At 40.0% G+C, this 70,168-nt stretch overlaps 7 protein-coding genes across 10 annotated transcripts; 4 read left to right on the top strand and 3 right to left on the bottom strand.

Moving 5' to 3' along the window:
- Positions 1-93: 93 nt before the first annotated feature.
- On the bottom strand, positions 94-2,676 carry LOC104440625 (peroxisomal 2,4-dienoyl-CoA reductase). The gene is made up of 5 exons (XM_010053549.3): positions 2,263-2,676; positions 2,010-2,169; positions 1,614-1,783; positions 1,302-1,521; positions 94-536 (listed from the first exon to the last, which is right to left on the bottom strand). The coding sequence occupies exons 1-5, from the start codon at positions 2,446-2,448 to the stop codon at positions 388-390; spliced, it is 885 nt and encodes a 294-aa protein (XP_010051851.1). The 5' UTR covers positions 2,449-2,676; the 3' UTR covers positions 94-387.
- A 7,597-nt stretch (positions 2,677-10,273) lies between these two features.
- On the bottom strand, positions 10,274-10,879 carry LOC120292907 (peroxisomal 2,4-dienoyl-CoA reductase-like). Its single transcript, XM_039311460.1, has 2 exons — positions 10,428-10,879; positions 10,274-10,280 (listed from the first exon to the last, which is right to left on the bottom strand). The coding sequence occupies exons 1-2, from the start codon at positions 10,877-10,879 to the stop codon at positions 10,274-10,276; spliced, it is 459 nt and encodes a 152-aa protein (XP_039167394.1).
- A 4,661-nt stretch (positions 10,880-15,540) lies between these two features.
- LOC104440623 (potassium transporter 11) lies at positions 15,541-22,282 on the top strand. Of its 4 annotated transcripts, none has more exons than XM_010053547.3 (9): positions 15,541-15,557; positions 16,015-16,479; positions 16,818-17,043; positions 17,339-17,584; positions 18,385-18,435; positions 18,527-18,787; positions 18,862-19,029; positions 20,467-20,721; positions 21,184-22,282. In XM_010053547.3, exons 2-9 carry the CDS (start codon positions 16,327-16,329, stop codon positions 22,227-22,229), a joined length of 2,406 nt encoding a protein of 801 aa, XP_010051849.1. In that variant the 5' UTR covers positions 15,541-15,557; positions 16,015-16,326; the 3' UTR covers positions 22,230-22,282. The 4 variants fall into 4 exon arrangements, with proteins under 4 accessions (XP_010051849.1, XP_010051850.1, XP_039167014.1 ...); XM_010053548.3 differs by lacking the exon at positions 15,541-15,557 and adding an exon at positions 15,564-15,929; XM_039311080.1 differs by lacking the exons at positions 15,541-15,557; positions 16,015-16,479 and having other exon boundaries at positions 16,904-17,043; positions 17,289-17,584.
- Positions 22,283-22,739: 457 nt separating this feature from the next.
- Positions 22,740-30,958, bottom strand: LOC104440622. The gene is made up of 9 exons (XM_010053545.3): positions 30,813-30,958; positions 26,908-29,858; positions 26,736-26,816; positions 24,736-24,888; positions 24,421-24,584; positions 24,175-24,322; positions 23,963-24,085; positions 23,503-23,590; positions 22,740-23,218 (listed from the first exon to the last, which is right to left on the bottom strand). Exons 2-9 carry the CDS (start codon positions 29,803-29,805, stop codon positions 23,031-23,033), a joined length of 3,843 nt encoding a protein of 1,280 aa, XP_010051847.2. The 5' UTR covers positions 29,806-29,858; positions 30,813-30,958; the 3' UTR covers positions 22,740-23,030.
- A 3,032-nt stretch (positions 30,959-33,990) lies between these two features.
- On the top strand, positions 33,991-39,238 carry LOC104440621 (protein FAR1-RELATED SEQUENCE 1). Its single transcript, XM_010053543.3, has 6 exons — positions 33,991-34,140; positions 35,437-37,756; positions 38,007-38,260; positions 38,349-38,484; positions 38,715-38,778; positions 38,863-39,238. Exons 2-3 carry the CDS (start codon positions 35,487-35,489, stop codon positions 38,020-38,022), a joined length of 2,286 nt encoding a protein of 761 aa, XP_010051845.2. The 5' UTR covers positions 33,991-34,140; positions 35,437-35,486; the 3' UTR covers positions 38,023-38,260; positions 38,349-38,484; positions 38,715-38,778; positions 38,863-39,238.
- A 1,686-nt stretch (positions 39,239-40,924) lies between these two features.
- On the top strand, positions 40,925-43,859 carry LOC104440620. Its single transcript, XM_010053542.3, has 4 exons — positions 40,925-41,219; positions 42,360-42,434; positions 42,616-42,756; positions 43,201-43,859. The coding sequence occupies exons 1-4, from the start codon at positions 41,049-41,051 to the stop codon at positions 43,606-43,608; spliced, it is 795 nt and encodes a 264-aa protein (XP_010051844.2). The 5' UTR covers positions 40,925-41,048; the 3' UTR covers positions 43,609-43,859.
- A 5,915-nt stretch (positions 43,860-49,774) lies between these two features.
- LOC104442442 lies at positions 49,775-63,187 on the top strand. The gene is made up of 2 exons (XM_039311459.1): positions 49,775-49,824; positions 62,398-63,187. The coding sequence occupies exons 1-2, from the start codon at positions 49,775-49,777 to the stop codon at positions 63,185-63,187; spliced, it is 840 nt and encodes a 279-aa protein (XP_039167393.1).
- Positions 63,188-70,168: the final 6,981 nt, after the last annotated feature.

The raw sequence follows: 70,168 nt of genomic DNA, 5'->3' as shown, positions 1-70,168 counted from the left end.
CAACGGCTCAGTTTGTAACATGATCAGAAATGGCACATCACGAAGTGAAAATACATGTCTAAATCTCGAGGATGAGATGAGATAAGAGTTTAATTCAGCGAAAAGAAGATGCTATCATTTCACTGGTGAAATGGGCCGAACCCAGTGGCCACTTGGGCCTCTCCCTATTGGGCCTTGGCATCAAGAACCTGACCAATGTGAAGGCCCATACACTTTATGAATAGGAAATGGAATTGGGAAGCTCTGTTTTGCTCCCCTGAATGCTAGGATTCAATTTTTGACAGTACGGTGGCATTAGTCCTGCCTAGTAATGTTATCCACTTCTGTTACAATCAACAACAGATCAAAGGAATGAGGCATCCCCCATGCCGAGGAAGTGTTTGCGATCTACAGCTTGCTCTTAGGAACTGCGACATCTCTGGACCTTCTTTCCACCGCTCTGGAAAGTCGCCTCACCTCATCTTTGGGAAGATAGCGCGGTGCGCTCAGCCACGATCCTCCATCTACTACCAATGTCGTTCCGTTGATGAACTTCCCTGTCATTACCAGAAAATGCATGATCAACACCAGCTCGTTCCTTTTTCAGCACTCTCTAACGCAAGTGATCGGTGCCCTTTGACACAAAATATCTCATCATCTCGTTACATAGAAGCAGTAATTTCAATTCATACGTCGTCCCTTGAGCAAACAACTCGAGTTTTTTTTCTGTTCAATTATTAGCCTATGAATCAGTCTGATTTGAGACAAGGAGTCGGTACTTGCAATCCTAAGTCTCATTTTCATGAAGCATGAAGATTCATAAATGCATCAAGGAGTAGCAACAGAGAAATACAAAAGCACTCGGATGGAACTGAACAGCACGAAGATGGAGAGAATGGTTTAGGAAGCAGCTGACAGAGTTCCATCACAGCACTGAAATGCCAACCAATGTGTCCCTTATAAACAGATGGCAGACAGAAGCAGCTCAAAGACTAATTTTCTTTTCTGAGGCCCAGATTAATATTCAGCTTTCTTTCCTGATTTGGCAGTTCGATCTGTAGTTTATATTCATGGACATCAATTTGTTCCTTCTATCTAACTTATGTCGGTATAGCAGGAACACAATAAGAACATTGTAAGCATCTCGAATGAGATTTCAAATGCAACAAGATTTTCAGGAATGAAATTTTAACAATCGCGAAACAAAGAGTTCCAGCAAAACAAAGCTGAAAGAAGGCACTATGGCAGTGAATTTAACAAGGGAAACCAAGCCAAAAGGGTGAACCTGAGACATGTTCAAGCAATTTGAAAAGATTACAAACCTGCATCACATGCCAGATAGACAGCAGCCATGGCAATGTCCCATTTCTCCCCGAGCTTAAAGAGCGGCATTTGCTCTCTGCTGCTCAGAGCATCGCCGGGTGCAAGTTTGCTTACTCCTGGCGTGTCACCAATAGGTCCGGGTGCAATCCCATTGACTCTTATATCATAATCCGTCCCCCATTCCAGTGCCAAGCTTCTTGTAATGCTATCGACAGCCGCCTGTGAAGAGCTCATTCAGTAAGCAACGCCAATACAATTTGAGCCAGAACTTTGTGAATAACAAGAAAATACTGAACAGAACACGGACAGACCTTTGCAGCAGATACATGGATCTGGTACCAAGTCGCCGTGTAGTGCAAGGTCGCGCTGATATTTATGATCGTGCCCCCGCAAGAGGGCTCCTTTCCAGGACCGCCTTTCTTGAGATACTTGAGCGCTTCGTGGCACACCGTGAAAGTGCCAACCGAGTCAATGTCAATAACTGCAGAAACCAATCATAGGAAAAAAACAGATCATCTAATCTAATTCAATAATTCCCACCTCATCAATCTCAATCCTCATCTGCACAATCACTGAAAGCATAGCAATAGACTAGCATAATCACAAAAAGAAAAAGGAAAACAGTAGAATCTTTGACCAAATCTCAATCCGATTCACTTTCCCCACATGTTATGGGCAACAACTGGGGACAAGAGAGAGAACAAGACCTGTGCGAAACCCATTGGGAGACAGATCCTCGGCTGGGACTAGGAAATTGCCGGCGGCAGCATTCACCAGAATGTCGAGCCTCCCGAAGCTCTGGACGGTCGATTCCAGGGCTCTGACGACGTCGTCTCGCTTCCGAACATCGCCTTCCACTCCGATTGCCTTGCAGCAACAGGGACTCAATCATCAAACAGCGAAAAAGAAAGGGAAGTGTTTGAAGTGTTACAACAAAGAAAGACGGAATTCTTTAGTTACGGGAATGCCGTGGAGGTGGAGAGCAGCGACGGCGGAGTCGAGGACGTTCTTGCGGCGGCCCATGACGGCGACGGAGGCTCCGTGGAGGCCCAGCTGGCGCGATATCTCGAACCCGATGCCCGACCCGCCTCCGGTCAGGAGGGCCACTTTGCCCTTCAGCACGTCCGGCTTGAACGGAGACTCCATACGGAACAACTACAACCCTTTGGCTCCCGTCACGCTCGGAGAAGACGATGAATGGGAAAGAATGGAGAACGATTCCAGTTAGGAAGGAAGATGGTGTTTCTCTGTTGCCGGATCGGGCAAGAATCGTGGGCGGCTCGATTCTTGGTTGTTGGGTTGCTACATTGCACTACGGGACAAAACAGGGTTGGAGAGACGTCCGGCCCCGCCCGCCGTCTGCTGACTTTCGTTGCTCCCACACGTTTGGCACCAGAATCTATGGTGTGCGCGGTTCCGGTCAATTAGGAAGCGTGCGAAGATTCGTCCAGGTTGTCCTGTTCGACCAGCGGCTCTTGGATCGGTTTTCCATGTGCTCGATTCGGGTTGGGAACTGATTTCCATATGGAGAAGAGAATTTTTTAATCGGTTTTCCTAAAAGAATTGAAAGTGGGAGCGATTAGTTATGGGATAAATGAAGGATCGGTTCCATAAATTATGAATCAAGAGTCGCCTGTTAGTTTTAGACTCGTTCATAAATCAGCTTACCGAGTTCCTGAGTAAGTCTAGGAACTGAATTAGCCGTGAGAACTCTCGTTTTGCATTATGACGACTCTAGTTCATATTCTCTCATCAAGGACCATCGCCGATCATCGCTGCAATACATAAAATGCAAAACTAGAGAAATAGAAGAGGAGCAACAAGCGTCGTGAGGGGCGAGCGACGCTGTGTGAGAGATGCGTGAGAGGCTTGAGTGAAGAAATTAGAAAAAGGGCACATAGCAAGTAGGCTTATGAACTTACAGGAGACAAAACGATGAGCATCATGAGCAAGCGAGGCTGTACAGGAGTGACGAACATTGTGTCCTGTGAGTGTTATAATATGTCTCGAGTTTCAGCCGTTGAACTAATTTGATCCGAATTGAGTTGTGAGTAAAGTTCAACGGCGTCTTAAAACTTATAGATATTATTTTCATGTTGAAGATGCTCTCAAGAATGGAAAGTAATATTAGCGTGGACTTTGTATTCAATGAATTTTTGTTTTGAAATCCACGGAATTTAGAAACATGATTATGTGACAGCTTTCAATGTACTGTGAGAATAATAGTTTATTCATAATCACAAAAAATCAAATCACAAAAATTATAAATTATTGTGAAACCCATTTTTTAAGAATTTGCGACTCATAATATACTGTTATTTTTGTCGTATCAAGGATTGTTATACTAGTAAAGTTCCGGAATTATTCGCAATGTAATTCAAGTCAGCCAAAGAGAAAAGAGAATAAATAAAAACAGGAAACTTGGATATGGTTGACCGGTTGACCGAAATTATCCTTTTTCCTATTCCACGCTGCAGCCGGCTTGTGCAGGTTTTTTATGGCTACGTATATACATACAAACATACATATATATATATATATATATATATATATATATATATAGAGATTCAGATTAAGGAGCTTTCTTGGGCCGTTGGTCGATGTGTGCTCAGAGGGCGTTCGCGAATTTGCTTTACATCCAATTGGAGTTCTTCGTCAAAGAATTTTCATCCTAGGAATTGATTACATGTGTTGGAGCCAATTAAATTCTCGTAATGAGAATTTGTGTATAATTATTTCGTGAAATTAAGAGATTATTTCGTGAAAAATTATGGGGCTAAACACTACGTGTGTTATTTGATATAATTTGAGATTGAAAAATATTAAGATTGTTTGAGTAACTCAAGCATGTATATCATTTGATTTATAATAGAATTTGTCGCCACTCTCTTCATAAACGTCAAACCATGTAAATCTCATATCTGATTTATTTTTTCATTCTATCTATTTTATTATTCGATCGCTCACTTTCTGCAACAGTAATCAAGCAAGGCTGCTGCGAGAAAAGTAATTCATCTTGTGAGTGATAAGCAAGGCTAGTAGCATCCAAAGCAAGTTGCAAGAGGTGTTGAGTGACTAAGCATGAGGGGCAAGATGGGCAATTTCTAAGCGATTGGGTGGGAGCCCTGAGATGGGCAATTATGCAATTAGGACAAGATCGAGAAGAATTGGGCCGAATCAACCGGTACATCAAATTAAAAGAACAAGGCAGGGCAATTACCATTTTGTTCAGTGCGGTCCAATTCGGGTGAGTGGGTCCACATCCAAAACTAGAAACCTCCCGGAACAAATTAGTTCTCGATTCGGGCGATTGCTTTTGCTTACCTCTAAGGGATCGCTGTCGCATAAATACTTATGTGGAATTTTTCAAAACAGCTTTTATAACCAAGAATAGGTAAGTGTCGACATGCCAGAATCGATTCCAAATTGATCCGAACGTCTGAAACCATGATCTTTTCCAACAGAGATGTGGAAGGGCCTTTCATTCATTGCAGAAATGAAGGTGCCTCAGTTCTTCTGCGATTGACTAGTGATACAGCACCAGCCGCCAACGTGGACTTTAACTTCTGGCGATGAGTGGGATGCCATCCAACTAACTTGGCGAGCCTAATCTAGTCTTTGCAAGAAACGAATCAGCAGCCACCACATTGACTAAGCAGGAAAATTTTCACTTCACTTTAATTAAAATAGCTTAAATAAAAGGCTATTTTCCCATGTCACTAGTCGTTCTTCTCCTTCAGCTTCCATTTTGGCATGTGCTTTTAGAAAAAAAAAAAAAAAAAAAAAAAGCTGATTAATCTGACTAATATATTCATTTGATCACTATGGCTTTAGATAATTTCGGTAAGAATACTATAGTTTAATCTTTAGATATATTATGCGTGAAATATTTTAGTTTTATGATGACTCAAGGCAAAGCTCGAACTCTTCAGTAGTGGAAATAGTGTTAGGAATGTGCACGGCAGGAGTTTGTCATACCAATACACATTGGGATGATATCATTAGTTGAAAGCGTACAACAAAAGTCCAATGCTTTTTTTTTTTTGGAAAAATCACCAAGAGGAAGCTTATGTGCGAACTTATCAATATATCTAGTTAGATATATTTTCACTCAAAAGTTTAAATCAATGAATTATGAACCAATTAGTATGGGTGAACGATTCCAAGTTCTACGGTTCTAGGTTCCGTGCAAGTTTCACTTGAAACCTAAACCCTACCTGTTAGAATAAGTTTCTCATTTTTTGAAACTTGTAACTTATCATAAATACCTTAAAACCTAGAACCTACTCTATCATAGGTTCAAGGGTCTATCAAGATTCTACCTATATCATTAATTGAACGATTGTAGTTTAATGACCATTATTTGCTATTATATTTACTGACCATAACTTATATTTAGACATATAAAAATATAAAACATTAGTAAAGTAAAACTCTCAGTCATAAAATAGAAGTCTAGATCAGTGGGTTATGGAATACTACAGCACATGAAGATATAGATAAAAAAAAAAAAAAAAAGCACAGAAACTTGTTCTAGATTCTAAATTATAGGTTTCATGAACCTAAAATCTAGAACTTATCCATCTAAACGGGTTCTCCAAACTTTGGAATCTGGAACCAATGTTGTATATCTTGAAACCTAGAACCGATAAGTTCATGTTGGTCCGTTTCTTAGATTTTAGGTTCTATTCTTGAACCATGCTAACCCCTACCAATTATGATATGTTAATTGCTTAACACCACACCAATTTTCCGATATAGAACTTCTCTAATACAACTCACATGCATATCCTAACAAATTGAACTTCATTGATTGAACTTTAGCAAAAGGTCATTTTCATGATGTTAGGTAGAATTGTTCTTCAGCAAATTCAGTGATTGAACTTCGGTGATGCACATTATTAATGCAGCACATGTTCCTTTTGGAAAAGTATAGGTAATAATTATGACTTTTCAACAGGAAAAAAAAAAGCTGGTGGGCAGCATATGTTGGGCATTAATGGAAAGCATGGACATCTGAAAAAAAAAGTTATGTTGCTCTTGAAATGGTTTACCTTCAACCAGAAGTAGCTCTGCAATGTAGAATGTCTATCGCACAGATCGATACAGTTCTTGATATGGATAGTAACATTGTTTTGGGGAGTAGCCCACACAGCAGACCGCTCATGTTAACCATCTACTTCATTCATCTTTCGAACACAAGTCAATAGATAATGCAACTTGTCCGTGATTGACTCGCTTCACTGCTGAAAACCCATCGGATCTCGATTGGTGCCGATCGAGACTCGGCCCTGCCGTCCTGAGAGGTCCGGTTTGTCTTCATCAGCAACCGATGACAGCCGTCGCTCGATCCGATGGCGACCATTTGTTTCACCCAAAAAGGTTGCTGAAAAGGGGGGAACCAGAGAAGAGGCGCGGCTGCACCGCACGTACGATGAGGACTTCACGTCTCATGAACGTCCCACGTTTGTCACGATTGGGATGTAACGAAGTCCTAAAGCTGAAAGTTCCCCCATTCCAGCACCCTGCAAACCCTAGTAATCAAACGATAAGCACGTGCAACACAAGCCCGGTCAACTATTTCACTTGTGGTTGACTTTCGCATGGAAATTTCGAGCATTGCGCATCTAATCTTTGCTCAAGATTAAGATAGTTCTGCTGAAGAGCCTGTGCTTGGTGAAATTCGCTAAGTTAGATGAATAATTTAGAAAGCATAATCAAGAAAAGAAGTGATATTCACAATTGATAGGTCTAATGTAAAGTTGAAGACTTGTTCGCAATCAATATGTCTGTTGAGTAGTTATCTCCTTATTGCCTTCAGTTATGTGCATATCATAAAAAGAAGTCGTTATAATGACATTTGTAATGTTCCCTTCTTTATTTATTTTATAAGTGCTCTCCAAGAGTGCTCTTTACTAAAAAGTGAGTTCAGGCAGTACTTGTTGGTAGTCGTCAAAACTTATTTTAAAATGGTACGTATTGCTATCTGAAGTGAAAGCGTGTTCTTCTCAATTTCCTAATGCAGGAATAATTTAAGGCCCTCGAGGAACTTATTTGACAAAACCATATTATCAAGCCAAGACTCCTTTTGATCTCAAACCTAATTGGACGACATAAAGCTCTCGCTAATCCTTTAAGGTTATAATATAACGATCGAGCGAAATTTGCGGGCAAACCATGTGAAAAAGTTTGTATTCTTTCTGCTTTTCAAAATCTCAGCTCGAATGTTTTCCAAGTTCCTATAATAAATGATTAGGAGAGACAATCCCTAGCTAGTGACATGATGATGTTTTTAACTGGAAGGGCAGGACAACAAAAATATTTAGAAGCAGTGGACCACGTGTCTAACAGAATAAGGATTTTTTTATTATTATTTTAGAATAAGGATTTTATTATTATTATTTTAGAATAAGGATATTTCATTGGGTGATTGCTAAGCAAATATTATACAAATATGCTCACATCACCAGAATATTCGCCTAAATTATGTATTCGATACTCCTTTTTCTAGAGATTTGCACATGGTATGAATCTCAGCTCAAGATATATAGATAGATTTCTTTTCTACGTCTTTGGTAGAAAAAGGAAATGTCGCACATTTTTATTGATGAAGACATGTTATCTGTGAATGTAAGTTCCATATAGTCTTCGTTACCCTTGGAAATAGTTGGCCATCTTTTGTCTGTGTTAGGTTTTTCTTCTTTTCCTTGTGTGGCTGCAAGAAAATTGACCAGTTTTAATTTTCTAGGGTGAGAAAAGTTGAAAGAGTACAACAGAAGTACAATACCTTTGACCAAAAAGAATACCAAAAAATAGCTCAAATCTGAACCTATCAAATTATCCAATTAAGTTCACCTCGCTTAAAATTTTAAGCTAATGAGTTAATAGCCATGAGTCAACTTGAATAAATTAATGGATTCGCATTATGCAAATCCTTCGATATGAGACTTCCTAAAACGACTTATATGTTCATCTCAACAATCTCTCATTCGCTTGTGAATTTAGTATTAGTCCTACTCTCCTTCCTTCTACTTTAACTAATCCCAACTTGAATCATTTTCATCCCTTCGAACTGAACCATAAATATTGATACAAATTGTTAGGAGTGCGTAATAACAATCCGATACCTTTGCCCAAGAAAATCGCCAAAAGAAAGCCAAAATCCGACCCATCAACATATCAAGCTAGAATTACATTTACTAAAAAACTTAAGCCAGTGAGTTACAATCAACTTGAATGTATTAATCACTCCGCATCACACTAATTTCTAACATAAGATTCTCTAATACGACAAATGGAGGAGAATCCAAAATTGTTTCCATCAGTGAAGCGACCCATCTCACAGAAAAAAGCAAAGAAATAACACTACACCTTTCCCATATGGTAGCACCCCAGTAAATCCCCCCATGCTAATAGCAACAAAAGGCTTTGACATTCTTTATATTTCCATACAACATTGATTTAAGACACAATAATCTCTTTCAATATTATAATTATGGGTACACGTAGATCCAATAGTGTATCACCAATGCTACGATGCTGGCCCGGGGAATGATAAAGAAACCATATTACCCTTCTCTCTCTCTCTCTCTGGCCAGCTTCTTCGTCTACCTGATTTAGTCTTCTGTCTGCCAAGTTCTGGCAAACTCTTTCTGGGGGAATTTCTTTCACGGGTATTTCGCAAGTGGAGCGCCCGAGCTTACTTTCACTGCCCATCTGTTCTTTTCTTGATTCTTCTTTTTTCTTTTCCTGAAAGTTGACCGTGTCTTTGGGCAGGCTTGAAATTTTGTGAAGTTGGTTCCTTTTCTTTTCTTTTTCTTTTTCTTTTGGTTTTGATCCAGCGACTGAGGTGTAGGCCACGGTCAAGCTGACTGCTTGGCAGTTCAGTTCGATACAAAAGAGCAATATTTTCTCTCCCCACTTTTTCTTGCCTTCTTCTGGTTTATTATTTCGGCGTTTGAGGTTTTGCATGCCTGCATCCTTCATATGCTCTGTTACGAAAAAGCGAGCGATCAAACAATAATATAAACAGAAGAAGAAAATAAATCGGATATCGGATTTACTTGATTCGGTTGTAAAGACCTACGTCGACAGGAAGAGCAGTAGCGAATTTCACTATAGATCAAGTAATATAAAGAAATTACACTCGAGTCACTCAAACACTCTCTCAGTGTTTCTCAAGCCCCAATTACACCCAATAATGCACGCAGTGTTTAGCTTGAAATTCCTCAAAAATAATCTCTCAATCTCACGAAGAAATTACACGCAAATTTTACCACAAGATTTAATTGACTTGAACACTAAATCTTCTTGAATGTAATTCACAAACAAGAACCACAAAGAAAAATTCCTCTCAAGCACTCGACAACGAGACGGTGCTTCAAAACCAATTCTTCGTGACCAACCCTCTTCCATCCACGGCCACAATTCTATACATATATAAGTGAGACATTTATCCCTTTGTCAACTTCTCATAGGATTCTGTTTCCTAACTTGCCTATTTTAACTAAAATATATCTCTATATATTTTAAATAAAATCCAAGTCCAAATCAAAGTTGAACTTTCCTAGTAGCCAAATTCTCCAAAGTAGATTCAAACTTTGGGAAGTTGATCTTCAGATCTTCTTTGCTTAATTTTAAACGTCCGCAACATATCCAATTCGGAGTATTCGTAACTTTGCATTGGACTCAAACTCGAAATATATTTTAACAAGCTCTTGATTGGTCTGTTTGACCCTTTTGAGGTTGCTACTATGTTGATTTCTCTGGTGGGCCTTCGTTATAACTTTGAGTCTTCCGCTTTTATTAGCTCTCCGATTGTTCACACGCGGTGTCCTGCTATTTTTCCAAATTAGATGTAGAGCTGGTGCTCAGTTCCAGCCAAGGTTACTGCATTGCGTGTGGTGATTCGGCGTTTTGATTTGTGGATCAACTTTTCTGGGTTTTTTTGCGTGCATTTGCTGATTCAGTCCTAGCATCTGCACAATCATTGAAAACATAGCATAGCAATAGACTAGCGTAATCGCAAAAAGAAAAAGGAAAAGAGTAGAATCTTTGGCCAAATCTCAATCTGATTCACTTTCCCTCCATGTTATGGGCAACAACTAGGGACCAGAGAACAATACCTGTACCCGTTGGGAGACAGATCCTCGGCTGGGACTAGGAAATTGCCGGCGGCAGCATTCACCAGAATGTCGAGCCTCCCGAAGCTCTTGACGGTCGATTCCAGGGCTCTGACAACGTCGTCTCGCTTCCGAACTTCGCCTTCCACTCCGATTGCCTTGCAGCAACAGGGACCACACCACACCAGAGACTCGATCATCAAACAGCGAAAAAGAAAGGAAAGTGTTTGAAGTGTATGAGCAAGGAAAGACGGAAATTTTCTAGTGAGGGGAATGCCGTGGAGGTGGAGAGCAGCGACGGCGGAGTCGAGGACGTGCTTGCGGCGGCCCATGACAGCGACGGAGGCTCCGCGGAGGCCCAGCTGGCGCGATTTCTCGAACCCGATGACCGACCCGCCTCCAGTCAGCAGCGCCACTTTGCCCTTCAGCACGTCCGGCTTGAACGGAGACTCCATATGGAACACGGAGAAGACGATGAATGGGAAAAGAAGGAGAACGATTCCAGTAGGAAGGAAGATGGCACTCGTCTGTTGCCGGATCGGGCAAGAACCTTGGGTTTGGCCGGAGAAGGTTGGATGGGTCGATTCTTGTTTTTCGGGTTACTGCACTGCAGGACGAAACAGGGTTGGAGAGACGTCGGCCCTCCCGTCTGCTGACTATCGTCGCTTCCACTTGTTTGGCTCCAACATCTATGGTGTGCGCAGTTCCGGCCAATTCGGAAACGTGCGAAGATCCGTCGAGATTGTCCTGTTCGACAACTCGGTTCTTGGATCGGTTTTCAAGTGACTCGATTCGGTTTCGGAACCAATTTCCATCCCCGAAAGAGCAATTTTTTGAGTCAGTTTTCTTAAAGGGGTTGAAAGTAGGAGTGATCGGTTTTAGGGTAACCTTGAAATCAAAAACTACCCATGAAAAGCCGGTTCGACAAACTAGGAATCAAGAATTGCCCACCAGTTCCTGGACCTATTTGGGAATCAGCCCACCGGCTCCCGAGTGAATTTAGGAACCGGCCATGAGTATTCTCGCTTTGCATTACAGCACTTCAGTTTGTATTTTCTCATCGACAACCATCATTGATAAGCACCACAGCACATGCGAAGCAAAAACGGAGAAATAGAAGAGGGAGCAATTAGCATCATAAGCGGTGGACAAGGTTGCGTGAGAGAGACATGAGACTTGAGTGAAGAAACTAGAAAAGAGGCACGTGGCAATTAGGATTTCGAATTCATTAGAGAAAGAAACGACAAGCGAGGTTGCAAGAGGAGCGACAAGAGTCGTGACTTGTGAACAAGCAAGGCTACGAGAAAGGCAATTCATGTTGTGAGCAACGACTAAGGCTGCTAGTGCCTAGAGCAAGCCACGAGAGGTATTGAGTGACAAAGCATGAGAAGCGAGATGGGTAATTTTTGAGCGACTAGGCGTGAGCAGAGAGATGGGCAATTGCGCAATTAGGGCAGAATCGGGAGGAACAAGAGAACAAGGTGTAAAAACCTTTTTGTGGACAATTACCATTTTGTAATTATAAGAATTAAAATGAATTATCGGCGCGGTCTAATTTAGGTGACCAGATTCACACCTGAAATCTAAAACTTCTGAGAACGAGCCGATTTTGGATTCGCTTTTTTGTTTCTGCTTACCCCTTGTTAAAAAGGATTGCGGTCACGTAGATACTCACGTAAATTTTATCGAAGCAGCTTTTTTGACCAAGAATAGTTAAGTGTCAAGACATGCCAGAATCGATTCCGAATTTATCTGAGCTTCTGAAAGCATGATTCCTTCCAACAAGATGGGGAAGGGCCTTTCATTTGCTGCAGAAATCACGGCGCTGAGACCATCATTGCAGTGCTACAGCACCAGCCAGCCGCCAGCGTGAACTTTAAATTACACATCTGGCGACGAGTGGGATGCCATCCAACTAACATGGTGAGCCACAACATTGACTAAGCAGGAAAAAGTTAACTTTAATTAGAATTGCTTAAAGAAGAGGCTATTTCCCCATGTCACTAGCCGTTCTTCTCCTTGAGCTTCCATTTTGACATGCGCTTTTAGAAAAAGAGCTGATTAATTTGACAAATACAGACATTTGACCACCATGGCTTTAGATAATTTTGGTAATAATGCTATAGTTTAATCTTTAGATATATTATACGTGAAAGATTTCAAGTTTATGATGATTCAAGGCAAAGCCCGGACTTTTAAGTAGTTGAAATAGATATGAAACTTCTCTAACTCAATTTACATGTATATCCTAATAAAAGAATTTCATTGCTTGAGCTTTTAGCAAAAGGCCATCTCCATAATATTGGGGACAATCGTGCTCCTGCAGATTCAGTGATTGGACTTCAGCGACACATTATTAATGTAGCACATGTTCCTTCTGGAAAACTATAGGAAATAATTATGACTTTTCCAAAGAAAAAAAAGATGGTGGGCAGCATATGTTGCGCACTAATGGAAAGCATGGACATCTCAAAACTACCAAAAAAAAAGAAGAAGTTATTTTGCTGTTGAAATGGTTTCCCTTCAACCAGAAGTAGCTCTGCAATGTAGAATGTCTATCGCACAAGATCGATACAGTTCTTGATATGTACAGTAACGTTGTTTTGGGGAATAGCCTGCACATCACACCCCTCACGTCAACCATCTACTTCATCCATATTTCGAGTAAAAGTCGATAGATAATGCAACTTGTCCGTGATTGACTCACTTCTCTGCTGAACACCCGTCGGATCTCGATTGGCGCCAATCAAGACTCGGCCCTGCCATCTCGAGACGTCTGGTTTGTCTCCATCGGCAACCGACGACAGCCATCGCTCGATCCGATGGCGACCCTTCGTTTCACCCAAAAAGGTTGCTGAAAAGTGGGGAACCAGAGAAGAGGCGCAGCTGCACCGCACGTAGGATGAGGACTTAACGTCTCATGAACGGCCCACGTCCGTCACGATTGGGATGTAACGAGGTCCTAAAGCTGAAAGTTCATCCGTTCCACCAACATGCAAACCCTAGTAATCAAAGGATAAGCACGTGCAACACAAGCCCGGTCAACTATTTCACTTGTGGTTGACTTTCGGCTGGAAATTTCGAGCACTGCGCATCCAATCTTTGGTCTAAGATTAACGTAGTTCCGCTGAACAGCCTGTACTTGCTCCTTGGAATATTTGTAAACCTATTGCCTGCCTTTTTATTATATAAATTTTGTTAAAAAAAAAGGTTCCCATTCGGTGAAATTCGCTTAGTTGGATGAATAATTGGGAATGCATAGTCAAGAAAAAGAAGCAATATTCACAATTAATAGGTCTAATATATAGTTGAAGTCATGTTCGCAATCAATATGTTTGCTAAGCGGTTATCTCCTTATCGCCTTCAATTATGTGCTTATCATAAAAAGAAGTCGTCATAATGACATTTGTAATGTCCCTTCTTTATTTATTGCATAAGTGCTCTCCAGGGGTGCTCTTTACTAAAAAGTAAGTTTGGGCGGTACTTCTTGTTAGTTGTAAAGCTTATTTTAGAATGGTATCTATTGCTATCCGAAGCAGAAGCGTGTTCTTCTCAATTTCCTAATGCTGGAATAATCTAAGGCCCTCAAGGAACTTATTTGAAAAAAAACCTATTATCAAGCCAAGGCTCCTTTTGATTTCACACCCAATTGGATGACATAAAGCTCTGACTAATTCTTAAAGAATATAATATCACAATCAAGCGAAATTTGCGGGCAAACCTTGTAAAAAAGTTTGTATTCTTTCTGCATTTTAAAATCTCAGCTTGAATGTTTTCTAAGTTCCTATAATAAATAATTGGGGAAGATAATCCCTAGCGAGGGACGTGATGAAGTTTTCAATTGGAAGGGCAGGACATTAAAAACGTTCAGGAGCAGCGGATCACGTGTGCAATAGAATAAGGATTTTTTATTATTTATTATTTTATTTTTTAGAATAAGGTTTCATCATTGGGTGATTGCTAAGCAATTATTATATAAATATGCACACATCTCGAGATATTCACCTAATTACATATTCAATACTCCTTTTTCTATAGATTACGCTCACGATATGAGTCAGGGATTGAGATATGTAGATGGATTTCTTTTCTATGTCTTTGATAGAGAAAGGAAATGTCCCACATTTTTATTGGCGAAAACGTGTTATCTGTGGACGTATGTCACTTTTGCATAATTAGGTAAGTTTCAAATTGTCTTTGTTACCCTTGGAAATTGTTGGCCTTCTTTTGTTTTTTTTCAGGTTTTTCTTTGTTTCCTTGTGTGGCTTGCAAGAAAATTGACCGATTCTGATTTTCTAGGGTGAGAAATGTTGGACGAGTATGATAAAAGTACGGAACCTTTTATTAGAAAAATTGTCAAGAAAGAGTTCGAATCCAAATCTATTGACTTATTTAGTTAAATTCATATCTCTTAAAGGTTTAAGCTAATGAGTTATAATTATAGATCAACCTCCATAACTAAGAGACCCACACCACACAAATTCTTTGATGTGGGACTTCCTAACGGAAAATAAAATGTTCATATCAACAATTGCGCAAGCGTTGGTTTTTCTCTTCTTTAATTCAAGTATCGTTTACATTAATTTATCTCAATTTGAATCGTCTTCATCCCTTGGATCAATTATGAGGGTAGACATCAATTGTTGGGAGCGCGCAGTAAAAGTCTAGAGAAGATTGTCAAAGAGAAAGCTAAAATTTGACCCAATCAATTTATTTAACTAGATATGTAGTCACTCAAAAATTTAAGTCGATAAGTTATAAATCAATTTGAATACTGACAGAGAACTTTCTAATACTGCTTATACATGCATCTTGACGAGATAATCGAGGAAAATTCGAAATTAAGAATATGTGTTTCCATGGTGAATAGACCAATTACACATAAAAAGCAGAGAAATGGCACATCACCTTCCCCAGATAATAGCAGCCCAGTGAATCCTCCCTTGCTAATAGCAACAAAAGGTGTTCACATCCTTATACTTCCACACAACATTAATTTAAGACCCAAAAAAAAAAAAATCTCTTTCAATATTATAATTATGGGTGCACGTAGATCCAACAGTGTATCACCAATGCTACGATGCCGGTCTGGAAGAAATGATAAAGAAATTTCTCTCTCTCTTTCTCTCTCAGGTTCTTCGTCTACCTAATTCAGTCTTTGTCTGCCAAGTTCTGGCAGACTCTTTCTGGTGGAATTTCTTTCACGGGTTTTTTCGCAAGTGGGGCGCCCGAGCTTGCTTTCACTGCCCATCTGTTCTTTTCTTGGTTCTTCTTCTTTTTTTCTTTTCTTGAAAGCTGACTGTGTCTTTGGGCATGCTTGAAATGTTGTGAACTCGGTTCCTTTTTCTTTCTAATTGATCCAGCTACCGGGGTGTAGGCACGGTCAAGCTGACTGCTTGGTAGTTCAGTTTGATGCAAAAGAGCAATCTTTTCTCTCCCCTCCTTTTCTTGCCTTCTTCTGGATTGAGGTTTTGCATGCCTGCCTCCTTCGTCTGTTCTTGATAGGTCCGTTTGGCCCTTTTGATGTCGCTCCTATGTTGATTTCCTTGGTGGGTCTTCGTTATAACTTTGAATCTTCTGCTTTTGCTAGCTCTCCGATTGTTCATGCGCGGTGCTCCTGCTATTTTCCAAATTAGATGTAGAGCCGGTGCTCAGTTCCAGCCAAGGTTACTGCATTGCGTGTGGTGATTCGGCCTCTTGATTTGTGGGTCGACTTTTCTGGGTGTATTTGCATGCATTTGCTGATTAAATTGTAGCGTTAAACTCGAGTGAAAGGTCAGCGCTTCTAGAGTTCCAGTTGGCCTGGTTTGTTAGTTTTTAGATACTTGGATTTGGGCGGCTGCCATCGATTGTCCGTGTATTTGAAGAAGCGATTGGAGTGGAAAGGGGCGAACTTGATTGTATGAAATCGGTTTCGGACATGAATTCGGGAACTGAAATTGATGAAATTGATGAAGAGAGTGATAACAGGGGAAGTATGTGGGTTTTGGATCAGAAGCTTGATCAGCCCATGGATGAGGAGGCTGGTAGGCTGAGAAACATGTACAGAGAGAAGGTATTGTTTCTCTCTCTCTCTCTCTCTTCTTGCATAGACCAAGTTTGAGCATTCAATACTTCTTTATGAGGCAGTGATTTCCTTCTGGTAAAGCTTAAGTTACTGCAAATTCATTTGATGTAAATTTTCAGATCATGACTTTGTGTCCCCTGTACAATATGTTATGGCTCTATGTCAATATTTGCAACGTGTTATGGCTGTGGTACTTCGTAATTGTGCTTTTACGTTACATTTGGCAGGTACTGATAATGATCTGGTATATTTGGTGACCTGTCAGGTTAGGGGCTAACAATCATTCGAATCTAATTGTGTGCTCTATACTTCCTCCTTTTTTTCAGAAATTTTCTGCTCTGTTGCTTCTTCGGCTTTCATTCCAGAGTCTTGGGGTTGTTTATGGAGACTTGGGCACGTCTCCTTTGTACGTCTTCTATAATACATTCCCGCAGGGAGTAAAGGATCCAGAGGATGTTATGGGAGCTCTTTCTCTAATTATATACTCTCTGACGCTTATCCCACTTATCAAATATGTATTTATTGTCTGTAGAGCTAATGACAATGGTCAAGGTAAACTCATATCCCTTCTGTACTTACCCCTTCAATTTTTCTTCTTATGTATCTTTTTGGAATCTCTCAGATGCATAAAATGTTAATCTACCCTTTATGTTGATGAAAGCGTCACAGTCCATAAATCAGTAGCTTTTGTTTCTTTTGCATAATCAAATTCTTCTAGCAACATGGAGAGTCTCACCCAAAATTTTCATATTGAGCTTCACCAACCAAAACTGTAAATGCCTGTGCTTGTGATGTAGGTTTTACTCATAGGATTTGTCAAGGCGTAACTTTTGTCCTAATGGCATAGGTGGAACATTTGCTCTTTACTCCTTGCTTTGTCGACATGCGAAAATAAAAACTATTCCCAACCAACATCGAACCGATGAGGAGCTGACGACTTACAGTCGTTCCGCATTCCATGAACAGTCGTTTGCGGCTAAGACCAAGAATTGGTTGGAAAGACGTCCTTCGAGGAAGAATGCGTTACTTATTCTTGTCCTTGTTGCCACATGCATGGTGATTGGGGATGGAATTCTTACTCCAGCTATATCAGGTACCGGTTATTCATATCTTTATATAGATGTCAGCTATACATGGTGCATTTAATTTCCCTACTTAATAAATTTCTCTTCTGGTTAATATTGGTTATCAACTGAAACATTAGGAGTAGCATATTATGTTTGTTTAGTCAATAGCAATGATAATATGCAACTGCTGGACGAGAAACTGATGTGTGTGTTGTTTGGTTTTTAGTTGTAACCAGAAGTTGTGACCTGAAGAGTCAGTGCCTCAACTAGATTCTTGTATGAAGTCTTTTAGGTTGTAGCTTTGCACGTTTTATTTTTCAAGAACATTTCAAATGGAGTTAATTAATCTAAGAGATCTTTAAAATACTTAAGAGTCTGTGGAATACCAATGTAAATCTTTCTTGATGATGCACTGTTCATTCTCAGTCCATCGATATTGTCAATCACGTAACTGTTGTCAGTATTCTCAAATCTTTGGTGGAGATTTGAATTGTGATGGTCTATGTGAGTGACGGAAATCCCATGTGCTCTTTCAGGCAAAAAATGAAATAAGCCTGCATGGTTAAATTGTCATACTTTTGATGAGATGACCTTCAAATGGAGAAAACTGCAAATTGCTTGCTAAGGGATGAACGGATAGGACAATTATCACTTGCATCTTCCATCCTTAATTTCTTTTTTCCCTGCCCAAGATGTGTCATAGATGCTTTTGTTTTTCTGTGAACAACTTGTTTTTGGTAAGCAGTGATGTTTTTAGGCGTTATTTGTTTTCTCTTTATCTGATTGTATTTGCTTAAGATAATTCTAACAATACAGTATGGAATAGTTCTTTCTGCAGCTGGAGGAATCAAGGTAAACCATCCCGACGTTAGCAGCAGTGAGTATATCCCCAAGAATCTAAACTTTTTGGCAGATAAGAACCTTTGATTATTTCTATGTACTCACTTAGTTCTTTTCCTCTGGTGCAGAAGTAGTCGTGGTTGTTGCTGTGGTAGTATTAGTAGTTCTGTTCAGCATGCAACACTATGGAACGGACACAGTTAGTTGGCTCTTTGCACCCATTGTGCTTCTTTGGTTCCTCTTAATTGGAGGAATTGGCATCTATAATATTTGGAAATATGATGCGGGTGTTCTTCGGGCTTTTTCTCCTGCTTACATATATCGATACCTCAAACGTGGAGGAAAAGATCGTTGGACCTCACTTGGAGGCGTCATGCTTTGTATCACAGGTTGGATTCACCTCTTTCTCAATGAAAAGCTTTTGGTGGAGTCGTGCTTATCTTTTTTGTGATTATTGTTGCAGGGACTGAAGCTCTTTATGCTGATCTTGGCCATTTTCCAGTTTTGGCCATCCAGATTGCTTTTACAGTTGTTGTCTTTCCTTCCCTTCTTTTAGCCTATTCTGGGCAAGCGGCCTATCTAATGAAGCACGAGGACCACGTGATTGATGCATTTTATAAATCTATCCCAGGTACTTGTTCAGTTTTGGCAGGAGGTGGCTCATCACAATGTTTGCATGTCTTATGACATGAAAGAGCTAAACCAGTTGATCTATTTGCTGATTTAACATGTTTATCTTATCAAAGTTTTTTCTGGCTTAAGAATTTCAAGCAAAAGAGGACTGTCACTAAGAGAGTCCTCCTTTTGGGTGCCTCTGTTCCGTGTCAACTAAAGCTTAATTTGATAGCGGGTAAAACATGATTTAATTGCATTATCTTGCTACCAAGCTACTTATGTGTAATCTCTGTTGATTTTTCAGCAATTGAGAAATGATACCTCTGAACAAGGATAATGCTGGTTCCATCAGTATCAGTAGTGTATTTTGTATTAGCAATAGAGATGGTCTTACTACATTGGAGGTTATGCATCTGACACCACTTCCTTAGGGGGAAAAATAAAGATTAAACAAAAAGATGCACATAGTTCTTGGATTTTATTCCCTTCCTCTCAAATGTGTGTACTTACTAAGGTGTCATGTTTTGACTATTGTTTGAACCACTGGCTGCAGAGGTAAAGTTAATTGTAAATGGCCTTAATCACCACATAGGAATTGGTAAGTGTGTCTTCCACTTCATTCAGTTTCTGAACTGAACTGATAGCTTTCTTTCAATTGTTATTTTTTCAAGTGGACTTATTTTTTCTATATAAAAAGGAAGTGGTGACAATTGTATGATCAGTGGAGGCATTTTCTGAAGGTTATGATACAAAAACAGTTAGTTAAATCCCCCAAGCATAGAAATGAGACACGAGGCATGGAAATGTGCATATCCGCCGAAGTCATTTTTCTACTCATTTATGGCCAAATCGAAGAGAATTTCTGTAACGTTTGGATCACGTTGCAGTTGTAATGACTAAGGTCCTTTTTGTTTGTGTATTGTTTAAATCATATTCTAGTGGAAGCTTATTGGTCTACAAAAGTGCTCTCCTCTTTTATGCACCTAGAGAGTTTATGTATCATTTGGATCACGTGGCAGCTGTAATGCCTAAGGTCCTTTTTGTTTGTCTATTGTGTAAATCATGTTCTAGCGGAAGCTTATTGGTCAACGATACTGCACTCGTCTTTTACGCATCTCAGGATTTTCAGAATTTCTTTTCCTTGGCAAATAGTATATTTCATTTGTGCAAATATGTTGCACTTGCAAATATTCTTATTTATAATATATTCGCAAAACCATTCCCTTGTAGGTTGATTACTTCTTAATATCATTGTGTAAATCATGTTCTAGTTGAAGCTTATCTGTCAACAAATCTCTTTTATGCATTTCAAGATTTTTCAAAATTTCTTTTCCTTCACAAATGGTTTATTTGATTTGTGCGAAGACATTGCACTTGCAAATATTTTTATTTATAACATATTCTTGGGAAGTAAAGCCATCCTTATGTAGGTTGATTACTTCTTATTTTGCAGATAGAATATACTGGCCAGTATTCATTGTCGCAACTTTAGCTGCTATAATTGCCAGCCAGGCCACGATTACTGCTACGTTTTCAATAATCAAGCAGGCACTCGCGCTAGGCTGCTTTCCTAGGGTCAGAGTCATACATACATCAAAGAATTTTCTTGGACAGATATACATTCCTGATATAAACTGGATTTTGATGATCCTCTGCATTGCTGTCACTGCTGGCTTTGAAAACAAAAGTCAAATTGGAAATGCATATGGTAAGCCTTACCCTCAGCCAGATAGTTTCTTTTGTAAAATACCCAGATGTGTTAATGATCTGAATAACAAAACCTCAATTTTCTCTTACTTAGGTGTTTGTCTTGTAGAATTTAATAATACTGCCCCAGAAGGATAGTCCTGGGTATAGGATGGTAGAGTCAATCATGTACCTGGAAGAGTAGACTGGTCACCCTTTTAAGTGTTCCTTAGCATGCTAAAGCTATAAATTGGGCCGGCAAGCTACTGAAAAACGATATCGAGCCTGGTCTCATAGCCCTTCTGTCCCATCTTTGTTATTTGCTGACCTTGCTTGGGTGAATGGTAGTAGAGATGGTCAAGTGATCCTAGTGTGGCAATTTCCGTGGGAGGAACTCCATGACTCCCTTTGAATTAATGTTATAGACATCGATTGCCTGCATCAACCTCATATCTCCTAATTTCTATTTCGCATTCCATGACAGGGACAGCTGTTGTAATAGTTATGCTGGCAACCACGGCCCTCATGGTTCTGATTATGATTTTAGTGTGGCACTGCCATTGGCTTCTCGTCCTACTTTTCACTGGCCTGTCGCTAATAGTGGAGTGTACTTACTTCTCTGCCGTGCTCTTCAAAATAAATCAGGGCGGGTGGGTTCCACTAGTTATTGCTGCAGCATTTCTTCTGATCATGTATGTTTGGCACTACGGCACGGTCAAGCGATATGAGTTTGAGATGCATAGTCGGGTTTCGATGGCCTGGATTCTTGGGCTGGGCCCCAGCTTAGGACTGGTCCGAGTCCCCGGCATTGGGCTTGTATACACAGAACTTGCTAGTGGGGTGCCTCGCATCTTTTCCCACTTCATCACTAACCTTCCAGCCATGCATTCTGTTGTAGTTTTTGTCTGTATTAAAGATCTTCCAGTGTACATGGTTCCTGAAGAAGAGAGGTTCCTCGTGAAGCGGATTGGACCCAAGAATTTTCACATGTTCCGCTGCGTTGCAAGGTATGGATACAAAGACCTTCGTAAGAAAGATGATGATTTTGAAAGGAAGCTCTTTGATAGTCTTTTTCTCTTCGTTCGGCTTGAGTCCATGATGGAAGGGTGTTCGGACTCAGATGATTATAGCATATATGGTCAGCAAACTGAGAAATCGAGAGATGCCTTTCTGTCTAAGAATGCCAAAACTACTATTTCCGATGTGGACCTCACGATTTCATCAATGGACTCCATCATGCCAGAAAAATCTCCATCGTCACGGCCGAATAGTATGACGATGTCATCTGGACAGGTGGGCAACCGTACTGAAACAGATGAATTAGAGTTTTTAACTAGTTGTAGAGATGCAGGGGTGGTGCACATATTGGGTAATACGGTTGTGAGGGCAAGCAGGGAATCCGGATTCTACAAGAAGATTACTGTCGATTATGTATATGCATTCCTCAGGAAGATCTGCAGGGAAAATAGTGCGATTTTTAATGTTCCTCATGAGAGTCTCTTGAATGTTGGCCAGATATTTTATGTATGATAATTCTTTTGCAATGTGATGGGTAAATAACATTCTCAGCGCTAACCTTTCAAGTGATGAGCATTTCGAACATAGGCTTTTCGAAATCCTTAAGCACTAATACAGAAAAATCCATATTGTCGTTTGGACCAATTACCCGTAGTTTCATTAGATATGCTCAACTGTAAAAAGATTTTTCGCAGTCAAGGGCTCACCGGACATTATAATTTGCCATCCTGAGTCAGGTCACACAGGTCACAAGTTCTGCTTTACTGTATTATAAAACTCAAACCAATTTGTCTGTTGCAACTGAAGATTACAGCCATCACTGTGTCTCGAAAGACTTTATCGAGTTAGGTGGGTCAGGTGCAAAACAGAAACTCATGAATGCATTTTGGAAATGCATTCCCCATGTTGATTGAGATGGTGACTGTTTTTTCTGTCTTAGAATTGCAATACCACTGCCTCTCAATAACTTGCAATGGAAGTGATGCATCACGGCTGTAGTAACATGGACCTTGAACGAGAGGGTAAAAGGCAAAATGGGTATAATTTTATTTGACAACTGTACTTACTATAAACAAAAATAATAGTTGTACAGAGAATGGTTTCTCCAAAGGTCTAATTACACATTCAAGCCATGCACACACCTTTAATACCCAACAGTCCGGCATTTTGAACAAAGGCCATCTCTGCTTCCCGTACAATACACACTTTTCTGTAGAGTCCCCACTATAAACACCTCGTGGCATTACAAATGGTGATTAATAATGGTAACAACCAAAAAGAAAAAGAGGCCGAGTTTTCAATCTTCGATATCCATCACCTGGAGACTTGGTTTGTAGGTGGTTTGGCTTGGGATGTGGACATAGCACGCAGGCGTCGAGCGATCTCTGTGAAGGATGGACGGGCCACAGGATCCGGGGCCCAACACTGCTCCATTAGCAATCTCCATTCAGGATCACAATAGTTTGGCACTGGGGGCCTCAGCGTGTTATTTACAATTCCACCTGCAAATACCACAGAGCCCATCAAACTACAAAATATGATGTCATATTGGTTTCTCAGTGTCTCGTCTCGAAGAATTACACATTCTCCGTGACAAAGGTCTACAGAAAGTGAAATTTATATATGATGGGAGTCTCCTACACCAACACAGAGCTACACAGAGGACCACCACTCTCAACCCATGCAAGGCACTCCCAAATCAACTTAGAAGTGATATTCAGAGCTAAGCCAGTACACATTCTATAGAAAGTCATATGCGAGATATACATATTCCACTTCCACACACCTATAATGGCTCCATAATGCATGTTGGCATAAGGCTCCTCGCCGGTGAGAATCTCCCAAAGGACAATGCCAAAGGAGAAGACATCAACCTGTCCATGATTGAAAACAAGAAAGAAAGACATCACGAACAAGAGAGACATGTCCCTGCTGTGAGACTTCGAAAGCAAACAGACAGTAGGAAACTTATTCGGTACAGAAGGTCTAAAGCACCCAACAAAATCGTGCAAGCTTATATTTGTTGAAACATTGACGTTTCTAACAAGTTTTGGTGAAGATGGACTTTACAACTTGAATAAGAGTCCTTACTGGACCAAGGTTCTTCTTAAAGTTTAATGAGTAAAGTAATCAACTAGGATATAAAAGCACAGTACGTGTAGCACAGATATCCTCTTTGGGAGGTAAAGTAGACAATTTGCTGGACAAAGTCCGATTGATGAACAACGGAAAAATTGCACCCATACCTTCTCAGAGACCTTGTTGCTGCTACCGTTTAACAACTCAGGTGCCATCCATGGAAGGGTTCCCCGGACGCCACCAGTAACCAAAGTATTCCTTTTGATTTTTGACAAGCCAAAATCACCAACCTGCACAAGTTAAGGCAACCAACTGATATAAACCTCTTTCATCAAACTAAACGAACCTCGTGAATATTGAGCTGAACTTATTAAATCACCTTGCAAATGGGACGTGCTGGATCTTTCAGGTTGACGAGCAGGTTATCACATTTCAGATCAAAATGTACAATGTTCTTTGAGTGCAAATATTCCATTCCGAATGCTGCATCCATAGCAATGATAATCCTCTTACGACGATCAAGCAGCCTGTGTTCACAAAACATTGAGAAGAATGGTAAAAAATTATATCTCCCTCTGACCAATGCAACAGTGTAGAAAACCTTATAAATGTTTATTTGGATTACCTGTCCTTACAAAGCAAAACATGTCTTAGAGAACCATTAACCATGTATTCGGTCACTGTAGCCAGTGTTCCTCCTGGGCCATCCTGAACAACCCCATAAAATGCCACCACATTGGGATGATGAAGCTTTGAGAGAATATCAGCTTCCCTCCAGAACTCCACTGTCTAAAAGAATAATAAGACATAATTATTTTGAACGTAGAAATAAAAAGACAAGATGTCCTGTTCTCCCTGTTCTCCCTTGTTAAGGGCATAAAAATCATAGATGAGAAAGTGTAGCTACTAAGAACAGACTAGTAAGCAAGAGAATGCTCACCAATCTCTCCTGCTCTGATGAACGACCAGTGAAACAGCTTTTTTTAATGCGCTTTATTGCAACATCCGTTCCACGCCATTTCCCATGGTAAACAGTCCCAAATGTGCCAGAACCCAATTCTTTCAGTTCTTCCAGATCTTCGTTCTTTATAATCTGATACAGTGCCAAATAAAAGTATCAATAACATTGACAAAATGCCAGGGTTTTCTTTCTGTTCGAAGAAAGAGTATGTTCTTGGACAACAAAAACCGTAGATTATACGGAGAATTTTAACACTCTGATCATTATATTAGTAATGCTCACACAGGAATAAGCATTATAGATGTCTAAACTGCCAGCTAGTAATTTGCTTAACAATAATGATATGCCGTTACGTTAATGTAACAAATTATATCATAGTGTTGCTAATGGTGATAAACTAGTAGACTGAGTTTTGAGAGATGACATTGGCAACAGAACTGAAATTAACATCCACTCAATTCATAGTCATCTCATTGAACTTCAAGATATATGGATACTCTATTTCAACACCTAAATAATTCCCCACCAGCATTCAACTTTCACACCTTCTGGAACAAATTGAAGACAATATTCACAAAGATTCCACTTGCGTGGAGAAGATAAGCAAAAACTGATCCTTCAACATATGAATGTTCACAATAACAAGAAAAGGTTAGTGTGGCTTGCATGTAAAATATTCAATTTCCATCTACAGTATTCTGGCAGAATTGGATTCTATCACGTTATCATAGCAGGATTAGCAAACAACATATCAAGTAACAGATTTGCCTGAATTAGAATAAATACAAATGTTGGAACTGAACATTCATAATACTTCAGACTGAAATAAATTTTCCGAAAAAGCAATCTCTGTTTTCCCTTCAATTACAAAAGCAGCCATAGTTTCCTATCTTCTGTCCCAAAAAAAAAAAAAAAAAAAAAAACCATAATAATGATCTGAACTATAAAGATGTCCCTCAGCGGCCAATACTATAAAGAAAAATATCTCAATGCTTTGAAACAAGACCAGAAGAAAAACTGAGGAGGTTTCTGTGGTTTATCCAATCAGTGCAACCGAAGAAAATTCATTTGAACTGTGGGTTCAGCTTTTGATAACGTCATAAGATACTCACATATCTATACTTAGAATAGCAGGCAGCTGAAACAAAAGTTGAGTAAAGCACGTTGCATGAGGCAAGCACATTAAGCTCCCTCTTTTGACAAATCAGTTAGTGAGGTCAGTTGTTTCTCCAAAACAAAATAACTTGCGCTTGTTAAATGAGGAAGTGCTATGTCCAAGTGGTAAAGATCCCCTCAACTTCCCAATATGGCAGGGGTTCAATCCCTGCTCCATCTCATGTGCCATTCTTTCCCCTTTCCTTTGTCTTTTCCGATAAATAGGTGATTTCTCTACCTCATCATTTCAAGCTGTGATCCGATTGAACTGGCTTAATTATATATACTTCTATCAAACTATTGACAGACTCATCTTATATAAGAAAGTGAACTTATAGGCCCATGTGAGTGCGACTCCAAAGGTAACTGGTTAGGTGTTGACTTTGGAAACACTAATAAGGACCAAGTGAAGAATGAAAAATGTCCACTAATGCCCAATCCCTACGGAGGAAGAAGTTGTTCTTCTCTGATCTTCCCAAGAACTTATTCTACTTCATGAAGATTCTACAGGGGGCAGATTTGGATTTTGGATATTGCTTCTATCAATCATCTAGTCAATTATTTATGATTAGCTATGAGGAACTGACCAGATTGACTGGACCAAAACGTGATGAAATCTAGTTATGGATCTGCAAAGATTGTTTAACAATGAAACAACAAGACTGGAGCTAATTCTCAGTGCAACAGGTGGAACCAGCAAGTCTGACCTGAGAAAAATTCCCTAAGATATGTTTTAAGATAGACATTACTATTAAACCACAAGTGGAGAAATGAGATATTTTCTGTACTGCATCTCATCGAAGAACTAAAGAAAAGCATCATACCTGCAGGCTACTGATATCCAAGTCACCCAAAGAAAGATCAGCAATGGATTGACCAATATTAGGAGCTTCTGACTTTTCATCCTGAAAATTCACAAAAAGTATCATACATTTAAAGGTATGACATTCACAAGCTGCCAGTTGGTGGCTTTCATGGATCTTAAATTGTGTATACCTCATATTCCATTTCCGGTATGGTAGGATGAATTACATCCAACATACTTTCAGTCCCCTTGGGCTGGGAAGTGCCATAGTCTGGATGGACATTACTCACATTTGTACCAATGACACCAGATGACACTTGGGTAATATCCTCCTCAAAGTTAAGCCTGGGCTCCATACCACCCACATGGACTCCATCAGCTTTTACAGGCGGATAGCTGTAGTCAATGGGAGCTCTATCTTCGCTTTCTCCAAGTGGAGCTGAGAAGCCAATGTGATCCTGGTCCATAAGAGAAACGTCCTTCCTAACGAACTCGTCTTGAGCCAAGTTTCGAAAGTAAGACCAATGCTTCGGCTCATGATTTTGCATGTTCAAACTCAACCCTGCTCCATCACTATGCAGAGGATTAACATCAGAGAGATTCTCAGAACGCCTAGCAACTGAGAATAAATCAGACAGGAAATCTCGAGGAAAACGGTCATTAATATCAATTAATATATCACCATGCTCTGGGTTGCTAACGCTAACTGAAGGCTCGACAGTCTGTGTCAAAGGCTGTGCATGAGCCTTTGTTGTTTTTCCACTGGTCTTGTTTGGTGTTACTTCATCCCAGAGATATTCAGATGGCCTCAAGGATGAATTGTCAGCGTGCAAACCAGGAATTACTCGACCTGATGTTTGATGTTGAGGACCAGCTGCATCCATTTCCCTGTACTTCTCTTTGTCCTGGGTCATTCTGTGGTCATCTGCAGAATTTAGAGGTCTTGATTCAGTTTTCCGCGGCATTGGTTCAAGCACCTCTTCAGCCATATGCCTGTCCATATTGAAATTGTCTGAAGAAGCAGATTCTACATGCCTTGGAAGTTGCTTAAAGTGCTCAGCCTGAGAAGCCATGTCTGCATCATGCAGCTTCTCAATTGCCTCTGCGGTTGACTGTGAGTAATCAGACCGCGCTTGAGTAATCAGAAACTGAGATCCAAAAGAATCATCAGATTTTGACAAACGGCTCAACTCTGCCTGCTCCCTTGGGATTCGTTCAGAATGAAATACTCGCTGGGGCATCGAAGGTGGCTCTATGCAGCCCAGCTCAGTTGGATCTGCCTCAGATCCCCCATTACCCATGAACGCTCCACCCGATGCATAGAAGGGGTCATCCTCTTGATTCTTCTTCCCTTCCCTCGCATCTTCAGGGTCAATTGAGCTCTGTACAGTTTCCTGAGGCCTCTTACTTACTGCCTTGGGCAAGGGACTCTTTAGCTCAGGAACCAGTTTAGCACCAGATGCGTCTTCCCGGTGGGTGTATCCTGTGACAGGGCCCTCACTGGGTTTAGAGGAAACAGTGTTCTCAATCTGAGTCTCGTCTATCTTCTGCATAGAGCCCTCTCTCTTCATTTTCAATTCCTCAAATTTAGTTTCCTTCTCTAGGGGCTGAACTTTATCGGGTCCATTTGTTTTCTTCCCTGAGCTGTCTCTTTTCAGTTTGGTGTCCCTCACAGGTGCTTCTATATCCTGTGCGCGCTGGCCACTGACTAAATGCTCTTCATTCAAACCTCCCGTTGCTACTGGATTTACAGTGGGAGGAATTGCATTTACATTATCCACATGTGGCACGAAATTAGAAGAAGTAGATCCTTGGCCAGGTAAGAACTGGACAGATGAGGAAATAGTTCCCTTTCCTTCCAAATCCGAGAAACTCTCAGCATGTTGAGGAGCAGATAAAGCATGTTGGCTAGCTTCTCCATGATTAACTCTCTGCCGCTGGTAAGAGTGTGAATTAGACTCATAATTGCTAGCTGAGTTTGTTGGCACCACTTGAGAAGACTGAACACTGGACGTAGGTGCATCTACTCTGAAAGGATCAGTCGTAGCCCCAGCTAATCTACCGGCTTCTCCTTCAAGATTTAGATTTACAAATTCATCCAAGTTATTGCCAGAGGCACTTGCTAGAGCAATTGAATTCCTTCTAGAACCTGAATCCATGCCATTCACTGCAACCACATATTGGACCTCGGCATCCCGATCAATGCTTCTGATGCCAAACTGAGCATCCTCTAGATCATTATCGGAGAAAAGGAACATCCTAGGTTTCTGAGTCCCTCTGTCCTCTAACACATTACATTCCTCCATCATGTTCTGAAGATCCTCATCGCAAGATACAGAAACCAGCGCATCAAGTTCCTCGCCCGGAAGTTGATACTTTATAGTGTGAGGTTGGTTACAAATTGCCAAAGTTTTCTGCGTAAGTTCCTGCCAAGAAATATCCTTGTTTATCCGAACAATTCGAGTCTCGCCACCAACATACCTAAGCTTTCCATCGCTTGGGCGGGGCAAAATTGTACCGCCAAAGCTGCAGAGGAACTTCACTCGCGCAGATGTACAATCGCCAGATCCCGAAAGGGAACTATCAATGAGTCTACTACTACTACCTCGCGAGGTGGATCTTGGTACAGACCGCAAGGACTCGTGGTAATTTCTCTCTTCATTAGCCAAGGAGCTCTTTCTTTCAAATTCCGGTACAAAGCTTTTTTCTACTGAATTGATCATAGAAATGTCTGATCCACTTTCTGAACCCGTATTAGATATACCAAGGATGCCCTTTAGATCCATATAGCCCGATGTGCTACTAGGATCCCTTTGAGCTGGTGGAATGAGCTGTTGCCTGGGGTTGAGCATAAATTCAAGCGCAAACTCCTCACCAGTCTGAATTGAATAGTTCAGAACTGGTCTGGCTCCAGCAGACATGTTGTAATCTGGAGGTCGCATATTGGTGTTGATAGTACTCGTTGGATCATGGAAGAAACTCTGATTAGTAGAGCCGAGCCCTGGATTTCGAGGATCTATATTTGCATATCGAAACTGTTCGTGGCCCTTCTGCTGGTTCATTGGCCCTCTTTCGAAATTTCTCTCCATTCAACTCAATTTTACCAGGGGAGCATCCAAAGCCATACTCCTGACCTTCATCTCTATTAGCACATACAAAGAAAAATTTCAGATCCAGCTAACTGCAATGCATACTTTATACAGCCTACTTCTCATGCCAAGGATTAATGGAATTAACAAGGTACTGAAGCTTGCACTAAATCTTGAGATCGATAACGGAGAAGAGCCGTTTTAGTTTTTTTTAGCTCAAAAAAAGAAGCAAAAGAAAATCAACCCGAGAAAGCAAAGTGTTTGCTAATACAGTAAAGACAGAGAGCTCCTCGAATGGTTTATTGAATCTTAAAAATGATGGTGCAAAAAAAAAAAAGATAAGAAGGGGCTCACGTCAAAATATTTAATTGAAAATCATAAACTCATCCTTCGTAGTGTACACCTCCTACAATCGATTCGGGAAAGAACCACCTCAAACTGGCATTTCATTCCAGTGAGCCTCAGTATCCGATTATCATTTTCCAAGGCACAGGATCATGAATGGTTGGATCCAACCCAAAACAGAAACACACCCAGTTTCAAAGAACCATAACATCAAGCCAAAGATCACCGATCCCTGAATTATCTAGCACGGGTTGAATCAAAAGGGGATAACTTCACTGACTGATCCCACCAAAAGCCCAACAGTTCAGCATCCGATGCCGATCGCCACTAAACGAAAGAGCAGCGAACCGAAAACTCGACCCCCCGGCGACGCGATCCCCTCCGAATCAAGAACGGATTCGACCCGACATCGCCCATCATCCGAGCTCACTCGACATCAAGAAACCGAACAATCGAGCACACAGCTACCCTAAGCGGAGCTCTAGAGCATCGAATCCAACACACCCAATCAGCAACTCCCCACCCCCTCCACGACGACCCCGAGAATTCCGCAGCCCCAGGCGGTGAAGACCCATCAGAGGACCACACGGATCGAGCTCAAAGAAGGTGGAAAGATTCAAACTTGGTCAACGGGAGGGCGAATCGGAGGATCAAGATTGTACCTGAGAGGGGGTCGGCCGTGCCGCGGATGGATCCCATCGTCCCCCAGCTTCCAATTCAAGAAAAGGGCTTGGCTTCTTCTTGGTTTTTCAGTCTTAGAGAGAGAGAGAGAGAGTGGCAATGGAAACAGCTCTCTCCCTTGCAAGTCTTTCTCTTGCGGAATTTCTCTCCCCTCCCCCACTTTTTCTTAATTTTTTTTATTTTTTTTCATTTTTTGGGGATGCACTTTCTAATTGATCTCCCACTGTTCAAAAAATACAGTAGTGCGCTTACTGTATTTTTCCCCTCTCTTTTTATTTTCCTCATTATTTATTTATTTATTTATTCATGGTTTGAGTAGATCTAAATGGCTTTTTTTATGGGGTGTTTTTGCGTGATTAAAATTGTGTTTTTTTTTCGGGGGGGGCGCTGAAATCGGGATTTTGATTTTTGGGATTTGGGATATTTCTCATTCTACCGTAAGAAGTCGGCGTACTACCTGGGATTAAGCAAAGGTCGTGAAGAGGACGCGCTGAGGCCGCGCGTGTCGAAGAGGGGAGTTGACCGGGGCTGGACGCTCGCGTCACGGCGTGCACATAGGGGCGGCCGGTATTCGGCTTCCCGGGTCGGTACAGGCCGGGCCTGGACATGGGCATGGGCCGACATGGATTGGGCTTACAAAATCTGACACTACTTGGATGCGCAGCTTTCCCAAAGCCGGAAGCCCATTAAAGAAATGCTAGGCTATTTGGTAAATTTTTTCAAGAGACTTAAAGAAAACTGAAAGCCCAATGCTACTAAGCTAAGATTAGGCTTTCAGCTTTTGACTAACCATTGAAACAAATTATTTTCTTCCAAAACTACTCTCACCGACTATTCAATTTTTCAATTTTGTCCCTTGTTATTGTTCATCCTTTTTGAGAAAGGACGACTAGCGAGGCTGGCTTGGGCTAGCAAAGGATTGGCGAGAGGGCAGTGAAGTAGTGTGACAACCACCTAGGTCGCACAACCTCAGGTATCGCAACCCAAGCAACGAGGCCTAAGGTTGCATGACCGTTGCCTGGGAGTCACACGTCCTTGGGTGATTGTCGTCGACTCTAGATCTGGCTCTAGCAATAGCCTTATCCTTAGCCAAAGGGTTTTGATTTAAAACAAAAATAATAATAGACTAGAAAGCTCTTTGCAAAAAAATATATTTGCCAAACACTATTTAGGATAAAGTAGCTTTGTAAAGAATTTTTTATTAAACACAATTCGCAATTCCCCAATGAGCTTTAGGTCAAAGGCATTTGCATTTCCCTAAAACTTATTTGCAAAGCTAAACCAAACTTACCATTTATTACTTTCATCAAACTATCCACTTTTGTTTGAATACTAATGAACTCATCTTAGGTCATTTTAGCCGTGTCGATTATAATTAGTCAAAATGGCGTTCAGTTCACCAAAATGATGAACATCACGCTGTAGTCACCGAGCGCCTGTTGGCGGCGTCTTACATCCGCCGTCCAAAGCAAGCGATGTCCGGTCGCAGATAATTTTGTGTCTTATGCAATTCCACGCGTTCCGTTAATCAAGTTTTACTGAGTCCGTGAAAATTTTCTTTTTCTCACGGTCGATGCAACTGAACGTCTCCCCGTCGACGCCGTATTGCATTACACGGAACACAAAACCGTTGGCTAAAACGAGACAGCACTGCTGAAGCATTATTATTATTATTATTATTATTATTATTATTAATTGGGGAGGCGTGCGGCTGATGAGCAAGACGCAGGAAATGGCCGCAGAAAGCTCGAGAAAAAGAGAGAACCCCTTTACCAACCTAAAAGGACAAAAAAGCGCAGGATGGCACGCACAAAACCCCCCCTCATTTTAAGTTCACTAACCAAGGCAGGTTCTACCTTTAGCTAGGTCGCACTCGCACCATCATCACCACCAGACAAAAATGACCCAACTTAGTCGCTCGAAAGCTACGTGCCGACAAAGTTTCTCATTATTATCAAGGAAAAAACCGACACACACAACGTCGACGTAAAGAGCACTTTACCATAGGCGGTCTTATTACCTATCCTTAATTCGAGAGTTGTAATTATCGCTCTCGCCAATCTAAATAGCGAATTAAAATAACCCGCGTGTATTTTTTTTTTCCCGCACTGACGGTGTTCCCAATAATTACTCTACTAATCATCAATTGGAGAAAATAAAAAAAAAGGGAGTACGTGCAAGAAGGGACTCATTCTCATGTAAGAATCCACCAAAAGCTGGGCCTGAACAACTCCATTTCATCACGCTTAGAGCAGGTCCTGTATTTTTTTTTTCCCGCACTGATGGTGTACCCAATACTTACTGTACTAATCATGAATTGGAGAGAAAACAAAAAAGGGAGTACTTGCAATAAGGGACTTATTCTCAGGTAAGCCCCCGTTTGGTTCGGCTTTCTCAAAAGACTTTAGGTTAGGAAAATATTTTGTGTTTGGTTCTTACTTTTGAGTCTACATTTGCCAAATGCCAACATTTGGAATGCTAGTATAAGATTTAATGAATATTTTTTCTTTCTAATATTGTCCTTAATGATAATCATGTTTTCCTCTTTTACCCTCGAAAAATACTGTTCATTGTCTTCTTCCTTCTTTCTCGTGAAGCTCAGCCGGCAGGTGGTAGATTTGGCCACCGGGAAGCCTTGCCTGAGGTCGTGCGACCCAAGTGCCGCTGCTTGAGGTTGAGCAATGCTGCTTGAGGCCACGCAACCCAAGCATCACTTGAGGTCGTCGACCTCAGGCTAGCCGCCTCCCCCCACTGACATTGGCACCGCCACCAACCACCTCCCCACCACCACCAACCGCCTCTCCACCACCACCAGCACCACTTCCGAGCAACTGCATCTCCTCCTTCCTTTTCTTTTTTTTTTTTTTTTTTTCTTTTCACCTTAAAGCTGCTTTGTAAAATATACACAAAAATGAATTTCCAAACATATTTGCATTCACAAAATGCCTATTCATTCAAAGTTACTTGGCCATTTCCCCATAGTTGAATCAAACGGCCCTAAGAATCCACCAAAATCTGGGCCTGAACAACTCCATTTTTTTGGGATCAATGGGCCGACTGCATTCTCGATGGGCCTCAAGAGCCCAGCGAGGCCCAAATGGCGACATCACTATTTACCGCAGCTCTTCTCTCTCCGTGTTCTGCTGCTTTTGACTTGACAAAGTTCGTTTTTTCCGACGTTGGACATCGCAATCTCGGCAATTCTCGCCCGGTCCGAGGGAAAGTTGCCGGCATTCGGCCGGGAGAAGCTCCGGCGGGCGTTCGATTCCCTCCCCGAGCAGCAGCAGCAGCAGCTCAATTCGCGAACTTGTACGTCTCTTTCCATGGTTTCCGCTTTTTCCGTTTCTTTGCTGCGTGTCGTGTTTGATCTGCGGAACTGATGATGTGAAGTAGTCTAGAGAGAGAGAGAGAGAGAGAGAGAGAGAGAGAGAGAGAGAGAGAGAGAGCTAATTGCTCTTCGGTAGTCGAATTTGCCGAACGCCGCTGCGTGTTCGTCGCTTTGGTCGTCCTGGGTCTCCTCGTTATGAAACCCAAAGCCTGAGGAGCGTGCGTTGTAGTCTATAATTTGGCGAAGGTTAGGAAGACGAGAGGGTGGAACGAAGTGTTGATTGCGTTGGAAGTACGATCAGTGTTGTCGAGTCTGCTGTGTCGAAAGTTCAGTTCTTTTAGCCTCTACCACTCGCGAATGCTTTTGCAGCCAATGCTTTGCAGAGTTGAGTTTTTGCTGAATTGAGGGCATTCCTTGCATTTTCGGAAGATTGCTCTAATGCCATGTTGATATGCGCCTGATTGGCTTTGTTGAATTTCAAGTAGATTGAAAAATGTTTGTTTCGATATGTTTCGTCCATATAAACAGCTCATTACAGCACTTTGTGCGGCATCGTAAGTAGAGAGTTACCCAAAAATGAAATAAGTTGGACCTGCTCTAAGCGTGATGAAAAAGTCATGCGGGTGGGGTTTGAAATCACAATGTGTCGGGTTAGTTTCTAATCTGTATAAGCTTTTCAACTTATGACATGACAGGACCTTCGAGTAGTAAGTGTGTTCGTCCTCCTCACTCAAGGCTTCAGTTTGATTTACTATGGTTGAGCATTTTCTTGGGGCTACTCCTAGGTGCATAGGCCCCTGTGCTTCCAGTTATCAGCTGGCATGTGTTGAATGGGTGACAGACACACACTTTGCAGAGTAGTCGGGAGCTCAAAGAGTCCCGAACACTCATTGATGTCAAGAAAAAAACTTGTGACATGATATTGGTGGACTGGGTGGGAAGAGGGGGCCCTCGCTCAATATTGGTGCAACTTTATGCAAAAAATAAACTTTTGTAACTTTTATGAAATTTTTAATCTAATTAGATACTTCCCCTACATTGTCAATTGTCCATCTGCCATAGTTTGATATATAAGAGTTATTCACTTTTGTTTGTGAATCTGATGTAGTGATATTTACTCATCCTTTTTCCAATATGTAGCTACTCTTCTGGATGAATCAATTAGGATTACTTTGGTCAAAAACTGATGCAAATTCTAACTGATGGTCTCTGGACAATTTGGTAGTTTCATAGTAGTCTTTACGTCAAAAGTTCATAGTTCCTTCTTCCTTTAACAGTTTCAGTTGTATTATCGAAAAGAGTTCTTCAAGAAAAAAATAGCTTCTCCATGAGGATAGATCTGGGACAGCCTTTGGGAGGACGCCATAAGGAAGCTACTTTGTTAAACGCAAATGGAGATACCATTCACTGCAGTGATGAAGGGCATGTTGGAGATGGCCATGTAATAGATCCTCCAATGGTCTCTGAAGTCGAGAGGGAGAAAGATGGCCCAAATTTGGGCAGGAGGTTGTTAGACAATAGGGAAAAAAATTATGCCACAGACGGTGTCAGTGGAAATTCTTCAAAAAATACAGAGCCCCATGACGGCATGGAGTTCGAATCCAAGGAGGAGGCTTTCTCCTTCTATAGAGAGTATGCAAAGTCAGTGGGCTTTGCCGCCATAATAAAGGCCAGCCGACGCTCAAGAATATCTGGCAAATTTATTGATGCAAAATTTGCATGTACTAGGTATGGTAACAAGCGGGAGCCTGCAGTGGATGCAGTGGCAGAACCAATTTCAACTACAGACATCATGGCAATTCCTGTCAAGAAAAAGAGAGGTAGGACTAATCGATTTGGGTCAAAGACAGATTGTAAGGCTGGCATGCATGTGAAACGGAGGAAAGATGGAAGATGGGTGATTCATAGTTTAATAAAGGAGCATAATCATGAAATATTTCCCGGTGAAGCATATTATCTCAGGCGTCATAGAGACTCATATCAAGGTGATAGCCATGGGGATACTCTGCATGCTATCTGTGCAAGAACTAAGAAGATTTATGATTCAATGACTAGACAGTCCAGTGGGTGTAAGAAAAGTCAAAGCCAGAAAGGTGGCCTTAGGAGTCAACCAAAGAATGATCAGCATTTGCGCTTAGATGAAGGAGATATTCAGCTTATGCTCGATCATTTTATGTTAATGCAAGACCAGAATCCAAACTTCTTTTATGCCATAGACTTGAGTCCGGAACAGCGTCTGAGGAATGTTTTCTGGGTTGATGCCAAAGGCAGGATTGACTATGGAAATTTTGGTGATGTGGTCTTCTTTGACACTACATACATAAGAGACGAATACAGGTTACCATTTGCTCCTTTTATTGGTGTAAACCATCACTGTCAATCCTTCTTGCTTGGGTGTGCATTTCTGGCAGATGAGACCAAATCAACATATGTTTGGCTGATGCGGGCCTGGCGTAGAGCAATGGGTGGACATGCTCCACAAGTCATACTCACTGACCAAGAGGAAGCCCTGAAAGAAGCTATTGCTGAGGTCTTACCAGAATCTCAACATTGTTTCTGTTTATGGCAGATTTTAAGTAAGGTCCCAGAGAAGGTCAGTTACATGATTAATCAAGATGACAATTTCACGAAGAAATTCCACAAATGCATCTCCAAGTCATGTACAGCTGAACAGTTTGAGAAGAGATGGAGAAAAATAGTTGATAAATTCAATCTAGGAGATAATTCATGGTTCCGTTCGGCATATGAAGATCGTCATCGGTGGGCCCCAACATACATGAAAGGCATCTTTTTGGCAGGAATGTCTACAGTGGAACGGTCAGACAGTACAATTTCTTTCCTTGACAAGCACGTGCAACGGAAAACTACGTTCAAAGAGTTCTTGGCGCAATACAAAACTATTTTACAAGAGAAGTATGAAGAGGAAGCAAAAGCAGACTTCGAATCTTGGCATAAGCAGCCTGGATTGAAGTCCCCGTCACCTTTTGGGAAGCAAATGGCAGCTACATATACACATGCAGTATTCAAAAAGTTTCAGGTTGAGGTCTTAGGAGTTGTTGCTTGTCACCCCAGGAAAGAAAGTGAAGATGGAGACATCCAAAGCTTCAAGGTTCAAGATTTCGTGGAGAACCGAGATCTTATTGTGGGTCGAAGTGAAAGAACATTGGACATTTCTTGCTCGTGCCGCTCATTTGAATTGAACGGTTTTCTTTGTAGACACGCGATGATTGTTCTGCAAATATCTGGTTTGCATAATGTCCCATCCCAATATATACTGCGACGGTGGACAAAGGATGCAAAGAGTATAGCATTGTCGAGACAGAGCTCATCTATTATTCTGTCCAGGATTGACCGCTACAGTGATTTGTGTCGACAGGCATTTTATTTAGGTGATGAAGGATCTTTATCTCAAGAGAGTTATGCTATTGCATCTGCGGCACTTGAAGAAGCTTTAAGAAAATGTGAGAGCATAAATAATTCAACCCAGTCAATGGATTCCAATTCTCCACGTCTTGGTCTTCAGGACCTTGAAGATGTGAACAAAGGCAACAAAACATCCAAGAGAGATAAGAAGAATAGCTCATCAAAAGAGGAGAGGTTTGATAATTGCATGGCTGTAACATTCTTTGATGTAACTTTTCTTTGTTTGTTAAAACCTTTAAGGGAAAAATGCTTCTCAAAGGGCCTAATCATGTAACTTCTAGGAGCAAAGACAAACAGAGTTTTTTGCTACTGGGACAAATAATAGCTGGCATCAAATAGTTAGCTTTGGCATAGCTAACTATATTTTTTGTTTGGTCAGTGATATACGTGAGGCGTGACAGCATGTGTTTTGTGCTCTTTTTAGGGATCATCAAGTTTAGAAGCACCAGCACTTGAATGCTATGATGCTCAGGAAAGCATGCGAGGCATCATATGGAGTAACTGAATAGCAACAATAATGATGTGATGGGATGGTCCGACCTAGTACAACTCATTTCGTGGAAATCTTCGCTGTTTTCACAGTTTGGGTGTTGACTTCTATCTTTAGAGGAAACACTAGATTCAAGAGCTCCAGCTCTTGATGGCTGTTTTGGTCCTTAGCGTGCTGGGCAGGGAATGGTATATCACATCTCAGTTGTTATCCTTTTGTTTAGTATATTGAATCTACTTACAATTTATAGTGTTTTATTTCTTATTTTGTTTGCAGGGACAGTTAAAAGCGGTAGTCATCAGTCTCATCAATTACCACAACGATGAACATACCATGGAAGGACTGGTATGAAGCATTGTTAGATGATGGCGTTTTCAACCTTACTCACTTGACTCTCATGTGCTTTGGTCAAGTGAGTAGTCGAGCCTAGTTGTCTTATTTCATGCTTAGCGACTGCTTATTCTTAGGATGTTCTGTCGGTGAGAATTTCAGTTTTAGTGGAAAAAGCACTGTTGTTTCTGTCCATTCTGTTTATCAATTGCACTACTTCAATCAATGGAAAGTAGTAATTCTTTTAGATACCAATTGGTGGATCTCAGTTATGTCTGTGGTTGGCTAACCATGCTCATGTTATGCTTTCAGGGCCATCTTTGTTATACGTCACAAACTCTTCCTGGTTGTTTTGATGCTCAAGATGGTTTGCGAGGTATGTAAATCAAGTCATTATGTAATTTTTTTTTTTTTTAAAGGTGATGAGGTTGCTTGCTGTAATATGACACTTCTTGTGCAGGACTAATCATGAGCTGCTTGTTAATACTTGCTTAACAAGGGGAGTGTAGTAAGCCTGGGGCAATCTTCCATGATTGTATATGTTAATTCATTTAGGTTATAGTGCTTTTCTTTGAAGGTGTTGCCGGGAGCAACTATGTAAATGAAATTACAATCAACCATTAGTGAGAAAGCAAATTTCAGGTGGCTGAAGTCAGTCGTTAGTGCTGCCCTCTTTGCTTGTCTAGGGCGTGCCCTTTAGACAATGAGATTTATGAGTGGGAGAGATTCTGACGTTCACAAGTCACGCACAATTTCATTTTATGGTCATCGCATACTTAAATCCCAGAGGAACATTTAACGATTAATACCAACCTTGAACCCCTTTTGCGGATCGATATTTGGCTCAATTTTACCTTATAATATTTGTCCTCATAGAAGGAAGGATCATGGAAGTTGATTGCAATTACTGGCCTTTTGACACTTCCTGTGACCAAAAGCTTTTCAGAATTAAAAATTTCTTTGGTAGTTGGTAATATCTCCAGTTTTTCTTGTAGTATTTCCTTATGTTATGGAGAACCGGAATAGCTAATCTCATCATAAAACACTTTGATCATCCTTGGGAAACACTAGGATAAAAAGCCACCAGCAAATTGCTTTGAGAATGAATAAAAACAAAGCACGCTTCTCAAGAGCAATGGACAAAGAAATGCTAGAGTCTGGTGGTTTGAGTCATCCAACGCCTCTTCTAGGAATTCGAGGAATTAAGTATGGATACAAATCCTGACTAGAAAACAAATGGAAAAGAGAACCTGGGGAGAATCCTAGAGAAAGTTCAGAAGAACAGGACATTTCAGGCATGTTACAGCTTACAGGTTCTCAGAATTCGAGGCGTTTGGTGTGGATGACACGATTGTATGTGTCCTCAACTCAAGTTGAATGAGAACTTACGTTTTCATCAATAAAATATCTATACCTTCACTTATGAGTCCAAATTATTATTCCCACAAAAATTTATATAATATCAGTCACTAAGAAAGAGATCTAAGTTAAAACCCTAATTTTATTTTTCTTCTCGCTATCAAGATAAAAAAAAAATTAAAAAAAAAGGAACCATGCTTTTGCATCATTGTTTCTACTCTAAAACTCAGACCATGACCACTTGTCGTTGGTCTTGTTTTTCGTCCATCAAACTTTATTCTCTCGAGTAGCCACAATGATTCATCTTCAACAGAAACATTATCATCCTTTGTCTGTCGTAATCTCATATCTACTTCAATTGTTCCTCAGAGCAGTTATCTCATGAATTGCTGGTCTCTCCTTCGTTGTCATTCGCTGATGTTTGATCAATCTTATCGCCGACATCCTTGTGATGGCCCCATTAGTCTCGTCATCAAGATTCAAATATCTTTTTGTGAGCTGAGCTGCCAAATCACATCAGAAATAAATTCGTGATGTCCTTGAAAGTGCTTAAGAGCTATAAATTACCTTTAGGGGGAGTCGCTATCCCATGTTCTCTATTTGGGGAGCGGTAAAAGTTAGGTTACTTCTCCAAAAGATTGAAAAAAAAAAAAAAAACCTTGTTTTTCACGTAATAAACAGCAAACTATAAACATAGAATATACTAAGATTGACTTAGCAGTTAACAAACAAATTCATTTGTCAACTATGGACTAAACGCTGGATATAAGTTTGATTCACCACCCAATTATATGTAAGCACTTTACATATTATGAGAGGCCACTCTAGGTTTCTACTCATGTATTGCTTAGTCCATTGAGACAATTACGTATTTCATGATAAATAATTAGAATTGATGAGAAAAAAAGTGCTATGAAAATAGATCGATCGTTTACACAACCGTGTGCGCATGGTAATCTAGAACACCAGATTATGAGACGTGAAGGATTGAGATGCCTTCTTGCACTCATGTCTAAGGAAATTGTATGCTTGGTTTCTATTCGCCAAAGAATAATTTACCCGAATGACGTGGATGAGTCATATGTTGGTGAAACAAAGAAGTAGACATGAGGGAGGTGGGCTTGGGCTCTCTTCCCGCCATAAAAACACATGTACATAGTCAAACTACTGCACACCAGAATCAATCTCTCTGTCTGTGGAAGTGTTGGGAATCTTCGCCGTCTTCGCCGTCCTCGCTGCCAATCTGGATCATCGAAATTGAGGAACGTGGAAGAAGGTGGTGGTGGAATGATGGAGAGGCCGGGGTGGCTGGAGGGGCTGATGGGAGAGAGGTTCTTTGGGAGCTGTGCGGTGCACCAGGATAGGAGGAAGAGTGAGAAGAATGTCTTCTGCTTGCTCTGCTGCTTCAGCCTCTGCACTCACTGCCTCCCCTCCCACCCTTCTCACCCTCTCCTTCAGGTTCCTCTCTCTCTCTCTCTCTCTTTCTCTCTCTCTCACGCACCCACAAACCCACACACACACACATCCTTGCCATGCCATGCATCTTCTGATATTCATTCTCTACTTTCGCACTTAATACTGATGTTACTTGTTCATTATAGCAAACTTCTTTTACTTTCTCTATCTACTATAGCTAGAGCTAATCAGTCCTTCATACTTGATCATTCTAAACTTGCTTCCAAGATCAATATCCGTGAATCATTGGTTAAATCTCAAATTTGACCTCTTGAACCAGTTAAGTAGCACAAAACAGCCATAGGTCCATTTGGCTTCACCCTCTTCTGCGTAGGTTTTCTTACCATTTATGGAAGACGCATCTTCTACTCTCTTTTTCCCTGCAAAAGCTTCCCCTGAGCTGTTGCTTTCAAAAGAAACTCGAAGTTTGACCTCCCATATAATTTGCCACAACTTTTATACCCAAATTCCATATTCATCTCTCTTCATTTTATTTCTCAAAGAATTTGTTCTCATTAATTATTAGAAATTAGCACAACTTTTAAGAAACTCGAAGTTTGACCCCCCATATAATTTGCCACAACTTTTGTACCCAAATTCCATATTCATCTCTTTTCATTTTATTTCTCAAAGAATTTGTTCTAATTAATTATTAGAAATATTGAGAAATAAGCACAAAGGGTCTACTAACATATCCTGAATTCATCTCCTACTGGTTCCCTTGGAAGGTTGGTTGCCTGTCTTTGTCCACCTCTCGTTCGAGCCTGGAAAACTAGAAAACTTACCATCAAATTCTACAGCGATTTAGTATGAAAAGACAATTTTTTTTCTGCATACCTATGATGGAACAACCTCATTAGCACCACAGTTTTATCCATACTACTGTCTGGTTGATGACAAAGATACCATGTTATTTTATACATACTACTGTCTGGTTGATGACAAAGATACCATGTTTTATTTTCTAATTTCTTTTGCTCCTAACCTCCTCGAAAGATCTCCTGATGAAGTAATTAAACAATCAAATGACTGTCTTCGAGATCTCTTTCCATGAATAGCCTTAGTAGTCGTGTTTAATTGAACCAAGTCATGTAAATATGGGAATTGAGTCAGTCAAGATCTGCGCTGGTGGTCATGTGACAGGTGAGAAGATATGTGTACCATGATGTGGTTCGACTGGACGATCTAGAAAAGCTCATTGACTGTTCCCATATTCAGGTAACACTAAACTTTGACTTCCAAAAATCGAATCTAGAGGACATGATGAAACCCTTGGAATGGATGGCCGTGAAGAGAAAAGGACATGCATTGATGAGATCATTAGATAATGATTTCTTCTTCTTCTTTTTATTTTTCGATTTTTATAAAGTGTTTCCTGGTTTGTCTGCAATTGGAACAGCCCTACACCATCAACGGTGGGAAAGTGATATTCCTGAACCAAAGACCCCAGTCCAGGAACTACAAGGGCCCTTCGAATATTTGCTTCCACTGTGACAGGACCCTTCAAGAACCTTTCCACTTCTGCTCTCTTCAATGCAAGGTTCTTTTGCACTCTCCCTCTCGACTTTCATTGGCCATCTTCATTTTACTGATATACATTGCAAGTTTATGGTAAGAGTGTGGACCTACTAAAGTCCAATGCCTAGTCATTTCAAAGAGTCCTTCTCAGCTTCTTTCTTCTCTCTATTACCCCACGCATCTGTGAACTGAATTCAGCATGTCTTTTAACTACATCCATGTAAGATTTATTTTGACTAAGTAACTAAGATAACCGCGAAGGATAGTCACCTCGGGTGCTGGAGACATTTTGAGACTCTATAAGTGCTAGTGCATGTTCTTCGAGTTCATAGAAGTGACTAGGTAGACACACATAAAAACTGACTGACGGCCATGTTTGAAGCTGCTATGGGATCTGAATATATCATACATTCAATTAATAACTTAGTCTTTTATGTCAAAACGACTAATTAAACTCTCTCTATAGGTGGATCATCTGTTGGATCAAGGCGTAGATCTGTCTAGCATCCTCTACAGTTTTGATGGGGCGGATTTCACAGTCACTCAGAACTTTGAGGATTTAAGAATGGATAGCTCATCCGAGGTGTTGATCGATCATGGCCAAGCCACGCCAAGTTCATCGCTCGAAGATCACCACTTAATGCATCATCTTGATTATCAGTACAAGGATCATAACTCAACGTCATGCACAAGTAGTGAAGCCGAGTGCAATACATTAGGAGCTTCACATGATGCCCATCAGACGACAACGACGAGAACAACGACAACGGTAAAAACGAAAAACAAAAGAAGTGGTAATAAACTCATCTCTGGGATTGTTTTGTCTCTGAGCAACAGGAGAAAAGGAGCTCCTCATAGGGCTCCTCTTTCCTAGAAATCCCCCCGTCCTGAATCAATTCGTTCACTTCCAGCTTAGTACTAATTACCCCACATATAATATAGTCCTCCAAGTACTTCCCCACCACATTCCATTATAAGTTCCTGCCTTCATAATCCCACGACCAAATCATGGTACGGACAGCAGTCGTGTCGAGTATTATTCTCCTTTTTTTGTCTATCTATATGTAACAACAAGGTGCAATTTCCGTTGCTCGCCATAGCTCAGGTGGATGCAGACCCACCAATATTGTATCCGATGTCATGGAATTCGCATATGTATAAGGCGGTCATTGTATCCATCGTCTTCCTTTTTCAATTTCATGCACGTTTGAAATGCATGTCAACAAATTCATCGCTGCATAAATCTCCAGTCAAGACTCACTCAATAATTTTTCCTACGCCATCTAAGTCTGGCCAAATATCCGAGGCGCAGATCAATGTTTGCGTTGTGAATGGTGCTTGCGATAAATTAAAAAAACAAAGATGAAACTCAATCAGAGTTCTGACAAGAGGAAAAAAAAGAAGGCCACGGTTCTAACGGTGCTCAAATAAGTGGATCCTCATCCCACAATTTTCTCTCTGCTGTGGATGAATATGGGGTGGTAGATGAGCTTGCTGCAGGTTCCACAGTTACCTCCCGTGGTGCCACTTGGCGAGCTGGGTGTTGCCCTTCCCGCCATGTGATAAGGACCATACGACCCATTGGAAGAGTCAGACGGCATCACATGGTGCTGTCAGATTCTCAACACCTCTTCTTGTATTCTATTATTATTCTTTTGCATTAGCTGCAATAATGCACGAGAAGTTGCAGGCTGGACGTACATTCTGCTCCACGTCATGCATGAGGAGGGTATATTTGGTCTTTCCGGAAATACCACGTGCCCCAAACTCTCACTTCAAGACTACCCTAATCTAAATGTTAGGACTTTTCATGAATATAACATGTTAGGATTCAATTATCATGTTTCTATTCCATAATCTAAATGTATGAGTATGAATACCAACTATCTAAATATTCATCAAACATTCTACAAATATCATGAATCGATTAAAATCAAATATTTTTTGCTGATATTGCGCAAATGCCTTGACCCAAAGCAATTTGTACAAAGCATCGTAAAATTCAAACGAGTAACCTTTAGTTTTTGAGTTACAATGCTCCAATAACCCAACCAACTATGTTAACCTTAAGGAGTAATTTGTGGAATTTACCCAATTGTCAAATGAACTCCAAAATATGAAATAATCCGATTAGCATGTTTAGTAAATGAGTGTGCATAGACATATGTCGATGTACATCATCAGCTACTTGTCTTTTAATACTTGACAATGCATGTTCTTAATTATAAATTATGCTTATTTTAATTTGAAGTTTGCAACTTAACATAGGTTTTATTTGTAATTGAACAAATATAGCTATCTATTCAATTATATTCGTAAAAAGTAATAAGAGAACGATGTTAATATTCTATGCACGTTCAATGCACGCTCTACGCACGATATTAGTGGGATTTTGCTTTTTGTGCCATTTATTGTAAAAGTGGGAGAAAATGAGTGGTTACATATGGAAGTGGATATAAGTGGGAAGTTACAAGAAGTAAAGAAAGAGAACATGAGCTGGAGATCTTGGCCGAAAACCTATCCACTTGCAGATGGCCCATGGAAGATTTGACAAGCCGACACAAGTGGAACCACGTGCTATTAGGAACCTCAAAACATTCAAGATTTTGTTTCGACGATTTAAGCAAGTCCATTTCGTAAATATTATAGTCTAAAAAGACCAAGATGGTATCAATGTTTTACATATTGTTGCACATGAAAAGCAGCCTATGTATATTCCATTGATTTCATGGTTGTTCGTTCTACTCAATCCTTGAATTTGACATAATCTAATATAGGAATATGTTAGGATTCACCGACAATCACAAGAAGAAGAAGAAGAAGAAGAGGATAGAAAGAGTGAAAGTGGGAAAAATAATTTGAGACGCAAAGTTTTATCTTAGTTTACTTTAAATTAAATTTACGTCTAGCTGATGATACCATTATAATTAGTATATCACACATTTCTGTTACATTCCTCAATTTACAAGAGGAAAATATATATATAAAATAGTCATTCATGAGTTCAAGTCTAAACTATTAATAAAATATAAGCTTGAACTAGAAAGTCCTCTGGCATTGCAGGGGCACCATCCCCTAAAACCCTCATCAAGGCAGCCCTCGGACCCCTGATCATTGTGTCATCGTATTGATGAGGAGTGTAAACTATATCTCAACAAAATAGACATATCAAACAAGTAGGATGATTAGATTTGGATGAGTCGAAGAATGAGTTCGACTCAATTACACTCATTAATCTATAGTGATCTATTTTTATTTAATACAATTTTAGTAATTCATACTTCATTTCGTCGTCAATGCATTTCTTTTAGATCATTAAGCTGTTGATTGGCTATATGTATGTAAATGGGCTTTCAAGTTGATACAACTCTGGAAACCTTCAAGTAAATTTTAGTGGTGATCAAAGATGTTGCGAAGAGATTTCATCGTCCAGGATGTTAAGAAGAAGCTCCCCATGAGCTGTTGCTAAAAAAAAGCAACTCATGACGGCGCATTTGATTTCCCACAACTTATATACTCAAATTCCAAATTCATCTCTCTTCATTTATCTGTTAAAAATTTGTTCTCATTAATTAATTACATGAGGGTTCGATACTTGTACAGCAATAGATAGAAAATAAAAGGGGTTCATTAATATTTATTTAACTCATGTACTACTCGGCTTCCTAGGAATGCTGGTTTTGGAGATATAATGCCAAGGAGAAAAATGCGAAACTTCCGTACATTCTGATATATTCTGATAAAGAGTCAATAAGTCTATTTATACGTTTTATTATATGACTATTTTGAAACGTATCAATCAACTAAATACACAATTAGAAGAAGACATAGAAAGCCTCACTAAATATGAAAAATCAAGAAAAATATCATAAATTTTTCTGAGAAATATTCCAAATATCTGTAACATTTGTCTCTTTTCTCACCTCCTGCTGCTCGAGCCTGCAAAACCGGAAAACTTTCCATCAAATTGTACAGTGATTAATTGTAAAGAGACAACTTTTTTCTGCAGACTTGTGACGGACGACCTTTCTAACCACTGTGGATTGCACATCAGTCCATGTACATTGCTGTCTGGTTAGCTATTGTCGTGGAGATCTCTTTGCATGACTAGCCATTGAACCCGAGTCATGTTACTACGGGAGTTGAGCCAATCAAGGTTGAAGGGTCGGTGGTCATGTGACAGGTGAGAAGACATGTGCACCATGATGTGGTTCGACCGGACGATCTCGGAAAGCTCATTGACTAATCTTTTATTCAGGTAACTTCCGAAAAATGGTGACCAGGACATTTTTATGGATGACCGTGAAAAGGACATACACCAATGAAGTCATTTGACGCTGATATCTCCTCCTTCTCGTTTTCCCAAATCTGCATCTGCTTTTTTCTGGTTTGTCTGCAATTGAAGCAGCCCTGCACCTCCAACGGTGGAAAAGGCGTGCCGGATATACGAAGTATTAACATTTGACACCGGGAGATATTTAAGTATCAAAAATTAATAAAGTGATATTTAAGTATTAAAATCAGAATAAAATGATTATTTAAGTGTCAAAGACGAGATAATCCAAACAAAATATTGACGCGACGATTTTCTGACGAGATAAATGCAAAATAACGTCTTTTTGTACGCCGACGTGGTAAATAATTTATATAAAAATTAATTAAAATAAATTTAAAACTAAATTTATTTAAAATGTTTAAAAAAAAATTTTAAAAAAAGAGAGGGAGGAAGAAGGTGGCTGAGGGTTGAGCCCTGCCGCCATCGCTACCTCCCGCTATTGCTGGGAAGGGTCAATGACGGTGGGGGGAGGGTCGGCCAGAGTCACGGGGCCGTGGCCAAGGGTCGACAACCTTGGCTAACTAGTGGCGAGGACTTGCCCATAGTGGGCAGAGACCCTTGGCTTGGCCGGGCAAGGGCTGTCGATCCTCACCGGATCTATGGGAGGGCCGCAACCCTTGCCATCGTCACTAGGCCTTAACCAGGAGCTGACGATCCCAATCGACCCTCCACCTACCTTTGCTGTTAGGGGTAGGCAACCGGAACAAGTATACCCGGTTCTTGAACCGGCCCACCCGAAAATAGGGTCGGGAACTGGTTCCCGCTGAAACCAGTGCGGGAATCGGTTCCCAAAATTCAGAACTGATTTAAACCGGTCTGGGAACATGTTCCGAGTGATTACCCACCTAGAAACTCGTTCTCGAACTAGTTTTAGAACCAGTTCCCATACCGGTTTTGTAATTAGAAATCCAAAACCCTTTTTTTTTCTTCCCGATTTCTATTCTTACTCCCACAATCACATGATGTTTTTCTCTTGACTCTCTCAAACACGCACGGCACTCCTTTTTTGTCATTCCTCTTCCTCGCTTGCTTCCTTCCCTCACTGGCTCCCTCTCGCATTGTCTGATGGATGGACGATGTTTGTCGTCGACAAATTCTTGTGTATCATATGGATTGACTCGCATAATTTTTCTTTTGTAGGAGGAGTTATGCTTGCATAAATGAGTAGCTTCACGTAGTAGTTGTGGGAATAAGACTAATATTAGACCCATGTTTGTTGTTAATTCTTTGTCTTATGATTTTATTTATTATAATTAGTCCTGTAAATCCTTAATTTTTCGTTTAGTCAAATAGTTCATGTATTTATTTATTACAAGTGTTTAATGTTTCAATACAAATTAAGATGATTACGTTATTTTCTCGCGTATTAATATAAAATTTGAAGTCATATGTGATATCGGGAGATTACAAAACAGGTTTTAGTGAAAATAGGGTTATACCTGAAACCAAATTGGAAAAAAAAGATGGATCGGGTACAGGGTCCAATACAAATAGGATCGGGTATAAGGTATAATACGTAGGTGAGAAAAATAATAAAAATAGTAGGATTTCCAACGGGGCGAATATGACATAAATGGGTCCTTAAGTGTCATTTTCCTAAAAAAGTATCTTTTCATGCCAAATTTTAGTACTTGAAGTTGTTGGAGGAATATTTTATGACAAAACGGGGTCAAGTAGTCTCAAGGGTCAAGACTCAAGACTCAAGACTCAAGACCAAAATTATTCTACCCACCATGGAAAATCCCGAGGTTTATGGTTGAGGATTTGATTCATCCCTGGAATAGATTCTTTGGTTGGATAATCATTTGTTGGCCCTTCTTGGATTATTCCGGAAACCGAGATCCCGATTGTATGGGCGAACAGATTGATGGGGTAGTCGGGATCTTCTTGATTGATTCGTCCAACGGGTAGATTGGAGCTCAGCCATTAGCCACCTTCTTCCTCCCTCCCTCTATTATTTTTTTAAATTTATTTATCTATTTAATTTTTAATCAATTTTTTATAATTTAATTAATTTTTATATTAAAATTCAAATATTTCAATTGGCGCCAAAATGATGTCGTTTTTGCACCTCCCTTTTTTTTTTACGGGAATGGGACGAGTTAGCTCTCCGGCAAGAAGAAATAAACAAGAGACAAGTCACGTAGGTGAGAAAAATAATAAAAAATTGTTATGGTCAATATGAATCCTTCAAAATGAAATTTCGACAACGGTCAATGGTCTTGAGAACCAAGGACAAAAATTTCCGAATATGACACTTGGAAATGACTTCAATAAGAGAGACGCAAAGAATCATGCCATTATTTTTAAAAAATGAATTAATGAAGACGAAGATCCAAGAGGTAAGAAATCTATTGCACTAAAATCAAATGATGATTCGATGATGCAGATTCTGAAGATGATATGGATGATGAGGAGCTCGCCCTCATGATAAGAAGATTCAGAAAACTGAATAGAAAAGGCAGAAGGTTCATCCCAAAGAAACAAAGTTCTCGGAGACAGCGGACCAAGTCTGTTGATGATGAGGAACCAAACAAAGAAGTAGTTTGCTTCGAATGTAAAAAAGGGACACATCAGACCCAACTGTCCTCTTTCCGAAAAGAAAAGAGGAAAAGCTGAGAAATTTCGAAAAGCTCTTAAAGCCAAAACTGGAGCGATACAGAGTGTGAAGAGAGTGATGAGGAATATGCCAACTCCGTGTCTAATGGCGCAATCGGACTCGGACTACTGGATCGGACTCACGGTGAATTTGAGGTAAGTGATTATAAAATCCCTGTCAAAATCTCTAAATATATTGATGAGTTATGTTTTAGTCTTAAGACTTCTCTTAAAAGGATTTCCGAACTTAAAAAGGAAAACTCAGTTTTAAAACAAAAGGAAAACATTTTAGAAGAAAAGGTAAAAAATTTAGACTTGAATGTTTCTACTCTTAAAGAAAGTGAAGACAATCTTTCAAAAGAAAATGCTTTCTTAAAAACTGATTTACAAATATTTCAAAGAAATTTTCAATAGGGTCCGAAAACTTGAAAAAGTCCTTTCAATCCAAAGACCTTACTTTAATAAGTCGGGTCTAGGTATGACAAATTGAAACAATCCCTTTGATTGATTTTCCGAAAGTAAAAGAAAGAATTAAGAAAAGACCATCGAGAGAGGCTTATAAAAATCATTTCAAAAGAGTTTTTGTAAAGCCCGTAGGTCAAAATGCTTTAAGGTGTTCTAAGTGTGATCGGGATCATTTTGAAAAAGAGTGTCCTATGGTTTGGAAGCCTGTTAAGAGAGTATGGCCTAATAATGCTTATCCTACTAACACGAAAGGACCCAAGAAAATTTGGGTACCAAAGAAAGCTTGAGACTCTTTTTGAATGGAGTGTCTGTCAAAAGAAGGTAAAGTGGTATCTTGACGGATGCTCAAGACACATGACGGGAGACTCAAAATGTTTCATAAAGCTTATTAAAGTAAATGGTGGAAAAGTTTCTTTCGGAGGAAATAGCAAAGGAAGTATTGTGGGATTCGAATTGCGAAAATTGGAAATCTCACAATAAGCAATGTCTCTCTAGTGGAAGGACTCAACTACAATCTACTCAAAGATTAGCCAATTGTGTGATACCGGTTACAAGATCTTCTTTCAAGAAGGCATATGTTCTGGAATTAGCAAAGATTCGACTCAGCCTTTCATGGGTCGAAGGCATGGAAACATCTACCTCCTTGATGTAAAGCCAAATGAAGAACAATGCTTAATCTCAATTCAAGATGAAGCAATTCTATGGCACAGAAAACTTGGCCATATCAACAAGAAGCAATTAGCCAAAATCTCTTCAAAAAACAGCTTGTTCGAGGTCTACCTAAACCGCCATACCAAAAAGTCGACTTATGCACTCCATGCATTCTGGAAAAAGGTAAGAAATTCATTTAAGCAAATAAATCATGTATCTACTAATCATGTAATACGGTTGCTTCATATGGATCTCTTCGGACCAACAAGAACCAGAGCATTGGAGGTAAGAAATATTGTCTAGTAATTGTAGATGATTACTCGTTTTACACAGGTATATTTTCTTGCAAATAAATTAGAAACCTTTTCGTACTTTGAAAAGTTTGCTAAAAGGGTTCAAAATGAAAAAGGATGTGCTATTTCTAGTATAAGAACAGAGATCATGGAAGTGAATTTGAAAATCAAGATTTTACGAAATTCCGTGATAAATCTGGTGTTAATCACATATTTTCCTCTCCGTATACCCAGAGCAAAATGGAGTTGTGGAAAGAAAGAATAGATCTCTTCAAGAAATGGCTAGAACACTTTTAATTGAAAGTAAAATTTCTTCACGATTTTGGGCTGGTCAAGTTTCAACCGCTTGCTATATTATAAATAGAGTCTTTCTAAGACCTATTCTTGACAAAACCCCCTATGAATTGTTCAAAGGTAAGAAGCCTATTGTTTCATACTTTCATGTGTTCGGTTGCAAATGCTTTATTTTGAAAATGCAAATGATCGAGTTGGTAAATTTGAAGAAAGATCAGATGAAGGCATCTTCCTTGGATATTCTACATCAAGCAAAGCCTACGAGTCTACAACAAAAAAGCCGTCCGTGGAAGAATCAATGAATGTCAAATTCCAAGACTCGGTGCAAGATGAATCCGCGGACTCGGACGAAGAGACCGAATCCGCTCTAGATCTTCAAATGTCTACACATCTCAAGAAGCTTCTCGGATTCTCGGGAAGTCCATCATCAAGACGCTCATGGAGAATCAAATAAAGAAAGAGATCATCAACCCGGTAACCGGGAAGCACAAATCCAGTCATCCCAAAGATCTTATTATTGGCGAACTTAATGAAGGAATCCGCACCTTTTGGATCAAAAAGGCATGAAGAATCTAGTGCCGTGGCTCTCATCTCGAAATTGAACCAAAAAGCATAGAAGAAGCTTTATCTCGATGAAAGCTGGATCGAAGCTATGCAAGAAGAGCTAAGACAGTTCAAAATCAATGATGTCCGGGAATTGACATCTAAACCAAAAGGTAAACCGTTATTGGAACCAAATGGGTATTCGGGAACAAAATGAACGAAAAGGAAAAGTCAGATTTTAAAACAAAGCGAGACTCGTGGCCAAAGGGTATACGCAAGAAGAAGGAATAGACTATGACGAGACTTTTTGCAAGGTTAGAAGCTATTCGTCTATTACTTGCGTTTGCTTGTTACAAAAATTTCAGGTTATTCCAAATGGACGTCAAAAGTGCTTTTTAAATGGATTTATCCATGAGGAAGTTTTTCATGCCTCTTGATCGAAAAGGCTCGTATGGTCTAAAGCAAGCACCCAAATTTTAGTTTTATTACAAAATGGTTTTGTCAAAGGTAAAGTAGATACTACTTTGTTTATCAAAAAGGAAAACAAAAACTTTTTACTTGTTCAAATATATGTTGATGACATTATTTTTGGATCCTCTAATGAAAGTCTTTGCAAGAAATTTTCTAAGTCTATGCGGGATGAATTTGAAATGAGTATGATGGGAGGGTTAACATTCTTTCTTGGACTCCAAGTGAAACAAATGAAGGAAGGAACTTTCATCCATCAAGAAAAATATGCGAATGATCTTGTCAAAAGGTTTGGATTGGAAAATGCAAAAGATCGACATACCAATGTCATGTTCTCGAAGATAGACAAGGATGAAGAAGGGAAGAAAGTAGATCAAAAAGTGTACAGAGCATGATCGGTTCACTTCTTTATCTTACCGCTTCTAGACTCCGATATTTTGTTTAGTGTTTGTATCTGTGCTAGGTTTCAATCAGATCCTAGAGAATCACATCTCATTGCCGTGAAACGAATTATCAAATACGTTGCTTCATCTTCAAGCATCGGTCTTTGGTATCCAAAGAGGGGAGACTTTAATCTTTTAGGATACTCAGATGCAGATCTGGCCGGTTGCAGAGTCGATAGAAAGAGCACTCCGGAACTTGTCAACTACTTGGAAACAGAACGGTGTCTTGGTTTTCGAGGAAGCAAAGCAGCTCTTTCAAGACTCATGCAGTAAGCTCTTGGAAGGCAGATCGCAAATTCTATGGATAAAACAACTACAAGACTTTGGCATTGAAGACTCATGCACGTAAATCGATGTGACAACACAAGTGCGATAAATCTCACCAAAATCCAATCCTTCATTCAAGAGCAAAGCATATTGAGATTCGACATCACTTTATTAGAGATCATATTCAAAATGGAGAAATCTCGATTCAATTTGTTGATTCAAAAAGTCAACTAGCGGACATATTCACAAAGCCTTTGGAGAAGAATCGTTTGACTTTATCCGCCGAGACTCAACATTTTGAAGCTTGAAGAAGTTAAAGTCTAGAGACTCACCAACTCTAAGACTCTGATCTCTTAGACTCTAAGTCCTGAGACTCAGACATTCATGGCTAAAGACTGTAAGTTGTATTTCATCTAAAAGGTACTAATTGTCATTTAGTTATAATTAACTCGAAAAGGTACGATCTTTTTGGCAAGCTTATCGATTTTGAAAAGAAGTAATCGTTCACTTTCCTTGCACCGATTGAACTTCCTTTTTCAAAACTGAGTTATATATATACAGTTTTTTCCTTTCCCCAATTTTCAAAACCCTAAAAGCACTCTCCTCTCGATCAATTTCTACTCTTTGTTCATCGTCGAGAAAGTGGTCATTTTTCTTGGGAAAGCAAGTGAAGGAATCCTCCAATAGACAAAGAAAGATGTCGTCTTCGAGGAAATCATCAAGAATCGCAAACAGGGGACCACAAAGAATGAAGAAGGGACCGACACATTTCGATCTCACCGAGGAAGAAGACTTACCAAGTCAGCCGACGAGTCCGATTCGCTCTCCTCCACGTCATTCAGCATCTCCCGCCCCACAAAGTGCAAGTCACAACTGGAAGAAGAGATAATCGAGGATGCCGACTCAAAGAAGAGTTCAAAAGCCCTCCTTTTTGTATACTCTTTATCGTGCATTGAAAAGCACAGTGTACTCCATTGAACTATATAGATGACTTCCTTAAGGACAAAAATTATGGGAATGAGTATCTTTTCTCGAAGAAAATGGAGGAATGGGGAATTGCCCGAAAGGAAAAGCAGAGGAAGCACTTGCGAACATTCCAAGAGATCCTCGTATGCCAGGACAAAATCGATTGACGGGAACAATGATGACAAAATGTTCCTTGAATTTAAACCTAAAATGGGTGTGGCGGCAAAGGTGAAAGGAAATCGGATGGATTTGTTTAAATCCAAGGATCGAAAAAAAGTGTATTACTGTTGAAAAGAGGGGTAATCAACCCTAGAAGTGTCGATTTTGACTTCCGGATTCCATCAACTTGAACCTAAGAGAGAAGTTGAATTTGCTTCAACTTGAGACTTTCCGCTCCGACTCTGGCTGCACGGGTATGATCATCGACCGCTTATTTCTATTCAAATCTTAGCTTTTGGATGCGAATAGAATTTCATTCAAATGTTCGAGACAAAGTCTATGTGGTAGATGTGAATATGTTGGCGGACATAGTTGGAGTTGAACGGGACGCTATCTCCCAATCAAAGTCTCACCCGCTCGAACTACTCTGGATCTTGTCAAAGATAGGGATGTAGATAAGAAAATTATCTATTCCAGGATGAATGCCATCAACATTGTGCTTCACAAGATTGTGATCAATTGTCTCAGACCTAAGTCTACTTCAAAGACTTCTGTGTCTCTTTCTGAAGCAAAGTTGATGTATGCGATCAACTCAGGACGAAAGTTCTCTCTCCCGCACACTATTCTTTTCCATATGTACAGAACAGTGTCAAAAGACAAAGGACAATTGCCTTATCCCGGTCCGGTGACCAAGATCTTCGCACATCTGAATATTGAACTGCCACATACTTTTGTGTTCGACCGTGTGATAAGATGGTGGTAGGGCTGAAAATGTTAATGAAGATGCGTCTGCAAGAACTCTCTAAGGCAATGGAGAAATTCAAAGTGAAATCTCCAGTCCAGTCTGCTTCAAAAGGGAAAGGAAAGAAGGCCATTGGTGCTTCTTCGAAAAGAGGAAAAGAACTCTTATTTCGGGAGGATGAGGATGAGGATGAAGATAATGAAGATCCCACTATTCCAAAGACCGACAAGAACAAGACGTTTTGTGTCTTATCCGACAGTAACTTCAGCAGAAAGGTAGAAGAAGAAGAACAGAGAGAGAAGGAGAAAGAAGTTGAGGAAGAAGAAAAAGAACAGTCTGCTGATAAATCTGGAGAGAAGGGAAATCAAGAGCATGATCATCACTCTTCCCCTTTCGATGTCCTAGAGACAGGGGGAGTTAGCGAGCAAGAGAGGTCTCCACCTCATGCTGCTGAAGATCTAAGACAATCTCGGAAGACCCAGGAAGACGTTCGGGTCTCTCAATTGCTCAAGAAGATGATACGACGATTCCAAATGCGGACCGTTGAAGCGCCATCGTCCGCACACACACCATCCGAGAAAGCCAATGCCGGTACACGGACGGATGATTCTCAGATCTTCGTAGTATCATGAATATTCTTCCGGAAATGCGTAATCGAGATATATATTGACTGTGAAATCCAAGCTTTGAAGCATGCTGGACAAGCATCTTCAGTCTCTATGGAAGATAAATACAAAGACCTTGCTCTGCAACTTCAAGCCAATGCGAAGAGAGAAGAGGTAGCTCATCTGCGAGAAGATCTGAAGAAGCTCGAAGGAGTAGTCCAGTCAATTGGGGATTTCCGGATCGTGCGCATTCCCAAGCGAGACATGACTCCTTTCTCACCCTCTTTTTAATGATGACAAAATGGGGGAGAACCAATTTGAACAAACATTATTTTAAAACTTTATTTGAAGTGACTTTTGTGTTTATGTTTATTTTTGAGTATGACTTGAGAACTTGAACTTGAGTGTTAGATTTGAATTGGTTGTGGATTTTGATGCTTGACTAGGTTGCATTTATATCAAGTATTGTTACATGGTATTACTCATGAAAGACTAACCAATTTGTGGATGCGAGTCTGGTTGTTTATTAATCTTTATGAGTTAGCCATATTGCTTGAGAAATGTTTTTGGAGGTCAAAGTTGTTCAAATCTTCAAGAAAGTTTTGTCACCATCAAAAAGGGGGAGATTGTTGGAGAAATCTTTCCGAATATTTTGAAGCCGACAAAACATTTCTATCGTCTAAGTCTCGGATATCGATAGTTAAAGTCTCAAGCTTTTATAGTCTCAAGACTTTGTTATCTCAAGACTCAAGACTCAAGACTCAAGACTCAAGACTCAAAATTATTCTCACTGACAGTCTTTCTAATCCAGTGTTGAAGAAAATCCAAAGTCGAGGTTTATGGTTGAGGATTTGATTCTATCCTCTACGGAATAGATTCTTTGGTTGGATAATCATTTCGGATTCTTTAATTCTTATCTAAGATCAATTGAAGATCCGATGGTCGACGAAATAATCTTGGATTATTCTATTCTTGGAAACCGAGATCCCGATTGTATGGGCGAACAGATTGATGGGCTATCATCGATTCCTTAAATAGCTCGGATGATCTTCTTGATTGATTCCGTCCAACGGGTAGATTGGAGGAATTCCTTTGGTAAGTGCCAACGGCTATGATGGCATAAAGGAATATAAAAGGAAGATGTTCTAGTTGTTTTAAGTGTGTGATCGATAGAAAAATTCCAGTCCGAAGATCCTTGATTGTTAGTCGAGGCGAGCGAAATTGTACACAGAGAGTGTTTATACTTGGTAACGCCTTGAGCGAGTGTGGTAGATCATCTACACCTAGAAATCAAGGAAGATCAACACTGTAACAACTCTTTGATCATAGTGGAATCCAGCCAATCGGCCGTCGGTGCGTAAGAGTGGACGTAGGCTTGAATCAAGCCGAACCACTATAAACTGAGTGTTCAATTCTCTCTTTCCTTTACTCAGTCTTGCGATTGAATTTTTAACTGTTGCAAATTCTTTAATTGTTTAAATATCGTGCAAGCTTCGAGAAATTTTTTTATATACCTATTCACCCCCCCTCTAGGTACTCGTACTAGCTATTTCAGAAGTGTACTTCTTCCAGTGAGAAAACGATAGTCCTAGACCCAAAGACCCCCGTCCTAGATACTACAAGGGCCATTGGAGCATTTGTTTCGACTATGACAGGACCCTTCGAGAACCCTCCCACTTCCGCTCTCTCGAAAGCAAGGTTCTTCTGCTCTTCTTCCTCTCGACTTTCGTCGGCCCTGTACATTTCCACTGACCTATATTATAAGTTTCTGGTGAGAGTGTAGACCAACTCAAGTTACATGCCCTGTCATTTGAAAGAGTCCTTTGGTCAGCTTGTTTCTTCTCTTCATTACCCCACGCATCTGTGAACTGACCTCAGCATGTCCTTTGACTCTATCCGTATATGGTCTTGCTTTGACTAATTAACTAAGGTGACTGCAAAGGGTCTTAATCTGATGCGTTTGAAGACATTTTCGAACTCTTTGTAAGTGCCTCGTACTTGTTCTTCGACTTCATTGAAGTAAGCTAGGTAAATGACATACATACAATCGATCGATGAACATTTTCGAAGCTATTACAAGATTCAAATATATATAGAATCATGCATTTAATTAATAGTTTAAACTTTTAGATCGAAATGGCTGTTTAAAAGCTATGTATATATGGATCATTTGTTGATTGAGGTGAAGATCCATCGAGCATCTTATATAGTTTCAATGGGGCAGATTTCACAAATGCACGAAACTTTGAGAATTTAGGAATGAAAAGTACATCGAAAGTGTAGATTGATCATGGCCAAGTCACACCTAAATCATAACTCAACATCCTGCACTCGCAGTGAGGCCATGAGCAATACATATAACATCAGGAGTTTCACGTGATGCTCATCAGACGACGACGGCAATGGTCGAACAGGAATACAAGAGGAGTAGTCATCCCTGGGAGTGTTCTGTCTCTAACCGAAGGAGCTCCCAGTAGGGCTCCTCTTTTCTAGAAATCCCCTCCTCCTGAGTAAATTCATTCCCTTCCAGCTTAGTACTATTACCCCATATATAATAAGCTCCTCCAAGTACTACCCTTGCGACGTTGCATTATAATTTATTACAAACATAATCCCACGGCCATATCACGGTACTGACAGCCCTCACATCGAGTATTATTGTCCTTTTTTTTTTTGTCTAACAACAAGGTGCAATTTCTGTTGCTCGCTTGAGCTAGGTGGATACGGATCCACCAGTTTTGTATATAATGCAATGGGATTTGCGTCTGTATAATGCGGTTATCTATCCATTCTTCTGTTCAAGAATGGTTAGTCTTTACATTAAATGAAGCACGCTCCCTTGAAATAATCTAAAGTGATCATCATGCTACGTTCCATTGTGATGGGCTGTGATTAAACATGGATTGAACTAGCCCTAATCATGCAATTTACAGCTAAATGTAAATCCCAATTTTTTGTACCTTTCTTAAAATTAAGCATGCAACTGCCTAGTCATGCGTTGTGGCAGACTTTGGGAGTCGAATCCCTGACCTGGCAGTTAGGAGGCCAGGCCTCAACCAGCACAGCCATGCGTGGGTGGGTTGCTAGGCTAGTCTCCCCTGAGATATAGTCGGTGCTGTGCTTCTGTAATGTGAGCTAGACTGGATTCTCGGTAAAAAAAAAAAAAAAAAAAGCATGCAACTGCCTTCAATTAAATACATCCTAAAACCAAATAATGATAGCAAGATATCGGACCACACACTCAAACCATTTAAGGTTTTGTTTAGATGGCTTAAGCGATGAAGCACTCATGTTTTTTTAGCATCTAAGATGAACATGCTCTCGACATAATCTTTGATTGTCTAACTTAATTGTGACTGCCTCTTACCAGACTGATCTCAGTCTCATCAGCTCGAAGCAACATTTCTTCATGGTCCTCAATAGCGTGGTTTTTGCAGCCTCCCTCTATGCATTCTCAGCCTTGCCTACCTTACTTGCCTTTTAGTCGAATTCTGATATCCATTGAGGTCGAAGGACTTGCCACAGCGTTATTTTACGGCTCCTGGCTCTGGCTGCGCACCTTGTTGTTGCTCCTCTTCCATGCGTGTGTGGGTAAATCACACCCAAGTTCTATACTGAATCGATGCCAAGGAGAAGAGTCGGCAACTTCATAGGATCTAAGGATCAAACGAATTATTTACTTGAACTATTCTTGTCGCGACTGCATACGATCTGCGTTTCTCGTCTTCAATTTTGCAACGACTAGACTCTTTTCAGTAGTTGCATGTAACGGATTCATCTTTTAGTTCTTTAAAATCTGTTCAATTATCTTTAACCCTTTGTAGATATAAACTACATTTAGAATGATAGTACGTACACTGGAGAAACTAATCTTAATCGAACCTTTCCTCCTATTTAATATAACTGGTTAAGTGCATTCCTGTGATGTGTTCGAACTATGTGAGTAAATTTCGCTAATTGAATGTTACAATCAGGACACGAAAGTAAAATTTCATTTAGGCCGGAGTCCATCCGATTTCACAAAAGTGAAATTGTTAAATTATATCTCAAGTTTGAATTCATTATACGATATCTGATATGCGCAAAACATTTACATGCTGAAATGAGAAAAACACGTCCGAGGAGCATTTAATTAAAATAAAGGGCGCATGGTAGGAGCCGAAAGGATTCAGCCCTAGATATGAGCTTCTACCGTTGGAAATGAAGGCCACACCATGTGTTGATTTTTGTGGCCTTGTCATTTGTCAGCATGAAATCTTTCTGAAGAGTTGATCGTGCGAATTCCTTCAACCTCATTAAGTGCACGCACATGGCCATGTGCATGCATGCACGTAGAAAAGAAATTGGTCAACACTTGCTGCTTCAGAAGCTATCATGTAGGCGCCGAATTCCCTCTCTTCTTGGTCATCTTTTGTGGGCTTCTCTCGTTTTATTATTGATAAAGAAAGAGGGAAGGCGGAAGCTCTTCTATGTGTGTCAGTTTATGCTGCTCACGCTCACACGCTATCATTAAATGCATGGAGGCGCATGCTTTGAATCAGCACCGTTCTGACAATTGGGGAATACAAGTTTGTTTTTTATTTCCTTCCCTTCCACCGATAAAAGGAGAAAGACGTCTGGAGCTCGTAAGTTACGCAAGAAAGAGCCAAAGAAAAGAGCTCGACAGTGAGCGAAAAGAAAGAGCTCGAGAGGGAGTGAGAGGCGTGAGCTCAGAGAGGTTTGTGCGTAGTCGAGTCCATTGAGTGTGAGTTGTTAAACACTGTGGGTATCGGATATAAAGTAGGGTTGGGAAACACTTGAGTGCACGAGTGATTGTAATCCTGTAATTCTCCGATTTATAGTGAATTGATTTGCTGGCTCTTCCCGTGGACGTAGGTTCCGACACTTGGACTGAACCACATAAATTTCTGGTGTTCTTTTCTTTTATTGTTCCTCGTTTTATTTCGATCGATTTCTATAGCTCCCGACATAATTGCAAAATACGCGATCCGCTTCCGTTGCAACGCCGATTGAAAACAAGAACTTTGTGGTTGAGCGATGCCATCCCCATATCCCCACAATTTCTACAATCTTGCCCCCCAATAAGTTTTTGGTCATCCAAACATCGGCAAATCTGAAAATATTTTCTCGAAAATGATTGTTCATCGTACAAACAGACCCTAAGTCTTACAAATCTCTAAATGTATAATCTCTCGTCCAGAGAGATCCACAGAAAAAGAGCAAAACATGATATCAAGTATCAGCCCCTCAGTCTTTATTTTCAAAGGCCTTGACAAAGAATAGGTGGAAGTGTCTGACCGCAATAAGCAAGAGTTACATGTTCATATAACGTAGTCGCATATGGTCCCTCATCTAGCGTACTTCAAAGTAATCTCCATTGGCACCCTAAGATGGATATTATACTTCTCAATGAGAACTGAACCATACGCACGGAGCATGCAAGAGAAATGTGGTTTGAATATAAACAACCAGTTTAATCGTTCTTGATTATCATCACTATTATTATCGTTATTATCGTCTTTTGTAAGCCAAATTTTCAATTTACGTTTTGCACTACACATACGGGCCAAGCTACACAGAAAAAAGAGAGCGGCAATTTATCATCCAAACTATCTTAAGCTCGTGATGCTTCTAATTTGAGTTCATTTTGTTAGGATTCGTTGCACAATAAAAAAGAAAAAAGAGTAAAAGCGATAAAAAGAACTTGAAACGTAAAATTTTGTCCTGCTCCACCCTTAAATTAGGATTACGTTCAGCTGAGAATTCCATTATATTACCACATTGCATCGCTTTGATACATCCTTCAATTTACAAGAAAAAGTGAATATATATATATATAATAATAATTATTATTATTCATGAGCTCAAATCCAAACTATCAATAAAATATGAGCTCAAACTATAAAAACCCTTTGACGTTGAGGGGGCATTGCACCATACAAACCCCATCGAGCGGCCCCTTGGACACTAGTGCTATCTTGTCAATGGGGAGTGTGAACCACAACCCAACATATTCCAACTTACCGAACAATATTTTGGTTGGAGCATATAGCGAAAAAGGAAAGAAAACAAAGGGGTGATATGGGGATCTTTTGTTTACAGATTATTTAATAGAGAGAAAAAGTATGATTAAAATTGTTCCCTTTCAAACCCCGACAAAACACACTTTTGATGAGCTCTAAAGCTCTAATTCTCTCTGTGTTGGATGGTTTTGGATGAATAATTTCCTTCCAACTATTTCCATCATAATCTCTCTTATCTATCACAGCAATAACTCAATTCATTTGATTCTATTCCTTTGTTTTTCCTTATTGATTAGGAAAATCTCTTTCCTTCTTTTGAAATCAGTCCATCCAAACATACCTTGAAATCAGTCCATCCAAACATTCCCAACACAAACATAAATTAATCACTTTGTGGACGGAAAAATTACTTCTTGATCAATTGATTCTTACGCATAAAATAAGGTAGTACTCTCTTCAAAGCCAAAAAAGAAAAAAAAAACTCATATATAAAATGTTATTGAATCCTAAATTTTAACCGGCATAATTATATCGTAAACTTTTACGAAAAATCATACTCATTTAGGTGATCAAATTTTTGTGATTTTGCCTATGTTACAACTCATGGGCAATACCTTGCTATCACATAAATAAATTCGGGTGAAAGGATCAACGCAAACTTTTGAAAAGGCTAAGGACCTCATCACATTGGTTGAAATGATGGCATTCGATAAATTAGGTTTTTTTTCTTTCTTTTTTTCATCTGTTGTTGTGTCACTAGCACTATTTGAACTTATAGAGCATGAGCTCACTTTGTGCACAAAATTGAAGGAATACATACTTCTTTTTGTTTCCTTTGCAGTTCTTCCAGATCTTCGAGTTGTTCATTGGGTATACAAATGTGAGTGCAAAGAACTTCCAGAATCAGAAGGCTCTGGAAATCTTCCAAGATCAAGGTGGCGATCAAGATCTTACAAAGAGGTTACGCCGTCTAGAACGTCATGCAAGATGTGCAACTCCCCACCTCTCTCTATCACAGTTTTTTAGCGCACAACTAACTGTTTATGAGAAGTGCAAAATGCTTTTGGGCATCCGAAATGAATCCGCTCGCAACATAATTCTTACAATATCTACGTTAGTTGCGACTGCCAGTTACCAAGCCGCGCTCACTCGTCCAGGAGGATACTGGCAGGATAACTCTACAGATCCTCCGGCCAATTCCACTGTCGTTAGCGCCAATACCAGCAGCAATGCTACTGGCAAACCCCATCACGTCGGAAACATGACCATGAACGGTCTGACGCTATATCTATTCACGATCCTCAACGGCACGGTTTTTTGGGCCTCTATGTGCACAATCTGGGCCACCGCTAGCACACTGTTGCCCGGCACTCTCATGGTTTACTTCTCTGTATCCATCTTCGGCATGGCCTTCCTTGTGACCTTTGGAGCCGAATTCCCGAAATCCCAGGAGGCTGGAGGAGATTTGGTAGCGATATTTTATTTTTTTCTGATGGTGGCCGTGTTGGGTCTCCCCTTATACGTGAGGAAAATTTACATTGGAGTTGTAAACCGAATCGATGCCACAAGGAGGCACCCAGGCAACATCCTAGGAATGTAGGGTCGAAAATAATCCCGCTGGTATTATTTACTTCGGCTATACTTGTCGCGTATGCAGATAATCTATGTTTCTAGTCTTGAGATTTGCAAGAAATAGGCTCTCTTTTTTCAGTCGCGTGTAATGGACTCCTCTATTAATTTCTTAATTCCTAATTAGCTTTTATTCTTGCTTGACGTCGGGACTTCGAATAGCTTTTCTCCTAATTCGACTTCGTAATTGACTCAGTAAAGATGAAAAGCACTGAGTTGCAGCTGCCAAATACAAATGCCGGACGCATACACCCACAAAATGCAAAGCGGGAAGTCTTTCGACCTAGCCCAATCTAGGAAAGAAACGTTATGATAATGGGTTGAATTTACATGGTTTTAGAAACATTCAGAGCGGGGAGATTTGAACGGTATCACCGTATTTGGTCTCATTTCGTGGAGAGAAGTCAAGAAATTAGGAGGGATGAATATTACTCCCTTCCTCCCAATCTGCTACTTCCAATTCTCTTTTTTGACAAATTTCCCGTGCGGGCTCTATCCCTAATACAGTTTTACTGGTTGATCCATTCTTTTTTCTTCGTTAGTTTCCTTAGCGATTCCTCTAATCATTTTATTTCTGTCCAGTATTAATAGACTTTATATGTAAAAATCAGTTAAAAGGGTAGTGCTTTTAAAAAAATAAATAAAGTCAAATACTCATAGTAAGATAGTTTTAATTGTTCTCGATTATTTTAATACACACATATGGGGCCGTTTGAAAATCCAGTTAAGTGCTGGAAATGAAAAATTTAGCACTAGATAAGATTAAACTTTTATGATAACCCAATTAGCATTTGACTTAAAAGACTCAAATTAGTCTAAATTCACTTAATCTAGTAATCAGTGTAATGAGTAGTAATTACAATCTTCCCAATTATATTGTTAAAACGTAAATATAGTATTTAAAAAAAAAATTACTGAACAATTTCATTCTGTATTCAACGCTTAAATTATCAGCGCTAGCGCTTATTTTTATGTTTTTTTTTTTTTATCAAAACAAGCTCACAGTTCCATTTCAAAAACTGCTAGTGGGAAAAAAATCTTAAGCTTGTGATGCTCTGAATTTGAGTTAGTTTTATTTGGTCTACCATTGTTTTGGTTGGAGGATATAGAGGAAAGGGAAGGAAAACAAAGGAGCGATATGGAGATCATCTTGCTTACAATTTATTTAATGGAGAGAAAAGATATGATTAAAATTGTTCCCCTTCAAACCCCTACAAAACTCCTGTTTTAGTGAGCTCTAAATCTCTCTATACTGGATGAATAATTTCCTTCCAACTCTTTTCATCATAATGTCTCCCGCCTAATATCTTTCCTAATGGCAATCGAGATGTTGTGTAGAGGTGTAAATGATGTCGAACAAGACATTGTGCTCCAACCCTCTCTCTATCACAATTTTTCAGGATGGAACTAACTGTCTTTGAGAAATACGCAAGTTTTTTCCATCATCTGCGATGAATACGTTCGCGACCTAGTCCTATTGTCTATCTTAATTGCGACTACCACTTGCCAAGCCATTATCCCTCCTTCGAGACAATATTAGTAGGATTCTTCTTCCAATCCCCCGGCAAATTCCACCGTCGTTACGGCCAATTCCAGCAGCACTGCTATAGGAAAACCACATTAAGCTGGAGACCCTATCCTGAACAGTCGGCAGTTATACATTACATGGTCTTCAACATGGTGGCTTTCTTCGCCTCCATCGGCGCCAATCTAAGCCACTGTTGTTATGTTATTGCCGGACGCTCGTATCGTCTACTTGTCTGTATTTATTCTCATCGTTGCCTACTACATGATTACCCTTCAAATCACATTCCCGAAGCCTACTGGGTCCATAGAACGTCTCGGAGTGGGATTTCTAATGGACTCGTGGAACCATGTGGTATTACCCCCATTGGTTAGGGGTGTTAGAAGCGAACCAAATTGTAATTTTATGCATTTTCAGTTCAATTCAGTTTTCGGTTCGGATAATGGCAAAATGATTGTTATTTTTTCTGGTTTGATTTGGTTATGAGCCAGACTAAAATTCTCAATAAAAGTTAAATGCCCAACTTAAATTCTCTTTTCTTTCTCATCCCTTACTCAGTTCGGTTTCAATAAGCAATGCAAGAAAATGAAAACCAAACGGAACCGGATTTTCGGTTTGGTTTGTATTCAGTTTGCAATTCGGTTCAGCTGCTCTCTCTATCAATTCGGTTTGGATCAGTTTGGATTTTGAAAACCCGAATCGAACCGAACTGTTGACAATCTATTTTGTGGGTAAGGCATATGCAAGTTCTAAACCTAATTGATGCCACAAGGAAACTCGTTGTCAACTTCCTACGATTAAAAAATCAGAAAGTTCCCCAGTACCATTCGCTGAAAATTTGGTGGAGTGGTGTTGCTGTCGGCTGATGAAATGGTTTGATCTCCGATTGATGGACACCCTTCCTCAAGGTTTTGCCATCTGCTCCTACTTTTCCCTGGTTAAACAATGGACAAGAGTCGGGCCGAAAAAGAATAAATAAAGGCTAGGACTCTTGGCTTCAACCAGCAGTAGCAAATGAAGATATCGCTAAGCTCCATTACTTGGATGTGCTTTACCCTCGCATAGAAGGGGAGCAACTACACTGCGCACAACAAGGAGCCCGCTAGGATAGGTCGTACGACCTCAGTGGATATTAGGAATTCGATTATAAGGCAAGTACAGAAGGCAAGGCTGAAAATGCATATAGAAAATTGAATTATGAACGAGTCGGGCGCCAGTATCATAGCAGTGACCCTGATTGTGGTGATGGAGGCAGGGAAAACCATGTTGAGGACAATGACGTAATATATAGCTTATATCTGGATCCTCGACGGTATGGTTTTTTCGGCCAAACGTAGGAGTTTTTCTGATTTGGGTACATTGATTAAAATTATAATTTACCAGTTTACAAGATTAGTCTAATAAGATGACATATAAAGATTCTTAATTAATTTAATATGGGACTAGTTTGTGTGGGCTAAGTGGAGGCTGACCTGTGATGAGAGAGTCTGTGGCTGAAAATTTTATAAATAGTGTTTTTAATTTTCATCTAATTGTGATGCACAAATAAACTCACATAAGGAATGGTTATGGAGTGCTAATCGTGACAGGCAGTCTCATTAAGCTAGTAATACAAAAGGCAATAGAAGAGAATCACTTGAACTTTGGATTGTCATTATTCTGCATAAAAAAATGATAGATTCCAGATCAAGTGTGCAAATCTCTTTTTTTTATCCATTACTATGTTATATATTTTAGTTATAGAGATATTGGGACACCATTTATCGCGGCTTACATTTTCGGCCACAATTGGCACATTCTGGGTCAGCGCGCTATGCCGTTAGTGCCTGACACTGTCCAGGTTCAATTCTCTTTATGATCTCAGCCTTGCCTACCTTATTTGCCTTACAATCGAATTCTAGAGATCCACTGTGGTCGCAAGACTTATCCAAGGCACATCCAAGTTCTAAGCCGAATCGATCCCACAAGAAGATGCGTCAGCAACTTCTTAGGATTTGAGGAATAAAAATAATTTGCAAGTACTATTGAGTGCATATATTCTATATTTCTAGTCTTAGGCTTGCAAAAACTAGACTCTTTTTATTAGATGCATGTAATGGACTCATCTTTTAATTCCTTAATCTGTTCCATTGTCTTTAACCCTTTTTAGATGAAAACTAAAATTAGAGCGATCCTTTTGACCTTCCCTCATGTTTAATATAAGCAATTCATTTTTGATATGTTCGAACTAATTGGGTAAATTTCACTAATTGAATGTTACAATCAGTACTCGACAGCAATCCATTAATTTCGCAAAAACGCCAACGCAAATGAATGTGACAATTTCATGAGAAATAACGAAAGACAAGAAAGGTAAATAATATAGCTTTGTGGTTGAGCCATGTAATTCCCATGCCCCATAATTCTTACATTTTCCGTCCATCTATTAGTTTCCGGTCATCCAAATGTCGGCAAAAATAGAAATAATTTGCCAAAAATAGTTTTTAATCAAATAGGCGGGCCCTAAGTCTTTTTTTTTTTTTTTTTTTTTATACCGAGGATCTGCCGGGCCCGAAGTCTTATTAATCTCTCCTGAAAAAAAGAATGTCTTATTAATCTCTAAATAGATGATACCTCGTCCAAAAAGATCAATAGATGAAGAGCACAACTTGATATCAAGTATCAACCCCTCAGTCTCTCCAGAGAAGAGGTCGAAGCGTCATGACTGCAGGAACCCAAGATCTACACGACCATATAACATTGTCGCATTTCCTCATTTAGCGTACTTCAATGTAATCTCCATTTTATATCAATTTGCACCCTAAGATGGAGATTAGTATACTTCTCAGAAAGAAAAGGAAATCCAAAGACTTACAAAGCCCTGTCAAATTATTTGAAATCCAATTTTTGACCCGGAGAAACACTGGCCAAATTGACAATAGCACAAGAAATGATAATACGTTGGGGCAATCTCTCGAAGTCCCGTAATGCAACGGAACTTACAAACTAGCATTTCCACATCCATAAATTAGCATGATGGTCAGGTGAGGCGGAAGGTACCGCTAGTTATGCATGCAGAGTGCAGCTTAGAGAGAGTTCCCCATGTTTAATTGGAGGCTTTCGATCGAGATAACATGTGTTTTATCACCCTTGGCAATCCTAAACGACGAAAGACGTGACAACAAGAAGTCCAAAGGGTCTTACGACCAACGCAAAAGAGTAGGTATATATGGTGTCATCGTTTGGCAAATTCTACACAAGGGGATGACCTCTGATGCAGGGTCGGCAGCCTTTAAGGCCTAATAGGTAGTAGGACCGATAACGTCAGCAGAAGAAGTTAACTGGAGATCTTGCAAATGCCCGAGCGTATGTGCCTTCGTGAAAATATTAACAGTCTGGTCAATCAATGAGATTGAGAAGAGATGAACGATGCTATGAAGCATGTGATAGCGTATGAAACGGGAGTCTATTCTCATATGCTTGGTGCATTCATAGGAACTATTAAAATAACACTCTGATTGTCGAAATAAATGATTGTTCCACCGTTACAACGGACGCCCACATCCTCTGACAACCATCATAATCATAGTAATGCCGATGACGTATCAGTAAGAGCACGACATTCTGAGCGCGACATTCCGCTGTTGACACTTGAACATCGCCGGCAAGTCAAACATGCATTTATCAAGAAAATCATTTTCAGGTTCAAGTTCCCTGATCATGGCAAAGGTCGATCCTTGACCCAAAATAACTTATCAATCCACTCTCACTCCTCCAAGTGGATACTGGCAGGATTCCATTTCAAATTCCCTGGCCAATTCCACTGTCATTACTGCCAATAACCGCATCAAGCCGGAAACCTGATCCTATACGGCCGGCGGCCGTATAATTTCGCGACCTGCAACACCATCGCTTTTTGCGCCTCCATCGGCATAATCTGGGCCACCGCTATGACACTAGTGCCCAATGCGAGGATGATATCCTGGACTTTAGTCATTCTCGCCGCTGCCTCCTTTAACGCCCTTCAAACCGGAGTCCTGGAACCGTATGAATTTTCACAACGTAACGTAAATACAATACACTGTATAGAATCATTGTACCTCGCGTTGTTTCTCCCCCTTCTCATATGGTTCAAGCACTTTCGAGTTCTGAATAGAATCGATAACATGACGAGACCTGTCGGCCACTTCCAGCAATGGTAGGTTCAGAAAATCTGCAAGTATTTGTTCGCTCTTATTTATTCCTGTCATGAGTGCATATGAACCATGCTTCTAATCTTAAGGTTTGCAAGAAATAGACTCTTTTTATTAGTAACATGTAATGGACTCATCTATAAATTCCTTAATCCTTAAAGACCTTAAATCTTGCTTGAAGTTAGGACATCGAATAGCATTTTTCCTAATTTAATTTCATAAAATGATGCTGTGGAAACGAAAAGCATCAGGCGCAACTTGAAAACATGAACGTCCGAAGTGGGATAAGGCTAATAAAACGACCAAGAGGAAGGTAAATCGGTTGTTTTAAGAAAATTGGAACTATTTTGTAAATATCTAGCGGATGAGCTTTTGCAGAAGGAAAATAGTTATGCAGATGTAGATGGCCTATCAAACATAATAGAAGAGTTGAAAAGATTGAAGATATTGTAAGAAAATATCTGGTGGTTTGGCCTTCCACTTAGCCTACGTCCATTCTCCAAAACTTAATATGGTCGTAACTAATCCTATTAGCTTCGTAGGAAAAAAAAGAAAGAAAATCATATGTGTAAATTAATCCTAAACCTTTCGGCAAGTGTGACTTACACTCCAAAACTTTTATGTAAAATCACGGTCATTCAAGTCACAATTTCCATGAATTTGCCTATGTTAAAACTCACATAAGCAACTACTAGCTATCACATATATAATTTCGAGTGGAAGGACTAAATTGCATTTTCTTGTTAGAAGACTTAGGACTTCCTTACACTAATTAAAATGATTGAATCTAATAATAAGGTTTAGTAAATTTTTTCCCTTTGTACATCGGTCATTGCATCACTGACATCATTCGGACTTATATAGCATGAGCTCACTTTGTGCACTATAGTAATGCTTGCGACAAAGTGATTCAAATTGAAGGTAAACATTCTTCATTTTGTGCCCTATACATTTCCTCCAGATCATTAAGCTGTTGATTGGTTAAACAAATATAAATAGGAAGAACTTCCAGGACAAGACAGCTCTAGAAGTCTCCCAAGCGAATCCTAGTGGCAATCAAGATGTAGCAAACGCGTTACGCACGTTGAGAAAGACGTTTTACTCCTGCCCTATCTCTATCACAGTTCTTTAGTATGGAACTAACCGTGGTTGAGAAGTACGCACGTTGTTTCGGCATCCAAGATGATTCCCTTCGCAACATAGTCCTTCTACTGTCTATCTCAATTGTGGCTCTCGCTTACCAAGCTGCTCTCGC

The sequence above is a fragment of the Eucalyptus grandis genome, chromosome 4, assembly GCF_016545825.1.
Source record: "Eucalyptus grandis isolate ANBG69807.140 chromosome 4, ASM1654582v1, whole genome shotgun sequence".
Lineage (NCBI taxonomy): Eukaryota > Viridiplantae > Streptophyta > Magnoliopsida > Myrtales > Myrtaceae > Eucalyptus > Eucalyptus grandis.
This window is presented reverse-complemented; position numbering and strand designations above follow the sequence as displayed.

Bases quoted from the DNA above. Each gene is read 5' to 3' on its own strand.
- LOC104440625 (XM_010053549.3), bottom strand. From the start codon at position 2,448: ATGGAGTCTCCGTTCAAGCCGGACGTGCTGAAGGGCAAAGTGGCCCTC. The intron at 1,522-1,613 runs GTCTGTCCGTGT...AGCTCTTCACAG, and splicing joins TCCATGTATCTGCTGCAAAG to GCGGCTGTCGATAGCATTAC. The intron at 537-1,301 runs GTTTGTAATCTT...TGGTAATGACAG, and splicing joins CTATCTGGCATGTGATGCAG to GGAAGTTCATCAACGGAACG.
- LOC120292907 (XM_039311460.1), bottom strand. From the start codon at position 10,879: ATGGAGTCTCCGTTCAAGCCGGACGTGCTGAAGGGCAAAGTGGCGCTG.
- LOC104440623 (XM_010053547.3), top strand. From the start codon at position 16,327: ATGAAATCGGTTTCGGACATGAATTCGGGAACTGAAATTGATGAAATT. The intron at 18,436-18,526 runs GTGAGTATATCC...CCTCTGGTGCAG, and splicing joins CCATCCCGACGTTAGCAGCA to AAGTAGTCGTGGTTGTTGCT. The intron at 18,788-18,861 runs GTTGGATTCACC...TTATTGTTGCAG, and splicing joins CGTCATGCTTTGTATCACAG to GGACTGAAGCTCTTTATGCT.
- LOC104440622 (XM_010053545.3), bottom strand. From the start codon at position 29,805: ATGGAGAGAAATTTCGAAAGAGGGCCAATGAACCAGCAGAAGGGCCAC. The intron at 26,817-26,907 runs GTATACACAATT...GTGAATTTTCAG, and splicing joins TACCGGAAATGGAATATGAG to GATGAAAAGTCAGAAGCTCC. The intron at 24,086-24,174 runs GTGATTTAATAA...TAACTTGTGCAG, and splicing joins CAGCACGTCCCATTTGCAAG to GTTGGTGATTTTGGCTTGTC.
- LOC104440621 (XM_010053543.3), top strand. From the start codon at position 35,487: ATGAGGATAGATCTGGGACAGCCTTTGGGAGGACGCCATAAGGAAGCT.
- LOC104440620 (XM_010053542.3), top strand. From the start codon at position 41,049: ATGATGGAGAGGCCGGGGTGGCTGGAGGGGCTGATGGGAGAGAGGTTC. The intron at 42,435-42,615 runs GTAACACTAAAC...CAATTGGAACAG, and splicing joins TTGACTGTTCCCATATTCAG to CCCTACACCATCAACGGTGG. The intron at 42,757-43,200 runs GTTCTTTTGCAC...CTCTCTCTATAG, and splicing joins TCTGCTCTCTTCAATGCAAG to GTGGATCATCTGTTGGATCA.
- LOC104442442 (XM_039311459.1), top strand. From the start codon at position 49,775: ATGGCGCAATCGGACTCGGACTACTGGATCGGACTCACGGTGAATTTG. The intron at 49,825-62,397 runs GTAAGTGATTAT...ACAAAATTGAAG, and splicing joins GGACTCACGGTGAATTTGAG to GAATACATACTTCTTTTTGT.